A 72,089-nucleotide genomic window follows, 5' to 3' on the forward strand; every position below is an offset into this window, starting at 1 on the left:
TTTCCTCTTTTGCTCCGAACATCAATTCACAAGGTGTATATCCAGTTGAGGAGTGGGGCATGTTATTGTATATCTGCTCAAACTCTTCCACATAATTTGCCCACGCAGTTTGCTTATTATGGCAATACGTCCTCATAAATCGATTGAATTCTCTAAAAATCCTCTCAACCAAATTGCCTTGTGGGTGGTAAAATGATGTTAGTATATGTTTCACACCGACTTGAGACAAAGTCTGCTTCCATCGGAGTCCCGTGAATATTTTAGCATTGTCTGTTATGATCGCCTTAGGTGTACCAACATGTGGAAGATAATCCCTTATCAATCTTAATACAATTACTTTGGCTGTACCCGCCTTTATCGGGTATAGCTTTACGTATTTCGTACACACATCGAGAAATGCCAACACATATTTAACACCACCTCTTGAAGTAGGTAACGGTCCACACAGATCGCATGAAATTAATTCTTTTGGTTCTTGTACTAATATTGAGCATAATGGGTGCTTAGTCCCTTTTGAATCCGGCTTTGTTTTTTGACATATTATGCATCTCTTTAAGACGTCATGCACTCTGCGCTTTATGTTGGGAAAATAACAGTACCCACTTATTTTGTCTGCACATTTTGTCGCACCGAAATGTCCCCAGGTTAAATGAGTGAACCATACAAGTTTCTCTATTTGTGCCTCAGGTATACAAACACACCAACGGACTTTGTTTGGCCTTCCACAGCTGAAAAATAATACGCCATTTACCAGCTTGTAATAGTTTGCCATCTGATCCGAAGGTTGCTGTTGTAACCTTTGAATGACACTTCCCCATTGAGCATCCTTTTTCTGTAACTGGGCCATATGCACACACAAATTGACGTAGTACGTCTTAAATGGATTTTCCTGCAGCAGCAATACAGGGAATTCTGAGGAATTGTTTACTTCAATCTCTCTTGTTAAACCCTGCGGTGACCTTGATAGAGCGTCAGCAATAATGTTTTGCTGCCCTGAGACATGTACGATCTTAAACTGGTATTGTTGCAGAGCGAGCGTCCATCTAGCCAGCCTGGGGTGTAACAGTTTACACGTTTGTAAAAACGTTAATGATTGGTGATCGCAATATACGATAGTTTTCGACCCATATAAATAATAATGAAATTTTTTAAATCCCCAGACGACCGCAAGAGCCTCTAATTCTGTCGTCGTGTACGTTCGTTCACAGTTGGACAAAACACGACTAGCAAACGCAATAGGACAAAAGGTAAGCTGTCCATTTATCTTGCGTACTTGGAAAAGGCACACTCCAAGACCCACATTTGACGAATCTGTTGACAAGTAGAATTCCTCTTGCATGTCCGGATGGTAAAAAAGCGGTGCATTTACTAATTGCTTCTTTATCTCTTCAAATGCTTCTTGACACTCTAATGTCCAGAGCCAGGGCACATCCTTCTTCAGCAAACTATTTAGAGCTGCTGCATTCATGGCCTGATTCGTTATAAATCTTCTAAAAAATGAGGCAAGACCCATAAACCCTTTTAATTGCCTCCTATTTCTCGGTGTTGGAAACTTACTAATCGCAATTAGCTTCTCCTTGGTCGGTAAAATTCCCTTTGCGTCAACTATATGCCCCAGGAACGTGATTCTGTTTAGTGCAAAATGGGATTTCTGTAGGTTAGCAGTTATTCCCATGGTTTTGAACACGTCCAACACCCGACTCAGTAAGGTAATATGCTCCTCCCAGGTCTTCGATGCAATAAGCATATCATCAACAAATACTGTTATCCTGCTTCTTAGTTCTGGGCCTAGAGCATAATCTAGAGCTGCTATAAAGATTCCAGCACAATAAATTGGTAACTTCTTCCGGCATAAATGAAAGCTGTATATTTCCTTGATAACTCATCCAGCTTGACCTGCCAATACGAACTCCGCAAATCGATGCTCGTCAAATATTGGACATCCTGGAACCATTGTATCAGTTCGTCTATGTTTTCCGGATGTGTTCTCACTGGAATTATGATTTTATTTATTTCCCTGGCGTCGAGTACCAGTCTCACAGTTCCATTTGCTTTTGGCACGACCAACAATGGGGAGCAGTATGGGCTTGTAGAGGGTTCGATCAAACCCCATTTCAACATGCGATCTATTTCTTTTTGAACTTGAGCCTTTAACCTCCAGGGAACAGGATAGAAAGTTCTACAATACGTTTCGTGTGGCTTAACGTAGAGATGGCATATGTATCCCTTAATAACTCCTGGCCTTTCGTCAAACACGTTTTCATACACTAATAATAATTCTTTGAGCTGCTTCTTCTGCTCTTCAATAATGCAGTCGGATTCATTTAACTTCTCATACACTAATTGACCGAAGTCTCCTTTGACTTGGAACTCATTATTTACGTGCTGTTTAGAATTTTGTGCAGTCCTGATTACCTGCACACTGATCCCACTATTATATTTTCTGGTAAGGCTTTCCTTTTTCAACAAGTCCAACTCAATTTCTTGTTTATTTACATTTAACCAAATTTTTCCTGTTTTCAAATCTATTCTGCATCCGTATTGACGTAGGCTGTCGACTCCTATAATGCAGTCTACCACCAAATTTATTACAACAAGGAATGTGCTTAATATTGCTACATTTCCGACTTCTACACTAAGTAGTGACTGCACTTTTACATTAGCCGATCTAGCCCCAACGGCGCCTATTATTCTGCAATTTTGAACTGGAAAAATTGGTACTCGTCTTATATTTCTGATCTTGTTGAATAGAGCCTCCGAAATAACATTCGTGGTTGCAGCTGTGTCCAAAACCGCCACTATAGGTACAGTCTCCAAAATGACTTGCACTTCGGCTACTTCCACCTGTTCCTTATCCTCATCTTGGAGTTCTAAGTCCTCGGTCAATTCATCTGCCAGTAGTCGTCCATCATTATACGTTAGCATGGGTACACATATCCTGTTGCCCCTCAACCAATTGTTGACCGCTCCTCCGGGGCACGAGTGGGTCCTTACAAGTTTTTTTGGATTTTGATTCGCCTGGTGGTTGACATCGTCCGTCACTTCGGTAATTACCGGTTGATTCGTAGATGTCCGTCCCCACTGATGTTGGTTATTTGAATCTATTCCCCCCGATTGATTCCACTTTCTATTACTGTTATTGTTCCAGGCTTGCGGTCTGAAATTCCTTTCGTTCCCCCATACGGGATTGTATCGTTTCCCATTCCTGTTGTTCCTTGGATAGCCCCTCGCAAGACTATTGCCGGTATTATTATTGAGATTTTGAGGGGTTTCTCCACCATTTATCGATCTCTGTGCGTTCCCTTGTCTACCATATGACGGAGGTTCTATCTCCCTATATTGGAATCTGTTGTTACGGGCTTTCTGGTTGCTCTCTTCTATAATGTCTATATGATCTAACGTCGTGAGGAACGACTCCAAGTCTTTATCGTTCCCGTAAATTAATTGATTCCGGATGTTAGTTGGTAATCTTGCCTTAAGTATGTTTATTATGTCTGGCAAAGGCATAGGTCTCTCCCAATATCTAGTTTTGTTTATATATTTTTCAAAATACTTCCTAAGGCTTCCTTTTGAAAAAGAGAAAGGCTCTGGGTAGAGCACCTCCTGCCTTAGGCGTTCCTGTACCCCTTCTGTCCAGAATTTTGCTAAAAACGCTTTCTCAAAATCGTCATATGTCGAGCAAACAGAAGTCATGTCCGAGGCCCAGATCGCCCCCGAACCTTGTATATACCCAGTCACGAAACTGATTTTCTGCCACTCCGACCAATTTCTGGGTAGCACTCCTCTAAAACTTCGGATAAAAACAATCGGATGGACCCCCCTTTTGTCAGTGTTAAAAATCTGGAATTGCCGATGCTTTATCATTTTTTCTTCGGCATAGCAAAGGCTTTCGTAATCTCCGTCAGATAAAACTTCACGCGAACAACTAGCTCGTGGCAATTTAATATTCGAGTTACTCACACAAGTCGGTATCGTGTGCGAATGTGCAGTAACTGGCTCTATCGTCGCTTCCGACTTCTGCTGCTGGCCTGTATTCATTTGTTCTGAGCCTTGTTGTGAAACGCGTATCGACTCTTCTATCGTTTGTTTCCAATGCTCGAAATCAGCACCTAACTGCTGTCGCACTTCCTCAAGTCCTTTCGCAAACAAATTCTCTTCCTGTTTGCCGCATAGACTCTGGAATGCTGCTTTAACATTTTGCTCAACGTTTTCACACATTAGCCTTTTGTTTTCTAATGTGATTTCGGATAATTTACCCGTTAATACATTAATTTGGTGGTCTATAACGTCTTGACGTTCGGTCAGATGTTCAACACTTTCCTTTAGGTTCGTCTGCGTACGTGCCAATTCAGGAAGTTGCGCAATTGCACATGACATGGCACCTTGCTTTTGTACTAATTGCGGAACCATTTCCACCTGTTCCCGTACGGTATCTATCTTAATAGCCACATACTCCTTCATTTCTACACGTACGCGTTGAGTAGATTCCTCACATTGAGCTTTAACCAATTCTATTTGTGCAGTTAATTTTCGTTCCGTCTCTTCGGCCTGATCTTTAAGTTCCTTTGTCTTCGCCTCTATCCGCTGCTCTAATTCGGAAAAACTGTCATGTAACTGCTGCTTAATCTCAGCTTTCAGATTTTCCTGCCCCTCAATAACTGAGGCTAATTTCGCATTCAAATCATTTTGCCCCTCGGTAACTGAGGCTAACTTCGCATTAATGTCGGTTTTCATATTATTCATGCTCTCGGTTATCATCTGCATCTGTCTCATGATAATTACTAATGGATCTAATCCATGTTGCATACTTGCTGTTACATCTCCAGCCGTGTCTACCGGGCGTTCTATTGCACTATCTGTAGCGATCGGTTCTACAACACTTCTTACTACATCACTATTATCCGTGCTCACAGCTGAAGGCTGTTGCGTGTTGCTCTGCTCTGCTTGACTCATCTTAAACATTGCCCTAGTTAAAACCATATAAATGTTCTACAGTTAATATGTATATATCTCCCTTCACACAAGAATACTTCTGTGGCTACTTTCTTATATTACTTATACAGGTAAATGCAAATATGTATATATCTCCCTTCACACAAGAATACTTCTGTGGCTACTTTCTTATATTACTTATACAGGTAAATGCAACTAGGGCAGGTCAATCAAACTACGTCTGGCATCTGGCCATTTTTCTGCGCCCAGCGTGTTGCTTTTATTTGTAGATCCACTTAATTTGCCTGCGAATATTTCTTCTCTTTTCCAAGTTAAGTTGTCTCGTCGTAGTTCACATGAAACAGAGAACAAAATTATTTTAACAACGACCAAAAACGTGACCTGTCACGGATTGGCCATTATAATGAATTCTACTCTGCTTTTGTAAATGATGAAAGTCTATGTGAATGCAGCTTGCCGCTAACTTGGTGTAATGTTTTGTCTGTACAGAAGTGTATCTGTCGCCTTTATCGCTCTTTCCCTCTCACACATAAACCGGTACAATAAAGTCAGGGCTTCGTGTTTTCTAGTTAGGCTGATCCGTGAAAAGACAGAGAAACAATTATGCTAATGGAGGATTCTCTCTCTCTCTCTCTCTCTCTCTCTCTCTGTCCTCAGTTTAAATATATTATTTACGTGAAATCAGCCTAGTAGAATCTCTGGTGGAGCCCTTCGTCTTAATATTCAGCAGCTGGCTTACTAGAAAAGATCTTTACATTTGTTATTATTATTAAGCGCTGCATTCAGTTGGGAAAATCGATCGTTTGAACAATTCGTTCAGTTTACGACAGATCTAAAATTTCAGATGTGGACGAAGCCTTTTTGGACGATTTCAAAAAAACTCAGAGATTGCAGGCTCTCTTCGTCACAGCTGAAACTTCCCAATTAATTACAGGGCCCAGACAATCATCAATGGTTCAGACAGAGAACTCATTCGTCATTCACTCTAGAATAAAATGGTCACAAACCTTATTTCTGAGGAAAATTGTATATTGAATCCATTTTCGTACATGTTCCGTTTTCTGTTGGTTCCAAGTCTCATGTAATTTTCTTTTACAGGTTTTTCTTTCTCTTTATCTATCACGCTAGCGGCACAAACTTTCCTAGCTCGCTTTAGCGCGAAGAAGAGTAAATAAATCTCCTTTAGCAATCCGACAATCTTCCAACCGATACTTCCGAAGCTGTTCCTCCCTCTCTCTATAATAACCATGGAGCATACATTTCTGTACCTCTGTTGTTCCAAAGAATAAACGTACTAGAAAAATACCTTGGCGTCGACGAGCTGTCGGCGCATATATTACTAGAAAATCTGATTCGATACTTTTCAAACGTAAATACATGTGGATGATTTGGTTGACCATTATTAATTATTGCGTGGTAGAGGGTAATTTTCCGTGGGGAGATTACAAGGAGACACTCGACCCAAAAAGAAAACCACGCCGTTGCCGTAGAAACGTTCGTAAATTGGGAAAGAAAAGGCATGGAAGCCATAGTATTTCATTGCGACGCGATTTCTGTGTTAAGTCGTCAATGTGAAGATGCGATGGATACAGTACAGAAGAAATAGTGCATCGGAAAGGAGATAATCGATCCAAAAAGGAAATTGCATCGTTGCTGTAGAAAAGTTCGTAGATTGGGAAAGAGAAGGCATCGAAATCATAGTATTTCATTGCGACGCAATTTCTGTGTTAATTCGTCAATGTGAGGGTGCGAGGGATAGAGTAAAGAAGAAATAGTGCATCGGAAACGAGATACCCGACCCCAAAAGAAAATGCTATTGTTGCCGTAGAAACGTTCTACATTGGGAAACAGAAGGCATGGAACCCATAGTATTTCACTGCCGCGCAATTTATGTGTTTATTCCTCAATGTGAGGGTGCGAGAGATACAGTAAAGAAGAAATAGTGCATCGGACAGGAGATAATCGACCCGAAAGAAAATCGCGCCGTTGCCGTAGAAACGTTCCTACATTGGGAAAAAGAGGGCATGGAACACATTGTTTTTCATTGCAACGCAATTTCTGTGGTAATTCGTCAATGTGAGGGTGCGAGGGATACAGTAAAGAAGAAATAGTGCATGGGAAAGGAGATCATCGACCCAAAAAGAGATTCCTGTCGTTGCCGTAGAAACGTTCTCGATTGGGAAAGAGAAAGCATTAAACCCATAGTATTTCATTGCAATGCAATTTCTGTGTTAATTGGTCAATGTGAGTGTGCGAGGGATACAGTAAAGAAAAATTGTGCATCGGAAAGGAGATATTCGACCCCAAAAGAAAATCCTGTCTATGGCGTAGAAACGTTCTAGATTGGGAAAGAGAGGGAATGGATCCCATAGTATTTCATTGCGAAGCAATTTGTGTGTCAGTTCGTCAATGTGAGGGTGCGAGGGATACAGTAAAGAAGAAATAGTCCATCGGAAAGGAGATACTCGACCCAAAAAGAAAATCGCGCCATTGCCATAGAAACGTTCGTAAATTGTGAAAGAGAAGGCATGGAAGAAATAGTATTTCATTGCGACGCGATTTCTGTGTTGATTCGTCAATATGAGGGTGCGAGGGATACATTAAAGAAGAAATAGTGCATCGGAAAAGTGATAATCGACCCAAAAAGAAAATCGCGCCGTTGCCATAGAAACGTTCGTAGATTGGGAAAGAGAAGGCATGGAACCCATAGTATTTCATTGCGACGCAATTTCTGTTTAATACGTCAATGTGGGGGTGTGAGGGATACAGCAAATAAGAAATAGTGCTTCGGAAAGGAGATAAAAGGCCCAAACAAAAAATCGCGCCGTTGCCGTAGAAACGTTCTAGATTGAAAAAGAGAAGGTATGGAACGCATAGAATTTCACTGCGACGCAATTTCTGTGTTAATTCGTCAGTGTCAGGGGTTTGAGGGGTATAGCAAAGAAGAAATAATGCATCGGAAAATAGATACTCGACATCAAAAGAAAATCCTTTCGTCGACGTAGAAATGATCCTAGATTGCGAAAGAGAAATAATGGAACGCAGAGTACTTCATTGCGACGCAATTTCTGTGTTATTTCGTCAATGTGAGGATGCGAGAGTTACAGTAAAGAAATAGTGCATTGGAAAATAGATACTCGACCCCAAAGTAAAATCCTGTCGTTGCCGTAGAAACGGTCCTAGATTGGGAAAGAGAAGGCACGGAACCAACAGTATTTCACTGCCACACAATTTATGTGTTACTTCGTCAATGTTAGGGTGCGAGGGATACAGTAAAAAAGAAATAGTACATCGGACAGGAGATAATCGACCCAAAAAGAAAATCCTGTTGTTGCCATAGAATAGATCTAAATTAGGAAAGAGAGGGCATGGAACACATAGTATTTCACTGCGACGCAATTTCTGTGTTAATTCGTCAATGTGAGGGCGCGAGGGATACAGTAAAGAAGAAATAGTGCATCGGAAAGGAGATAATCGACCCAAAAAGATAATCGCACTGTTGCCGTAGAAACGTTCTCTACTGGGAAAATGAAGGCTTGGAACCCATAGTATTTCAGTGCTACGCTATTCCTGTGTTAAGTCGTCAATGTGAGGGTGCGAGAGATACAGTAAAGAAGAAATTGTGCATCCTAAAGGAGATTCTCGACCCCAATAGAAAATTCTGTCGTTGCCGTACAAACGTTCTAGTTTGGGAAAGAGAAGGCATGAAACCCATAGTATTTCACTGCGACGCAATTTCTGTGTTAATTCGTCAATGTGAGGGTGCGAGGGATACAGTAAAGAAAAAATAGTGCATGGGAAAGCAGATCACCGACCCAAAAAGAAAATCCGATCGGTGCCGTAGAAACGTTCTAGATTGGGAAGGAGAAGGCATTGAACGCATAGTATTTCATTGCAACGCAATTTCGGCGTTAATTCGTCAATATGAGGGTGCGAGAGATACAGTAAAGAAGAAATTATGCATCGGAAAGAAGATACCCGACCGCACAAGAAAATCCTGTCATTGCTGTAGAAACGTTCTAGATTGGGAGAGAGAAGGCATGGGACCCATAGTGTCTCACTGTGACGCAATTTCTGTGTGAATTCGACAATGTGAGGGTGCGAGGGATACAGTAAAGAAGAAATTGTGCATCGGAAAGGAGATACTCGACCCCAAAAGAAAATCCTGTCGTTGCTGTAGAAACGTTCTAGATTGGGAAAGAGAAGGAATGGAACCCCAAAGTATTCGATCGCGACACAATTTCTGTGTTAATTCGTCAATGTGAGGGTGCGTGGGACACAGTAAAAAAGAAATTGTGCATCAGAAGGGAGATACTCGACCCCAAAAGAAAATTCTGTCGTTTTCGTAGAAACGTTCTAAAAGAGGAAAGAGAAGGCATGGAGCACATGGTATTTCACTGCTTCGCAATTTCTGTGTTACTTCGTCAATGTGAGGGTCCGAGGGATACAGAAAAGAAAAAATAGTGCATCGGAAAGGAGATCATCGACCCAAAAAGAAAATCCTGTCGTTGATGTAGATGCGTTCTAGATTAGGAAAGAGAGGGAATGGAACCAATAGTATTTCATTGCGACGCAATTTCTGTGTTAGTTCGCCAATGTGAGGATGCGAGGGATACAGTAAAGAAGAATTAGTGCATCGGAAAGGAGAGAATCGACCGAAAAGAAAATCGCGCCGTTGCCGTAGAAACGTTCTAGATTGAGTACGAGAAGGAATGGAACACCATAGTATTTCATGGCGACGCAATTTCTGTGTTAATTCGTGCATGTGAGGGTGCATGGGATACAGAAAAGAAGAAATTGTGTATCGGAAAGGAGATACTCGACCCTAAAAGAAAATCCTGTCGTTGTAGGAGAGTAGATCCAAGTTAGGAAAGAGAAGGCATGGAACACGTAGGATTTCACTGCGGCGCATTTTCAGTGTTAATTCATCAATGTCAGGGTGCGTGGGATACAGTAAAGAAGAAATAGTCCATCGGAAAGGAGATACTAGACGCAAAAAGAAAATCGCGCCATTGCCATAGAAACGTTCGTAAATTGGGAAAGAGGAGGCATGGAAGTCACAGTATTTCCTTGCGACGCAATTTCTGTGTTATTTCGTCAATGTGAGGGTGCGAGGGTTACAGTAAAGAAGAAATAGTGCATCGGAAAATAGATACTTGACCCCAAAAGGAAATCCGGTCGTTCCCGTAGAAAAGGTATTAGATTGGGAAAGTGAAGGCATGGAACCCATAGTCTTTCAATGCCACGCTATTTCTGTGTGAATTCGTCAATGTGAGGGTGCGTGGGATACAGTACAGAAGAAATAGTGCATTGGAAAGGAGATAATCGACTCGTAAAGAAAATCGCGCCATTGGCGTAGAAACCTTCGTAGATTTGAAAAGAGAAGGAATGGAACCCATAGTTTTTCACTGCGACGCAACATCTGTGTTACTTCGTCAATGTCAGGATTACGAGCGATAAAGTGAAGAAGAAATAGGGAATCGGAAACGAGATAATTGACCCATTAAAAAAATCGCGCTGTTGCTGTAGAAACGTTCGTAGATTTGGAAAGAGAAGGCATGGAACCCATACCATTTCATTGCGACGCAATTTCTGTGTTAATTCGGCAATGTGAGGGGGCGAGGGATACAGTATATAAGAAAATGTGAATCGGAATAGAGATAATCGACCCAAAAAGAAAATCGAGCCGTTGCCATAGAAACGTTCGTAGATTGGGGAAGAGAAGACATGGAACCCAAAGTATATCATTGCGACGCAATTTCTGTGTTAATTCGGCAATGTGAGGGTGCGAGGGATACAGTAAAGAAGAAATAGTGCATCGGAAAGGAGATAATCGACCCAAAAAGAAAATCCTGTGTTGCTGTAGAAACGTTCTAGATAGGGAAGGAGTAGGAATGGTACCCATAGTATTTCATTGCGAAGCAATTTCTGTGTTAGTTCGTCAATGTGAGGGTGCGAGGGATACAGTAAAGATGAAACTGTGCATCGGAAAATAGATACTCGACCCCAAAAGAAAATCCTGTCGTTGCCGTAGAAACGTTCTAGATTGGGAAAGAAAAGGCATGGATCACATAGTATTTCATTGCGACGCAATTTCTGTGTTAATTTGTCAATGTGAGGGTGCGAGGGATACAGTAAAGAAGAAATAGTGTATCGGGAAGGAGATACTCGACCCCAAAGGTCAAACCTGTTGTGGCCGTAGAAACGTTCTAGATAGGGGAAAGAGAAGGCATATAACGCATAGTATTTCATTGCGACGCAATTTCTGTGTTAATTCGTCAATTTGAGGGTGCGAAGGATACAGTAACGAAGAAATTGTGCATCGGAAAGAAGATAATCGAACCAAAAAGAAAATCTTGTCGTTGCCGTAGAAACGTTTTAGATTGGGAAACAGAAGGAATGAACCCCATAGTATATCATTGCGAAGCAATTTCTGAGTTAGTTCGTCAATGTGAGGGTGCGATTGATACAGTAAAGATGAAATTGTGCATCGGAAAATAGATACTCAACCCCAAAAGAAAATCCTGTCGTTGCCGTAGAAACGTTCTAGATTGGGAAAGAGAAGACATGGAATCCATAGTATTTCATTGCGACGCAATTTCTGTGTTAATTCGTCAATGTGAGGGTGCAAGGGATACAGTAAAAAAGAAATAGTACATCGGACAGGAGATAATCGACCCAAAAAGAAAATCCTGTCGTTGCCGTAGAATAGATCTAAATTAGGAAAGAGAGGGCATGGAACACATAGTATTTCACTGCGACGCAATTTCTGTGTTAATTCGTCAATGTGAGGGCGCGAGGGATACAGTAAAAAAGAAATAGTGCATCGGAAAGGAGATAATCGACCCAAAAAGATAATCGCACTGTTGCCGTAGAAACGTTCTCTACTGGGAAAATGAAGGCTTGGAACCCATAGTATTTCAGTGCTACGCTATTCCTGTGTTAAGTCGTCAATGTGAGGGTGCGAGAGATACAGTAAAGAAGAAATTGTGCATCCTAAAGGAGATTCTCGACCCCAATAGAAAATTCTGTCGTTGCCGTACAAACGTTCTAGTTTGGGAAAGAGAAGGCATGAAACCCATAGTATTTCACTGCGACGCAATTTCTGTGTTAATTCGTCAATGTGAGGGTGCGAGGGATACAGTAAAGAAAAAATAGTGCATGGGAAAGCAGATCATCGACCCAAAAAGAAAATCCGATCGGTGCCGTAGAAACGTTCTAGATTGGGAAGGAGAAGGCATTGAACGCATAGTATTTCATTGCAACGCAATTTCGGCGTTAATTCGTCAATATGAGGGTGCGAGGGATACAGTAAAGAAGAAATTATGCATCGGAAAGAAGATACCCGACCGCACAAGAAAATCCTGTCATTGCTGTAGAAACGTTCTAGATTGGGAGAGAGAAGGCATGGGACCCATAGTGTCTCACTGTGACGCAATTTCTGTGTGAATTCGACAATGTGAGGGTGCGAGGGATACAGTAAAGAAGAAATTGTGCATCGGAAAGGAGATACTCGACCCCAAAAGAAAATCCTGGCGTTGCTGTAGAAACGTTCTAGATTGGGAAAGAGAAGGAATGGAACCCCAAAGTATTCGATCGCGACACAATTTCTGTGTTAATTCGTCAATGTGAGGGTGCGTGGGACACAGTAAAAAAGAAATTGTGCATCAGAAGGGAGATACTCGACCCCAAAAGAAAATTCTGTCGTTTTCGTAGAAACGTTCTAAAAGAGGAAAGAGAAGGCATGGAGCACGTGGTATTTCACTGCTACGCAATTTCTGTGTTACTTCGTCAATGTGAGGGTCCGAGGGATACAGAAAAGAAAAAATAGTGCATCGGAAAGGAGATCATCGACCCAAAAAGAAAATCCTGTCGTTGATGTAGATGCGTTCTAGATTAGGAAAGAGAGGGAATGGAACCAATAGTATTTCATTGCGACGCAATTTCTGTGTTAGTTCGCCAATGTGAGGATGCGAGGGATACAGTAAAGAAGAATTAGTGCATCGGAAAGGAGAGAATCGACCGAAAAGAAAATCGCGCCGTTGCCGTAGAAACGTTCTAGATTGAGTACGAGAAGGAATGGAACACCATAGTATTTCATCGCGACGCAATTTCTGTGTTAATTCGTGCATGTGAGGGTGCGTGGGATACAGAAAAGAAGAAATTGTGTATCGGAAAGGAGATACTCGACCCTAAAAGAAAATCCTGTCGTTGTAGGAGAGTAGATCTAAGTTAGGAAAGAGAAGGCATGGAACACGTAGGATTTCACTGCGGCGCATTTTCAGTGTTAATTCATCAATGTCAGGGTGCGTGGGATACAGTAAAAAAGAAATAGTCCATCGGAAAGGAGATACTAGACGCAAAAAGAAAATCGCGCCGTTGCCATAGAAACGTTCGTAAATTGGGAAAGAGGAGGCATGGAAGTCACAGTATTTCCTTGCGACGCAATTTCTGTGTTATTTCGTCAATGTGAGGGTGCGAGGGATACAGTACAGAAGAAATAGTGCATTGGAAAGGAGATAATCGACTCGTAAAGAAAATCGCGCCATTGGCGTAGAAACCTTCGTAGATTTGAAAAGAGAAGGAATGGAACCCATAGTTTTTCACTGCGACGCAACATCTGTGTTACTTCGTCAATGTCAGGATTACGAGCGATAAAGTGAAGAAGAAATAGGGAATCGGAAAGGAGATAATTGACCCATTAAAAAAATCGCGCTGTTGCTGTAGAAACGTTCGTAGATTTGGAAAGAGAAGGCATGGAACCCATACCATTTCATTGCGACGCAATTTCTGTGTTAATTTGGCAATGTGAGGGGGCGAGGGATACAGTATATAAGAAAATGTGAATCGGAATAGAGATAATCGACCCAAAAAGAAAATCGAGCCGTTGCCATAGAAACGTTCGTAGATCGGGGAAGAGAAGACATGGAACCCAAAGTATATCATTGCGACGCAATTTCTGTGTTAATTCGGCAATGTGAGGGTGCGAGGGATACAGTAAAGAAGAAATAGTGCATCGGAAAGGAGATAATCGACCCAAAAAGAAAATCCTGTGTTGCTGTAGAAACGTTCTAGATAGGGAAGGAGTAGGAATGGAACCCATAGTATTTCATTGCGAAGCAATTTCTGTGTTAGTTCGTCAATGTGAGGGTGCGAGGGATACAGTAAAGATGAAACTGTGCATCGGAAAATAGATACTCGACCCCAAAAGAAAATCCTGTCGTTGCCGTAGAAACGTTCTAGATTGGGAAAGAAAAGGCATGGATCACATAGTATTTCATTGCGACGCAATTTCTGTGTTAATTTGTCAATGTGAGGGTGCGAGGGATACAGTAAAGAAGAAATAGTGTATCGGGAAGGAGATACTCGACCCCAAAGGTCAAACCTGTTGTGGCCGTAGAAACGTTCTAGATAGGGGAAAGAGAAGGCATATAACGCATAGTATTTCATTGCGACGCAATTTCTGTGTTAATTCGTCAATTTGAGGGTGCGAAGGATACAGTAACGAAGAAATTGTGCATCGGAAAGAAGATAATCGAACCAAAAAGAAAATCTTGTCGTTGCCGTAGAAACGTTTTAGATTGGGAAACAGAAGGAATGAACCCCATAGTATATAATTGCGAAGCAATTTCTGAGTTAGTTCGTCAATGTGAGGGTGCGATTGATACAGTAAAGATGAAATTGTGCATCGGAAAATAGATACTCGACCCCAAAAGAAAATCCTGTCGTTGCCGTAGAAACGTTCTAGATTGGGAAAGAGAAGACATGGAATCCATAGTATTTCATTGCGACGCAATTTCTGTGTTAATTCGTCAATGTGAGGGTGCAAGGGATACAGTAAAGAAGAAATAGTGCATCAGAAAGGAGATAATTTACCCAAAAAGAAAATCGCGCCGTTGCCTTAGAAACGTTCGTAGATTGGGAAAGAGAAGGCATGTAACCCATAGTACTTCATTGCGACGCAATTTCTGTGTTAATTCGTCAATGTGAGGGTGCGAGGGATACAGTAAAGAAGAAATAGTGCATCGGAAAGGAGATAATTGACCCATAAAAAAAATCGCGCTGTTGCTGTAGAAATGTTCGTAGATTTGGAAAGGGATGGCATGGAACCCATACCATTTCATTGCGACGCAATTACTGTGTTAATTCGTCAATGTGAGGGTGCGAGGGATGCAATATAGAAGAATTTGTGAATCGGAATGAGGATAATCGACATAAACAGAAGGCGCGCCGTTGCGATAGAAACGTTCGTAGATTGGGAAAGAGAAGACATGGAACCCATAGTATTTCAATCCGACGCAATTTTTGTGTTAATTAGTAAATGTGAGGGTGCAAGGGATATAGTAAAGAAGAAATTGTGCATCGGAAAGGAGATAATCGACCAGAAAAGAAATCCTGTCCTTGCCGTAGAAACGTTCTAGATTGGGAAAGAGAAGGAATGGAACCCATAGTATTTCATTGCGACGCAATTTCTGTGTTAATTCGTCAATGTGAGGGTGCTTGATATACAGTAAAGAGGAAATAGTGCATCGGAAAGGAGATACCCGACCCCAAAAGAAAATCCAGACGTTGCCGTAGAAACGTTCTAGATTTGGAAAGAGTAGACATGGAACCCATAGTACTTCACTGCGACGCAATCTCTGTTTTAAATCGTCAATGTGAGGGTGTGAGGGATACAGTAAGAAAGAAATAGTGTCTCGGAAAGGAGATACTCGACCCCAAAAGAGAATCCAGTCGTTGACGTAGAAACGCTCCAGATTTTGAAAGAGAAGGCAAGGAACCCATAGTATTTCATTACGACGCAACTTCTATGTTAATTCGTCAGTGTGAGGGTGCAAGGGATACAGTAAAGAAGAAATTGTGCATCGGAGAGAAGATAATCGACCCAAAGGAAAATCTCGCCGTTGCCATAGAAGCGTTTGTAGATTGGCAAAGAGAAGGCATGGATCACATAATTTTATATTTCGACGCAATTTCTGTGTTAATTCCCTAATGTGAGGGTGCAAGGGCATACAGTATAGAAGAAATAATGCATCGGAAAAGAGATAATCGACACAAAAAGAAAATCGCGCCGTTGTCATAGAAACGTTCGCAGATTCGGAAAGAGAAGGCATGGAACACATAGTATTTCATTGCGACGCAATTTCTGTGTTAATTCGTCAATGTGAGGGTGCGAGGGATACAGTAAAGAAGAAATAGTGCATCAGAAAGGAGATAATCGACCCGAAAAGAAAATCGCGCCGTTGCCATATAAACGTTCGTAAATTGATAAAGAGAAGGCATGGAACCCATAGTATTTCATTGTGACGCAATTTCTGTGTTAATTTGTCAATGTGAGGGCGCGAGGGAAACAGTAAAGAAGAAATAGTGCATCGGAATGGAGATAATCGACCCAAAAAGAAAATAACGCCGTTGACGTAGAAACGTTCGTAGATTGGGAAAGAGAATGCATGGAACACATAAAATTTCACTGCGAAGGAACTTCTGTGTTAATTCGTCAATGTGAAGGTGCGAGGGATACAGTACAGATGAAATAGTCCATCGGGAAGAAGATATTCGAAACAAAAACAAAATCGCGCCGTTGCCGTAGAAACGTTATTAAATTGGAAAAGAGAAGGCATGGAAGTCATAGTGTTTCTTTGAGACGCAATTTCTGAGTTAATTCGTCAATGTAGGGGTACGAGGTAAACAGTAAAGATCAAAAAGTGCATCGGAAAGGAGATAATCGATCCAAAACGAAAACAGCGCCGTTGCCGTACAAACGTTCGTAGATTGGGAAAGAGAAGGCATGGAACCCATAGTATTTAATTGAGACGCAATTTCTGTGTTAATTCGTCGATGTGAAGGTGCAAGGGATACAGTAAAGAAGAAATAGTGCATCGGAATGGAGATAATCGACACAAAAAGAAAATCGCGCCGTTGCAATAGAAACGTTCGTAGATTGGGAAAGAGAGGGCATGGAACCCATAGTAATTCATTGCGATGCAATTTCGTTGTTAATTCGTCAATGTGAGGTGCATGATAGACAGTAAAGAAGAAATAGTGCATCAGAAAGGAAAAAATCGAATCACAAATAAAATCGCGCCGTTGCCATAGAAACGTTCTAGATTGGGAAAGAGAAAGCATGGAACCCATAATTTTTCATTGCGACGCTATTTCTTCGTAATTTCGTCAATCTGAGGGTGCGAGGGATACAGTAAAGGAGAAATAGTGCATCGGAAAGGAGATAATCGACCCAAAAAGAAAATCGCGCCGTTGCCGTAGAAACGTTCGTAGGTTGGGAAAGAGAAGGCATGGAACCCATTGTATTTCATGGCAACGCAATTTCTGTGTTAATTCGTCAATGTGGGGTTGTGAGGGATATATTGAAGAACAAATTGTGTATCGGAAAGGAGAAACTTGACCCGAAAAGAAAATCTTGCCGTAGACGTAGAAACGTTCTAGATTGGGAAAGACAAGGCATGGAAGCCATAGTATTTCATTGCGACGCAATTTCTGTGTGAGTTCGTCAATGTGAGTGTGCGAGGGATACTGTAAAGTAGAAATAGTACATCGGAAAGGAGATGGTGGGCCCAAAGAGAAAATCGCGCCGTTTCCATAGAGACGTTCGTAAATTGGGAAAGAGAAGGCATGGAACCCATAGTATTTCATTTCGACGCAATTTCTGTGTTAATTCATCAATGTGAGGGTGCGAGGGATACAGTAAAGAAGAGATAGTGCGTCGGAAACGAGATACTCGACCCCAAAAGAAAATCCAGTCATTGCCGTAGAAACGTTTTAGATTGGGAGAGAGAGTGCATGGAACCCATAGTACTTCATTGCGACGCAATCTCTATGATAATTCGTCAATGTGAGGGTGTGAGGGATACAGTAAAGAAGAAATTGTGTATCAGACAGAAAATACTCGACCCCAAAAGAAAATCCCTTCGTTGACGTAGTAACGTACTAGATTGGGAAAGAGAAGGCATGGGACCCATTGATTTAATGGCAACGCAATTTCTGTTTTAGTTCGTCAATGTGAGGGTGCGAGGGATACAGTAAAGAAAGAATAGTGTATCAGAATGGAGATAATCGAACCAAAAGGAGAATCGCGCCTTTGCCGTAGAAACGTTCTAGATTGGGAGAGAGAAGGCATGGAGAACATAGTACTTCATTGCGACGCAATCTCTATGATAATTCGTCAATGTGAGGGTGTGAGGGATACAGTAAAGAAGAAATTGTGTATCGGACAGGAGATACTCGATCCCAAAAAAAAATCCTGTCGTTGACGTAGTAACGTTCTAGATTGGGAAAGAGAAGGCATGGTAGCCATAGTATTTCGCTGCGACGCAATTTCTGTGTTATTTCGTCAATGTGAGGGTGTAAGGGATACAGTAAAGAAGAAATAGTCCATCGGAAAAGAGATACTCGACCCAAAAAAAAAATCGCTCCGTTGCCGTAGATACAAAGGTGAATTGGGAAAGGGAAGGCACCTAAAGCATAGTATTTCATTGCGACGCAATTTCTGTGTTAATTAGTCAATGTCAGGGTGCGAGGGATACAGTAACGAAGAAATAGAGCATCGGAAAGGAGGTAATCGACCCAAAAAGAAAATCGCGCCGTTGGCGTAGATACGATCGTAGATTGGGAAGGAGAATTCATGGAACCTGTAGTATTTCCTTGCGACGCTATTTCTGTGTTAATTCAACAATGTGAAGGTGCGAGATATACAGTAAACAAGAAATAGTGCATTGGAAAGGTGATCATCGACCCAAAAAGAAATTCTTGTCGTTGCCGTAGAAACGATCTACATTTGGCAAGAGAAGGCATGGAACACATAGTATTTCACTGCGACGCAATTTCTGTGTTAATTCGTCAATGTGAGGGTGCAGGGGATACAGTAAAGAAGAAATAGTGCATCGGAAAGGAGATAATCGAGCCAAAATGAAAATCGTGTCATTGCCGTAGAAACGTTCTAGCTTGGGAAAGGGAAGGCATGGAACGCATAGTATTTCATTGCGACGCAATTTCTGTGTTAATTCGTCAATGTAAGGGTGCAAGGGATACGGTAAAGAAGAAATAGTGCATCGGAATGGAGATAATCGACGTAAAACGGAAATGCGCCTTTGCCGTAGAAACGTTGTAGATTGGTAAAGAGAAGGCATGGAACACGTAGTATCTCATTGCGACGCAATTTCTGTGTTCATTCGTCAATGTGAGGGTGCGTGGGATACAGTATAGAAGAAATAGTGCATCGGAAAGGAGATACTCGACCCCACAAGAAAATCCTGTCGTTGCCATAGAATCATTCTAGAATGGGAAAGAGAACTCATGGAACCCATAGTATCTCATTGCGACGCAATTTCTGTGTTAATTCGTCAATGTGAGGGTGCGAGGAATACAGTATAGAAGAGATAGTGCATACGAAAAGGGATAATCAACCCACAAAGAAAATCGCGCTGTTGCCTTAGAAACGTTCCAGATTGGTAAAGAGAAGTCATTGAACCCATAGTTTCTCATTGCGGCGCCATTTCTGTGTTAATTGCCAATGTGAGGGTGCGAGGGATACAGTATAGAAGTAATAGTGCATCACAAAGGAGATAATCGACCCTAAAAGAAAATCGCGCAGTTGCCGTAGAAACGTTCGTATATCGGGAAAGAGTAGCCATGGAACACATAGTATTTCATTGCGACGCAATTTCTGTATTAATTCGCAAATGTGAGGGAGCGAGATATACAGTAAAGAAGAAATAGTGCATCGTAAAGGAGATAATCGACCCAAAAAGAAAACCCTGTCCTTGCCGTAGAAACGTTCTAGATTGCGAAAGAGAAGGCATGGAACCCATAGTATTTCATTGCGACGTAATTTCTGTGTTAATTCGCCAATGTGAGGGTGTGAGGGATGCAGTAAAGAACAAATGGTGCATCAGAGGGGAGATAATCGACCCAAAAAGAAAATCGCGCCGTTGCCGTAGAAACGTTCGGAGGTTGCGAAAGAGAAGGCATGGAAGCCAAAGTATTTCACTGAGACTCAACTTCTGTGTTAATTCGTCAATGTGAGGGTGCAGGGGAAACAGTAATGTAGATATAGTGAATCGGAAAGGCGATAATCGACCCAAATTAAAATCCTGTCGCTGCCGTAGAAACGTTCTAGATTGGGAAGAGAAGGCATGGATCACATAATAATTCATTGCAAAGCAATTTTTGTGTTAATTCGTCAATTTGAGTGTGCGAGGGATACAGTAAAGAAGAAATTGTGCATCGGAAAGGAGATACTCGACCCCAAAAAGAAATCCTGTCGTTGCCGCATAAAAGTTCTAGATTGGGAAAGAGAAAGCACGGAACCCATAGTATCTCATTGCGACGCAATTTGTGCGTTAATTCGTCAATGTGAGGGTGCGACCGATACAGTAAAGAAGAAATAGTGGATTGGAAAGGAGATAATCGACCCAAATTAAAATCGCACCGTTGCCGTAGAAACTGTCATAGAATGGGAAAGAGAAGGCATGGAACACATAGTATTTCTTTTCGACGCAATTTCTGTGTTAATTTGTCAATGTGAGGGTGCGAGATATACAGTAATGAAGATATAGTGCATCGGAAACGAGATAATCGACCCAAAAAGATAATCCTGTCGTTGCCGTAGAAACGATCTACATTGGGAAAGTGAATTCATGGAACCCATAGTATTTCATTGCGACGCAATTTCTGTGTTAATTCGTCAATGTGAGGGTGCAGGGGATACAGTAAAGAAGAAATAGTGCATCGGAAAGGAGATAATCGAGCCAAAATGAAAATCGTGTCATTGCCGTAGAAACGTTCTAGCTTGGGAAAGGGAAGGCATGGAACGCATAGTATTTCATTGCGACGCAATTTCTGTGTTAATTCGTCAATGTAAGGGTGCGAGGGATACGGTAAAGAAGAAATAGTGCATCGGAATGGAGATAATCGACGTAAAACGGAAATGCGCCTTTGCCGTAGAAACGTTGTAGATTGGTAAAGAGAAGGCATGGAACACGTAGTATCTCATTGCGACGCAATTTCTGTGTTCATTCGTCAATGTGAGGGTGCGTGGGATACAGTATAGAAGAAATAGTGCATCGGAAAGGAGATACTCGACCCCACAAGAAAATCCTGTCGTTTCCATAGAATCATTCTAGAATGGGAAAGAGAACTCATGGAACCCATAGTATCTCATTGCGACGCAATTTCTGTGTTAATTCGTCAATGTGAGGGTGCGAGGAATACAGTATAGAAGAGATAGTGCATACGAAAAGAGATAATCAACCCACAAAGAAAATCGCGCTGTTGCCTTAGAAACGTTCCAGATTGGTAAAGAGAAGTCATTGAACCCATAGTTTCTCATTGCGGCGCCATTTCTGTGTTAATTGCCAATGTGAGGGTGCGAGGGATACAGTATAGAAGTAATAGTGCATCACAAAGGAGATAATCGACCCTAAAAGAAAATCGCGCAGTTGCCGTAGAAACGTTCGTATATCGGGAAAGAGTAGCCATGGAACACATAGTATTTCATTGCGATGCAATTTCTGTATTAATTCGCAAATGTGAGGGAGCGAGATATACAGTAAAGAAGAAATAGTGCATCGTAAAGGAGATAATCGACCCAAAAAGAAAACCCTGTCCTTGCCGTAGAAACGTTCTAGATTGCGAAAGAGAAGGCATGGAACCCATAGTATTTCATTGCGACGCAATTTCTGTGTTAATTGGCCAATGTGAGGGTGTGAGGGATGCAGTAAAGAAGAAATGGTGCATCAGAGGGGAGATAATCGACCCAAAAAGAAAATCGCGCCGTTGCCGTAGAAACGTTCGGAGGTTGCGAAAGAGAAGGCATGGAAGCCAAAGTATTTCACTGAGACTCAACTTCTGTGTTAATTCGTCAATGTGAGGGTGCAGGGGAAACAGTAATGTAGATATAGTGAATCGGAAAGGCGATAATCGACCCAAATTAAAATCCTGTCGCTGCCGTAGAAACGTTCTAGATTGAGAAGAGAAGGCATGGATCACATAATAATTCATTGCAAAGCAATTTTTGTGTTAATTCGTCAATTTGAGTGTGCGAGGGATACAGTAAAGAAGAAATTGTGCATCGGAAAGGAGATACTCGACCCCAAAAGGAAATCCTGTCGTTGCCGCATAAAAGTTCTAGATTGGGAAAGAGAAAGCACGGAACCCATAGTATCTCATTGCGACGCAATTTGTGCGTTAATTCGTCAATGTGAGGGTGCGACCGATACAGTAAAGAAGAAATAGTGGATTGGAAAGGAGATAATCGACCCAAATTAAAATCGCACCGTTGCCGTAGAAACTGTCATAGAATGGGAAAGAGAAGGCATGGAACACATAGTATTTCTTTTCGACGCAATTTCTGTGTTAATTTGTCAATGTGAGGGTGCGAGATATACAGTAATGAAGATATAGTGCATCGGAAACGAGATAATCGACCCAAAAAGATAATCCTGTCGTTGCCGTAGAAACGATCTACATTGGGAAAGTGAATTCATGGAACCCATAGTATTTCATTGCGACGCAATTTCTGTGTTAATTCGTCAATGTGAGGGTGCAGGGGATACAGTAAAGAAGAAATAGTGCATCGGAAAGGAGATAATCGAGCCAAAATGAAAATCGTGTCATTGCCGTAGAAACGTTCTAGCTTGGGAAAGGGAAGGCATGGAACGCATAGTATTTCATTGCGACGCAATTTCTGTGTTAATTCGTCAATGTAAGGGTGCGAGGGATACGGTAAAGAAGAAATAGTGCATCGGAATGGAGATAATCGACGTGAAACGGAAATGCGCCTTTGCCGTAGAAACGTTGTAGATTGGTAAAGAGAAGGCATGGAACACGTAGTATCTCATTGCGACGCAATTTCTGTGTTCATTCGTCAATGTGAGGGTGCGTGGGATACAGAATAGAAGAAATAGTGCATCGGAAAGGAGATAATCGACCCCACAAGAAAATCCTGTCGTTGCCATAGAATCATTCTAGAATGGGAAAGAGAACTCATGGAACCCATAGTATCTCATTGCGACGCAATTTCTGTGTTAATTCCTCAATGTGAGGGTGCGAGGAATACAGTATAGAAGAGATAGTGCATACGAAAAGAGATAATCAACCCACAAAGAAAATCGCGCTGTTGCCTTAGAAACGTTCCAGATTGGTAAAGAGAAGTCATTGAACCCATAGTTTCTCATTGCGGCGCCATTTCTGTGTTAATTGCCAATGTGAGGGTGCGAGGGATACAGTATAGAAGTAATAGTGCATCACAAAGGAGATAATCGACACTAAAAGAAAATCGCGCAGTTGCCGTAGAAACGTTCGTATATCGGGAAAGAGTAGCCATGGAACACATAGTATTTCATTGCGACGCAATTTCTGTATTAATTCGCAAATGTGAGGGAGCGAGATATACAGTAAAGAAGAAATAGTGCATCGTAAAGGAGATAATCGACCCAAAAAGAAAACCCTGTCCTTGCCGTAGAAACGTTCTAGATTGCGAAAGAGAAGGCATGGAACCCATAGTATTTCATTGCGACGCAATTTCTGTGTTAATTGGCCAATGTGAGGGTGTGAGGGATGCAGTAAAGAAGAAATGGTGCATCAGAGGCGAGATAATCGACCCAAAAAGAAAATCGCGCCGTTGCCATAGAAACGTTCGGAGGTTGCGAAAGAGAAGGCATGGAAGCCAAAGTATTTCACTGAGACTCAACTTCTGTGTTAATTCGTCAATGTGAGGGTGCAGGGGAAACAGTAATGTAGATATAGTGAATCGGAAAGGCGATAATCGACCCAAATTAAAATCCTGTCGCTGCCGTAGAAACGTTCTAGATTGGGAAGAGAAGGCATGGATCACATAATAATTCATTGCAAAGCAATTTTTGTGTTAATTCGTCAATTTGAGTGTGCGAGGGATACAGTAAAGAAGAAATTGTGCATCGGAAAGGAGATACTCGACCCCAAAAAGAAATCCTGTCGTTGCCGCATAAAAGTTCTAGATTGGGAAAGAGAAAGCACGGAACCCATAGTATCTCATTGCGACGCAATTTGTGCGTTAATTCGTCAATGTGAGGGTGCGACCGATACAGTAAAGAAGAAATAGTGGATTGGAAAGGAGATAATCGACCCAAATTAAAATCGCACCGTTGCCGTAGAAACTGTCATAGAATGGGAAAGAGAAGGCATGGAACACATAGTATTTCTTTTCGACGCAATTTCTGTGTTAATTTGTCAATGTGAGGGTGCGAGATATACAGTAATGAAGATATAGTGCATCGGAAACGAGATAATCGACCCAAAAAGAAAATTGCGCCGTTCCCGTAGAAACAATCGTAGATTTGGAGAGAGAAGGCATTGAACCCATGGTATTTCATTGCGACGCAATTTATGTGTCAGTTCGTCAATGTAAGGATGCGAGGGATACAGCAAAGAAGAAATAGTGCATCGGAAATGAGATAATTGACCCAAAAAGAAGATCCTGTCGTTGCCATAGAAACGTTCTGGAATAAGGAAAGTCAAGGCATGGAACCCATTGTATTTCATTGCGACGCAATTTCCTTGTTAATTCGTCAATGTGAGCGTGCGAAGGATACAGTTAAGAAGAAATAGTGTATCGGAAAGGAGATAATCGACCCAAAAAGAAAATCGCAAGGTTGCCATAGAAACGTTCTACATTGGGAAAGAGAAGGCATGGAACCCATAGTATATCATTGCGACGCAATTTCTCTGTTAATTCGTCAATGTGAGGGTGCGAGATATACAGTAATGAAGAAATAGCTCATCGGAATCGAGATAATCGACCCAAAAAGAAAATTGCGCCGTTGCCATAGAAACATTCGTAGATTTGGATAGAGAAGTCATGGAACCCATAGTATTTCTTTGCGACGCAATTTCTGTGTCAGTTCGTCAATGTGAGGATGCGAGGGATACAGCAAAGAAGAAATAGTGCATCAAAAATGAGATAATTGACCCAAAAGGAAGATCCTGTCGTTGCCGTAGAAACGTTCTGGAATAAGGAAAGAGAGGGCATGGAACCCATTGTATTTCATTGCGACGCAATTTCCTTGTGAATTCGTCAATGTGAGCGTGCGAGGGATATAGTAAAGAAGAAATAGTGCATCGGATAGGAGATAATCGACCCAAAAAGAAAATCGCACCGTTGCCGTAGTAACGTTCTAGATTGGGATAGAGTAGGCATGGAACACTTAGTATTTCATTGCGATACAATTTCTGTGTTAATTCGTCAATGTGAGGGTGCCAGGGATACAATAAAGAAGAAATTGTGCATCGGAAAGGAGATTCCCGGCCCCACAAGAAACACCTGTCGTTGCCATAGAAACGTTCTACATTGGGAAAGAGAAGGCATGGAACCCATGGTATCTCTCTGCGACGCAATTTCTGTGTTAATTCGTCAATGTGAGGGTGCGAGGGAAACAGTAAAGCTGAAATAGTGCATCGGAAAGGAGATAATCGACCAAAAAAGAGAATCGCGCCATTGCCATAGAAATGTTCGTAGATTAGGAAAGAGAAATCATGGAACCCATAGTATTTCATTGCGACCCAATTTCTGTGTTAATTCCTCAATGTGAGGGTGCTAGACATACAGTGAAGAAGAGATAGCGCATGGGAAAGGAGATAATCGACGCAAAAAGAAATTCGCGCCGTTGCCGTAGAAACGTTCTAACCTGGTTTAGAGAAGGCATGGAACCCATAGTATTTCATTGCGACGCAATTTCTGTGTTAATTCGTCAATGTGTGGGTTCGAGGAATACAGTAAAGAAGAAATAGTGAATCAGAAATGAGATAATCGACCCAAAAAGAAAATCCCGGCATTGCCGTAGGAACGTTCGTAGATTGGGAAAGAGATGGCATGGAACCCATAGTATTTCACTGCGACGCATTTTCTGTGTTAATTCGTCAATGTGAGGGCGCGAGGGATACTGCAAACAAGTAATAGTGCATTGCAAAGGAGATAATCGATCCAAAAGGAAAATCGCGCCGTTGCCATAGAAATGTTCGTAGAATTAGAAAGAGAAGGCATGGAACGCATAGTATTTCACTGCGACGCAATTTCTGTGTGAATTAGTCAATGTGAGGGTGCGAGGGATACAGTGAATAAGAGATAGTGCATGGAAAAGGAGATAATCAACGCTAAAAGAAAATCGCTCCGTTGCCGTAGAAACGTTCTACACTGGTTTAGAGAAGGCATGGAACCCATAGTATTTCATTGCGACGCAATTTCTGTGTTAATTCGTCAATATCAGGGTGCGAGGGATACAGTAAAGAAGAAATAGCGCATCGGAAAGGAGATAATCGACCCGAGAAGAAAATCCCATCGTAGCCGAACTAAACGTTCTAGATTGGGAAAGAGAAAACTTGGAACCCATAGTACATCATTGCGACGCAATTTCTGCGTTAATTCGTCAATGTGAGGGTGCGAGGGATAGAGTAAAGAAGAAATTGTGCATCGGAAAGGAGATATTCGACCCCAAAATAAAATCCAGTCGCTGTCGTAGAAACGTTATAGATTGGGAAAGAGAAGGCATGGAACACATAGTATCTCATTGCGACGAAATTTCTGTGTCATTTCGTCAATGTGAGGGTGCGCGGGACACAGTAAAACAGAAATAGTGCATCGGAAAGGAGATAATAGACGCAAAAAGAAAATCGCGCCGTTGCCGTAGAAACGTTCGTAAATTGGGAAGGAGAAGGCATGGAACCCATAGTATTTCATTGCGACGCAATTTCTGTATTAATTCGTCAATGTGAGGGTGCGAGGGATACAGTAAAGAAGAAATAGTGCATCGGAGAGGAGATAATCGACCCAAAAAGAAAATCGCGCCGTTGCCGTATAAACGTTCGTAAATTGGGGAAGAGAAGGCATGGAACTCATAGTATTTCATTGCGACGCAATTTGTGTGTTAATTCGTAAATGTGAGGGTGCGAGGCATACAGTAAAGAAGAAATAGTGCATCTGAATGGAGATAATCGACCCAAAAAGAAAATCGAGCCATTGCTGTAGAAACGTTCGTAGATTGGAAAAGAGAAAGCATGGATCCCTTAGTTTTTCATTGCGACGCAATTTCTGTGTTAGTCCGTCAATGTGAGGGTGCGAGGGAAACAGTTTAGAAGAAATAGTGCATCGGAAAGAAGGTAATCGACCCAAAAAAAAAAAAAAATCGCACCGTTGAAGTAGAAATGTTCAAGATTGGTAACCAGAAGGCATGGAATCCGTAGTATTTCATTGTAACGCAAGTTATGTGTTAATTCGTCAATGTGAGGGTGTGAGGGATACAATAAAATAGAAATTGTGTTTTGGAAAGGAGATACCCGACCCCCTAAGAAAATCCCATCGTAGCCGAACTAAACGTTCTAGATTGGGAAAGAGAAGGCGTGGAACCCATAGTAATTCATTGTGAAGCATTTTCTGTATTAATTCGCCAATGTGAGGGTGCGAGGGATACAGTGTAGAAGAGATAGTGCATCAGAAAGGATAGAATCGACCTAAACAAAATCCCGCCGTGTTCTTAGAAACGTTCTAGATTGGGAAAGAGAAGGCATGGAACGCATAGTATTTCTTTGCGACCCAATTTCTTTGTTAATTCGGAAGTGTGAGGGTGTGATGGATACAGTAAAGAAGAAATGGTGCATCGGAAAGGAGATAATCGACCCAAAACGAAAATCGCACCGTTGCCGTGGAAACGTTCGTAAATTCAGAAGGAGAAGGCATGGAACCCATTGTATTATATTTCGACGCAATTTCAGTGTTAATTCGTCAATGAGGGGTGCGAGAGATACAGTAAGGAAGAAATAGTGCATCGGAAAGGAGATAATCGACCCAAAAAGATAATCGCACCGTTGCCGTAGAAACGTTCTCTACTGGGAAAGAGAAGGCATGGAACGCATAGTGTTTCATTGCGGCGTAATTTCTGTGTTAATTCGTCAATGTGAGGGTGTGAGGGATACAGTAAAGAAGAAATAGTGCATCGGAAAGGAAATAATCGACCCAACAAGAAAACCGCGCCATTGCCATAGAAACGTCCATAGATTGGGAAAGAGAAGGCATGGAACCTATGGTATCTCACTGCTACGCAATTTCTGTGTTAATTCGTCAATGTGAGGGTGCGAGAGATACAGTAAAGAAGAAATAGTGCATCGAAAAGGAGATAATCGACCCAAAAAGATAATCGCACCATTGCCGTAGAAGCGTTCTCTATTGGGAAAGAGAAGGCATGGAACCCATAGTATTTCATTGCGGCGTAATTCTCGTGTTAATTCGTCAATGTGAAGGTGCGAAGGAAACAGTAAAGAAGAAATAGTGCAACGGAAAGGAAATAATCAACCCAAAAAGAAAATCGCGACGTTGCCGTAGAAACGTTCGTAAATTGGGAAAGAGAAGGTATGGAACCCATAGTATTATATTTCGAAGCAATTTCTGTCTTAATTCGTCATTGTGACGGTGCAAGGGATACAGTAAAGTAGAAGCTGTGCATCGGAAATTAGATAATCGACACAAAAAAAACCGTGCCTTTGCCATAGAAACGATCGCAAATTGGGAATGAGAAGGCATGGAACCCATAGTATTTCATTGCGACGCAATTTATGTGTTAATTCGTCGATGTGAGGGTGCGAGGGACACAGTAAAGAAGAAATAGTGCATCGGAAAGGAGATAATCGACCCAAAAAGAAAATCGCGCCGTTGCCGTAGAAACGTTCGTAAATTGGGAAAGAGAAGGCATGGAACCCACTGTATTATATTTCGACGCAATTTCTGTGTTAATTCGTCAATGTGAGGGTGCGAGGGATACAATAAAGGAGAAATAGTGCATCGGAAAGGAGATAATCGTCCCAAAAAGAAAATCGCGCCGTTGCCGTAGAAACTTTGGTAAATTGGGAAAGAGAAGGCATTTAACACATGGTATTTCATTGCGATGCAATTTCTGTGATAATTCGTCAATGTGAGGGTGTGAGGGATACAGTAAAGGTGAAATAGTACATTGGAAAGGAGATAATCGACCTAAAAAGAAAATCGCGCTGTTGCCATAGAAACGCTCGTAGATTGGGAAAGGGAAGGCATGGAACCCATAGTAATTCATTTCGACGCAATTTCTGTGTTAATTCGTCAATGTGAGGGTGCAAGGGACACAGTAAAGAAGAAATAGTGGATCGGAAAGGAGGTAATCGACCCAAAATAAATATCGTGCCATTGCCATAGAAACATTCATAGATTGCGAAAGAGAAGGCATGGAACCCATAGTATTTTACTGCGACATAATTTCAGTATTAAATAGCCAATGTGAGCGTGCGAAGGATACAGTAAAGAAGTAATAGGGCATCGGAAAGGTGATAATCGACACAAAAAGAAAATCGCGCCGTAGCCGTAGAAACGTTCGTAAATTTTGAAAGAGAAGGCATGGAACTCATAGTATTTCATTGCGACGCATTTTCTGTGTTAATTCGTCAATGTCAGGGTGCAAAGAATACAGTAAAGAGGAAATAGTGCATCAGATAGGAGTTAATCGACCCAAAAAGAAAATCGCTCCATTGCCGTAGAAACGTTCATAGATTGGAAAAGAGAAGGCATGGAAGCCATAGTATATCATTGCGACGCAATTTGTGTGTTAATTCGTCAATGTGAGTGCGAGGGATACAGTTTAGAAGAAATAGCACATCGGAATTGAGGTAAACAACCCAAAAAGAAAATCGCGCCGTTGCTGTAGAAACGTTCAAGATTGTTAACGACAAGGCATGGAACCCATAGTATTTCATTGCGACGCAATTTCTGTGTTATTTCGTCAATGTGAGGGTGCGAGGGATACAATAAAGAAGAAATAGTGCATCGGAAAGGAGATACCCGGCCCCACAAGAAACACCTGTCGTTGCTGTAGAAACGTTCTAGGTTATGAAAGAGAAGGCATGGAACCCATGGTATTTCATCGCGACGCTATTTCTGTGTTAATTCTTCAATGTGAGGGTGCGAGGGATACAGTGAAGAAGAGATAGTGCATGGGAAAGGAGATAACCGGCGCAAAAAGAAAATCGCGCCGTAGCCGTAGTAACGTTCTAGACTGGTTTAGAGAAGGCATGGAACCCATGGTATTTCATCGCGACGCTATTTCTGTGTTAATTCTTCAATGTGAGGGTGCGAGGGATACAGTGAAGAAGAGATAGTACATTGGAAAGGAGATAATCGACCCAAAAAGAAAATCGCGCTGTTGCCATAGAAACGTTCTTAGATTGGGAAAGACAAGGCATGAACCCATAGTATTTCATTTCGACGCATTTCTGTGTTAATTCGTCAATGTGTGGGTGCAAGGGATACAGTACAGAAGAAATAGTGCATCGGAAAGGAGATAATCGACCAAAAAAAATATCGTGCTGTTGCCATAGAAACGTTCTCAGATTGGGAAAGAGATGGCTTGGAACCCGTAGTATTTTACTGCTACACAATTTCAGTATTCATTCGCCAATGAGAGGTTGCAAGGGATACAGTTTAGAGGAAATAGTGCATCGGAAAGAAGGTAATCGACCCAAAAAGAAAATCGCGCCGTTGAAGTAGAAATGTTCAAGATTGGGAACAAGAACGCATGGAATCCGTAGCATTTTATTGCAACGCAATTTTTGTGTTAATTCGTCAATGTGAGGGTGTAGGGGATACAATATAGAAGAAATTGTGTTTCGGAAAGGAAATACCCAACCCCAAAAGAAAGCCCTGTCGCCGTAGAAACGTTCTAGATTGGGAAAGAGAAGGCATGGATCCCTTAGTATTTCATTGCGACGCAATTTCTGTGTTATTTCGTCAATGTGAGGGTGCGAGATATACAGTAATGAAGAAGTAGTGCATGGGAAACGAGATAATGGACCCAAAAGAAAATCGCGCCGTTGCCATAGAGACGTTCGTAAATTTCGATAGAGATGGCAAGGAACCTATGGTATTTCATTGCGACGCAATTTCTGTGTCAGTTCATCAATGTGAGGATGCGAGGGATACAGCAAAGAAGAAATAGTGCATCGGAAATGAGATAACTGACCCAAAATAAGAATCTTGTCGTTGCCGTAGAAACGTTCTAGATTGGGGAAAGAGAAGGCATGGAACACATTGTATTTCATTGTGGCGTAATTTCTGTGTTAATTCGTCAATGTTAGGGTGCGAGGGATACAGTAAAGAAGAAATAGTGCATCGGAAAGGAAATAATCGACCCAACAAGGAAATCGCGCCGTTGCCATAGAAACGTTCGTAGATTGGGAAAGAGAAGGCATGGAACCCATGGTATCTCACTGATACGCAATTTCTGTGTTAATTGGTCAATGTGAGGGTGCGAGGGATACAGTAAAGAAGAAATAGTGCATCGGGAAGGATATAATCTACCCAAAAAGATAATCGCACCATTGGCGTATAAACGTTCTCTATTGGGCAAGAGAAGGCGTGCAAGCCATAGCATTTCATTGCTGCGTAATTTTCGTGATAATTCGTCAATGTGAGGGTGCGAGGGATACAGTAAAGAAGAAATAGTGCATCGGAAAGGAAATAATCGACCCAAAATGAAAATCGCGCTGTTGCCGTAGAAACGTTCGTAAATTGGGAAAGGGAAGGCACAGAACCCATAGTATTTCATTGCGTCGCAATTTCTGTGTTAAATCGTCAATGTGAGGGTGCGAGGGATACAGTAAAGAAAAAATAGTACATTTCAAAGGTGATAATCGACCCAAAAAGAAAATCGCGCCGTTGCCATAGATACGTTCGTAGATTGGGAAAGAGAAGGCATGGAACCCATAGTATTTCATTTCGACGCAATCTCTGTCTTAATTCGTCAATGTGAGGGTGCAAGGGATACAGTAAAGAAGAAATTGTGCATCGGAAAGGAGATAATCGGCCCAAAATAAAATCGTGCCGATGCTGTAGAAACATTCGTAATTTGGGAAAGAGAAAGCATTGAACCCATAGTATTTCATTGCGATGCAATTTCTGTGTTAATTCGTCAATTTGAGGGTGCGAGGGATACAGTAAAGAGAAATAGTACATCGAAAAGGAGATAATCGACCCAAAAAGAAAATCGCGCTGTTGCCATCGAAACGTTCGTAGATTGGGAAAGAGAAGGCATGGAACCCATAGTATTTCATTTCGACGCAATTTCTGTGTTAATTCGTCAATGTGAGGGTGCAAGGGACACAGTAAAGAAGAAATAGTGGATCGGAAAGGAGATAATCGACCCAAAGAAAAATCGTGCCGTTGCCATAGAAACGTCCGTAGATTGGGAAAGAGAAGGCATGGAACCCATAGTATTTTACTGCGACACAATTTCAGTATTAATTCGCCAATGTGAGGGTGCGAGGGATACAGTAGAGAAGAAATAGTGCATCGGAAAGGAGATAATCGACCAAAAAAGGAAATCGCGCCGTTGCCATAGAAACGTTCAAGATTGGGAACGAGCAGGCATGGAATCCGTAGTGTTTCATTGTAACGCAATTTTTGTGTTAATTCGTCAATGTGAGGGTGTGAGGGATACAATAAAGAGGAAATTGTGTATCGGAAAGGAGATACCCAAAGCCAAAAGAAAATCCTGTCGCCGTAGAAACGTTCTAGATTGGGAAAGAGAAGGCATGGAACCTATAGTATTTCATTGCGACACAATTTCCTTGTTAATTGGTCAATTTGAGGGTGCGAGAGATCCAGTAAAGAAGAAATAGAGCATCGGAAAGGAGATAGCCGACCAAAAAAGGAAAATGGCGCGGTTTCTGTAGAAACGTTCGTAGATTGGGGAAGAGAAGACATGGAACACATAGTATTTCATTGCGAATCAATTTCTGTTTTTATTCGGCAATGTGAGGGTGCGAGGGATACAGTAAAGAAGAAATAGTGCATCGGGAAGGAGATAATCGACCCAAAAAGAAAATCACGCCGTTGCCATAGAAAGATTCGTTAATTGGGAAAGGGAAGGCATGAAACGCACAGTATTTCATTGCTTCGCTATTTCTGTGTTATTTCGTCAATGTGAGGGTGCCAGGGATACAATAAAGAAGAAATTGTGCATTGGAAAGGAGATACCCGGACCCACAAAAAACACCTGTCGTTGCCGTAGAAATGTTCTAGATTGGGAAAGAGAAGGAATGGAAACCATAGTATCTCACTGCTAAGCAATTTCCATGTTAATTAGTCAATGTGAGGGTGCGAGAAATTCAGTAAAGGAGAAATAGAGCATCGGAAAGGAGATAGTCGACCAAAAAGGATAATGGAACGGTTTCCGTAGAAACGTTCGTAAATTGGGAAAGAGAAGGCATGGAAACCATAGAATTTCATTGCGACGCTATTTCTGTGTTAATTCGTCAATGTGAGGGTGCGAGGGATACAGTATAGAGGAGATACTGCATCGGAAAGGAGATAATCCACCCAAAAAGAAAATCGCGCTGTTGCCTTAGAAACGTTCTAGATTGGGAAGGAGAAGGCATGGAACCCATAGTAATTCATTGCGACGCAATTTCTGTGTTAATTCGCCAATGTGATGGAGTGAGGGATACAGTAAAGAAGAAATAGTGCATCGGAAAGGAGATAATCGACCCAAAAAGAAAATCGCGCCGTTGCCGTAGAAACGTTCGTAGATTGGGAAAGGGAAGGCATAAAACCCATAGTATTTCATTGCTTCGCTATTTCTGTGTTACTTCGTCAATGTGAGGGTGCCAGGGATACAGTAAGGTGAAATAGTACATTGGACAGGAGATAATCGACCCAAAAAGAATATCGCGCATTTGCCATAGAAACGTTCGTAAATGGGAAAGAGAACGCATGGAACCCATACTATTACATCGCGACCCAATTTCTGTTATAATTCGTAAATGTGAGGGTGCGAGGGATACAGTAAAGAAAAAATTGTGCATCGGAAAGGAGATAATCGACCAAAAAAGTAAATCGCGCCGTTGCGGTAGAAACGTTCGTAATTGGGAAAGGGAAGGCATGGAACCAATAGTATTTCATTGCAACGCTATTTGTGTGTTATTTCGTCAATGAGAGTGTGCAAGGGATACAATAAAGAAGATATTGTGCATCGGAAAGGAGATACCCGACCCCACAAGAAACACCTGTCGAAGCCGTAGAAACGTTCTAGATTGGAAAAGAGACGCCATGGAGCACATGGTATCTCACTGCGACGCAATTTCTGTGTTAATTCGTCGACATGAGGGTGCGAGGGATACAGTAAGGAAGAAATAGTGCATCGGAAAGGAGATAATCCACCCAAAAAGGATATGGCGCCGTTGCCATAGAAATGTTCTAGATTGGGAAAGAGAACGCAGGGAACCCATAGTATTTCACTGCGACGATATTTCTGTCTTAATTCGTCAATCTGAGGGTGTGAGGTATACATTAAAGAAGAAATTATGCATCCGAAAGGAGATACTCGACCCCAAAAGATAATCCTGTCGGTGTCATAGAAAATTTCTAGATTGGAAAAGAGAAGTCATGGAACCCATAGTATCTCATTGCGACGCAATTTCTGTGTTAATTCGCCAATGTGAATGTGCGAGGGATACAGGAATGAAGAAATAGTGCATCGGAAAGGAGATAATTGACCCTAAATGAAAATCGGGCCATTGCCGTACAAACTTTCGTAAATTGGGAAAGAGAAAGCATGGAACCCATAGTATTTCATTTCGACGCAATTTCTGTGTTAATTCGTCAATGTGTGGGTTCAAGGGATACAGTAAAGAAGAAATAGTGCATCGGAAAGGAGATAATCGACCCAAAAAAAAAAAAATTGCGCCTTTGCAATAGAGACGTTCGCAGATTGGGAAAGAGACGGCATGGAACCCATAATATTTTACTGCGACACAATTTCTGGTTTAATTCGCCAATGTGAGGGTGCGACGGATACAGTAAGGAAGAATTAGTACATCGGAAAGGAGATAATCGACCCAAAAAGAAAATCGAACCGTTGCCATAGAAACGTTCGTAAATTGGGAAAGAGAAGGCATGGATCCAATAGTATTTCATTTCGACACAATTTCTGAGTTAATTCGTCAATGTTAGGGTGCGAGGGATACAGTAAAGAAGAAATAGTGCATCGGAAAGGAGAAAATCGACCCAAAAAGGAAATCGCGCCGTTGTCGAAGAAACGTTCTCGATTGGGAAAGAGAACGCAAGGAACCCATAGTATTTCTCTGCGACGATACTTTTTTGTTAATTCGTCAATGTGAGTGTGTGAGGGATACAGTAAAGAAGATATTGGGCATCGGAAAGGAGATACTCGACCCCAAAAGAAAATCCTGACGTTGCCGTAGAAAAGTTCTAGATTTGGAAAGAGAAGGCATGGAACCCAAAGTGTCTCATTGCGGCGAAATTTCTGTGATAATTCGTCAATGTGAGGGTGCGAGGGATACAGTAGAGAAGGAATAGTGCATCGGAAAGGAGATAATCGACCCAAAAAGAAAATTGCGCCTTTGCCGTAGAGACTTTCGTAAATTGGGAAAGAGAAAGAATGGAACCCATAGTATTTCATTGCGTCGCAATTTCAGTGTTAATTCGTCAATGTGAGAGTGCGAGGGATACAGTAAAGAAGAAATAGTACATCGGAGAGGAGATAATCGATCCTAAAAGAAAATCGCGCTGTTGCGATAGAAACGTTCGTAGATTGGAAAAGAGAAGGCATGGAACCCATAGTATTTCATTGCGACGCAATTTCTGTGTTAATTCGTCAATGTGAGTGCGAGGGATACAGTTTAGAAGAAATAGTGCATCAAAAAGGAGGTAATTCACCCAATAAGAAGATCGCGCCGTCGCCTTTGCGACGTTCTAGATTGGGAAAGGGAAGTCATGGAATCCATAGTATTTCATTGCGACGCAATTTATGTGTTAATTCGCCAATGTGAGGGTGTGTGGGATACAGTAAAGAAGAAATAGTGCAACGGAAATGAGATAATCTACCCAAAAAGAAATGCGCGCCGTTGCCGTAGAAACGTTCGTAAATTGGGAAAGGGAAGGCATGGAACCCATAGTATTTCATTGCAACGCTATTTCTGTGTTATTTCGTCAATGTGAGTGTGCCAGGTATACAATAAGGAAGAAATTGTGCATCGGAAAAGAGACACCCGGCCCCACAAGAAACACCTGTCGTTGCCGTAGAAACGTTCTAGATTGGGAGAGAAAAGGCATGGAACCCATGGTACCTCACTCCGACGCAATTTCTGTGTTATTTCGTCAATGTCAGGGTGCGAGGGATACAGTAAAGAAGAAATAGTGCATCGGAAAGGAGATATTCGACCCAAAAAGATAATCGCACCGTTGCCGTAGAAACGTTCTATATTGGGAAATAGAAGGCATGGAACCCATAGTATTTCATTGCAACGCTATTTCTGTGTTATTTCGTCAATGTGAGGGTGCCAGGGATACAATAAAGAAGAAATTGTGCATCGGAAAGGAGATACCCGGCCCCACAAGAAACACTTGTCGTTGCCGTAGAAACGTTCTAGATTGGAAAAGAGAAGGCAATGAACCCATGGTATCTTACTGCTACGCTATTTCTGTGTTAATTCGTCAATGTGAGGTTGCGAGGGATACAGTAAAGAAGAAATAGTGCATCGGAATGGAGATAATCGACCAAAAAATAAATCGCGCCGTTGCCGAAGAATCGTTCTTAAATTGGGAAAGGGAGGGCATGGAACCCACAGTATTTCATTGCGTCGTAATTTCTGTGCTATTTCGTCAATGTGAGGGTGCGAGGGATACAGTAAAGAAGAAATTGTACATTGGAAGTAGGTAAACGATCCAAAAAGAAAATCGCGCCGTTGCCATAGAAACGTTCGTACAATGGGAAAGAGAAGGCATCGAACACATAGTACTTCATTTCAATGCAATTTCTGTCTTAATTCGTCAATGTGAATGTGCAAGGGATACAGTAAAGAAGAAATAATGCATCGGAAAGGAGATAATTGTCCCAAAAAGAAAATCGCGCCGTTGCTGTAGAAACATTCGTAAATTGGGAAAGAGAAGGCATGGAACACATAGTATTTGATTGCGACGCAATTTCTGTGTTAATTGGTCAATGTGAGGGTGCGAGGGATACAGTAAAGCAGTAATAGTGCATCGGAAAGGAGATAATCGACCCAAAAAGAAAATCGCGCCATTGTCGTAGAAACGTTCGTAGATTGGAAAAGGGAAGGCATGGGACCCATAGTATTTCATTGCGACGCAATTCGTGTGTTAATTCGTCAATGTGAGTGCGAGGGATACAGTTTAGAAGAAATAGTGCATCGGAAATAAGATAATTGACCCAAAAGAAAATCCTGTCGTTGCCGTAGAAATGTTCGTAAATTGGGAAAGAGAGGGCATGGAACCCATAGTATTATATTTCGGAGCAATTTCTGTGTTAATTCGTCAATGTGAGGGTGCAAGGGATACAGGAAAGAAGAAATAGTGCATCGGAAATTAGATAATCGACCCAACAAGATAATCGCACCGTTGCCGTGGAAACTTTCTCTATTGGAAAAGAGAAGTAATGGAACCCATAGTATTTCATTGCGGCGTAATTTCTGTGTTAATTCGTCAATGTGAGGGTGTGCGGGATACAGTAGAGAAGAAATAGTGCATCGGAAAGGAGGTAATCGACCCAAAAACAAAGTCGCACTGTTGCCATAGAAACGTTCGTAGATTGGGAAAGAGAAGGCATGCAACCCATGGTATCTCACTGCTACGCGATTTCTGTGTTAATTAGTCAATTTGAGGGTGCGAGGGATACAGTAAAGAAGAAATAGTGCATCGGAAAGGAGATAATCGACCCAAGAAGATAATCGCACCGTTGCCGTAGAAACATTCTCTATTGGGAAAGAGAAGGCATGGAACACATAGTATTTCATTGCGGCGTAGTTTCTGTGTTAATTCGTCAATGTGAGGGTGCAAGGGATACAGTACAGAAGAAATAGTGCATCGGAAACTAAATAATCGACCCAAAAAGAACATCGCGCCGATGCCGTAGAAACATTCGTAAATTGGGAAAGAGAGGGCATGGAACATATACTATTACATCGCGACCCAATTTCTGTGTTAATTCGTCAATGTGAGGGTGCCAGATATACAGTAATTAAGAAATAGGGCATCGGAAATGAGATAATTGACCCTAAAGGAAAATCCTGTCGTTGCCGTAGAAACGTTCTAGATTAGGAAAGGGAAGGCATGGAACCCATTGTTTTTAATTGCGACGCAATTTCCTTGTTAATTCGTCAATGTGAGGGTGCGAGGGATATAGTAAAGAAGAAATAGCGCATCGGAAAGGAGATAATCGACCAAAAAAGAAAATGGCGTGGTTGCCGTAGAAACGTTCGTAGATTACGAAGGAGAAGGCATGGAAACCATAGTATTTCATTGCGACGCAATTTCTGTGTGAATTCGTCAATGTGAGGGTGCGAGGGATACAGTATAGAAAAGATAGTGCATGGGAAAGGAGATAATCAATCCAAAAAGAAAATCGCGCCGTTGTCTAAGAAATGTTCTAGATTGGGAAAGAGAAGGCATGGATCCCATAGTATTTCTTTGCGACGCAATATCTGTGTTGATTCGCCAGTGTGAGGATATGAGGGATACAGAAAAGAAGAAATGGTGCATCAGAAAGGAGATAATCGACCCAAAAAGAAAATCGCGCCGTTGCCTAAGAAACGTTCTAGATTGGGAAAGAGAAGGCATGGATCCCGTAGTATTTCTTTGCGACGCAATTTCTGTGTTAATTCGCCAGTGTGAGGATGTGAGGGATACAGAAATGAAGAAATGGTGCATCAGAAAGGAGATAATCGACCCAAAACGAAAATCGCACCGTTGCCGTAGAAACGTTCTATTTTGGGAAAGAGTAAGCATGGAGCACATAGTATTTCATTGCGACGCAATTTCTGTGTTAATTCGTCAATGTGAGGGTGCGAGGGATAAAGAAGAAATAGTGCATCGGAAAGGAGATAACCGACCCAAAAAGAAATACGCGCCGTTGCCGTAGAAACGTTCGTAAAATCGGAAAAAGACGGCATGGAACCTGTAGTATTTCATTGCGACGCAATTTCTGCGTTAATTCGTCAATGTGAGTGCGAGGGATACAGTTTAGAAGAAATAGTGCATTGGAAAGAAAATCGCGCCGTTGCCTTAGGAACGTTCTAGATTGGGAAAGAGAAGGCGTGGAACCCAGAGTATTTCATTGCGCCGCAGTTTATGTGTTAATTCGCCAATGTGAAGGTGCGAGGGATACAGTAAAGAAGAAATAGTGCAATGGAGAGGAGAAAATCAACCCAAAAAGAAAATCGCGCCGTTGCCGTAGAAACGTTCGTAAATTGGGAAAGAGAAGGCATGGAACCCATACTATTACATCGCGACCAAATTTTTGTGTTAATTCGTAAATGCGAGTCTGTATGGGATACAGTAAAGTATAAATAGTGCATCGGAAAGGAGATAATCGACCAAAAATGTAAATGTGAGGGTGCGAGGGATACAGTAAAGAAGAAATAGTGCATCGGAAAGGAGATAATCGATCCAATAAAAAAATCGCGCCGTTGCCGTAGAAACGCTCGTAAATTGGGAAAGAGAAGGCATGGAACCCATAGTATTATATTTCGAAGCAATTTCTATGTTAAATCGTCAATGTGAGGGTGCGAGGGATACAGTAAAGAAGAAATAGTGCATCGGAATGGTGATAATCGACCCAAAAAGAAAATCGCGCAGTTGCCGTAGAAACTTTCGCAAACTGGGAAAGAGAAGGCATGGAACCCATAGTATTATATTTCGAAGCAATTTCTGTGTTAAATCGTCAATGTGAGTGTCAGGGATACAGTTTAGAAGAAATAGTGCATCGTAAAGGAGGTAATCGACCCAAAAAGAAATTCGCGCCGTTGCCATAGAAACATTCAAGATTGGGAACGAGAAGGCATGGAATCCGTAGTATTTCATTGCAACGCAATTTTTGTGTTACTTCGTCAATGTGAGGGTGTGAGGGATACAATAAAGTAGAAACTGTGTATCGGAAAGGAGATACCCGACCCCAAAAGAAAATCCTGTCGCCGTAGAAACGTCCTAGATTGGGAAAGAGATGGCATGGAACCCAGAGTATTTCATTTCGGCGTAATATCTGTGTTAATTCGTCAATGTGAGGGTGCAAGGGATAGAGTAAAGAAGAAATAGTGCTTCGGAAAGGAGGTAATCGACCCAAAAAGATAATCGCACCGTTGCCGTTGAAACGTTCTATATTGGGAAAGCGAAGGCATGGAACCCATAGTATTTCATTGCGGCGTAATTTCTGTGTTAATTCGTCAATGTGAGAGTGCGAGGGATACAGTAATAAAGAAATAGTGCATCGGAAATGAGTTAATCGACCCAAAGTAAAAAATCGCGCCGTTGCCGTAGAAACGTTCTTAAATTGGGAAAGAGAGGGTATGGAACCCATAGTACTACATCGCGTTCCCATTTCTGTGTGAATTCGTAAATGTGAGGCTGCGAGTGATACAGTAAAGAAGAAATAGTGCATCGGAAAAAAGATAATCGACCCAAAAAGGAAATCGCGACGTTGCCGTAAAAACGTTCGTAAATTGGGAAAAAGAAGGCATGGAACCAATAGTATTTCATTGCGACGCAATTTCTGTGTTAATACGTCAATGTGAGGGTGCGAGGGATACAGTAGAGTTGAAATATTGCATCGGAAAGGGAATAATCGAAAAAAGCAGAAAACCGCGCCGTGGCCGTAGAAACGTACTTAAATTGGGAAAGGGAAGGCATGGAACCCATAGTAATTCGTTGCAACGCTATTTCTGAGTTATTTCGTCAATGTGAGTGTGCAAGGGATACTATAAAGAAGAAATTGTGCATCGGAAAGTAGAAAATCGACCCAAAAAGGAAATCATGCCGTTGCCGTAGAAACGTTCTAGATTGGGAAAGAGAACGCAAGGAACTCATAGTATTTCACTGCGACAATATTTCTGTGTTAATTCGTCAATGTGAGGGTGCGAAGGATACAGTAAAGAAGAAATTGTGCATCGGAAAGGAGATACTCGACCCCAAAATAAAATCCTGTCGTTGCCGAAGAAAAGTTCTGGATTAGGAAAGACAAGGCATGGAACCCATAGTATCTCATTGCGTCGCAATTTCTGCGTTAATTCGTCAATGTGAGGGTGTGAGGGATACAGTAAAGAGAAATAGTACATCGGAAAGGAGATAATCGACCCAAAAAGAAAATCGGGCTGTTGCCATAGAAACGTTCGTAGATTGGGAAACAGAAGGCATGGAACCCATAGTATTTCATTTCGACGCAATTTGTGTGTTAATTCGTCAATGTGAGGGTGCAAGGGATACAGTAAACTAGAAATAGTGCATCGAAAAGGAGATAATCGTCCCAAAAAAATATCGTACCGTTGCCATAGAAACGTTCTTAGATTGGGAAAGAGAACTCATGGAACCCATAGTATTTTACTGCGACACAATTTCAGTTTAAATTCGCCAATGTGAGGGTGCGAGGGATACAGTAAAGAAGAAATAGTGCATCGGAAATTAGATAATCGACCCAAAAAGGAAATCGCACCGTTGCCGTAGAAACGGTCTCTATCGGGAAAGAGAAGGCATGGTACCCATAGTATTTCATTTCGGCGTAATTTATGTGTTAATTCGTCAGTGCGAGGGTGCGAGGGATGCAGTATAGAAGAAATAGTGCATCGGAAAGGAGGTAATCGACCCAAAAAGAAAATCGCGCCGTTGTCATAGAAACGGTCGCAATTTAGAAAATGGAAGGCATGGAACCCATACTATTACATCGCGACCCAATTTCTGTGTTAATTCGTAAATGTGAGGGTGCGAGGGATACAGAAAAGACGAAATAGTGCATCGGAAAGGAGATAATCGACCAAAAATGTAAATCGCGCCGTTGCCTTAGAAACGTTCGTAAATTGGGAGAGGGAAGGCATGGAACCCATAGTATCCCATTGCGACGCAATTTCTGTGTTAATTCGTCAATTTTAGGGTGCGAGGGATACAGTAAAGAAAAAATAGGGCATCGGAAACGAGATAATCGACCCAAAAAGAAAATCGCGCCTTTGCCGTAGAAACGTTCGTAATTTGGGAAAGAGAAGGCATGGAACCCATAGTATTTCATTTCGACGCAATTTCAGTGTTAATTCGTCAATGTGAGGGTGCGAGGGAAACAGTAAAGGGAAATAGTATATCGGAAAGGAGACAATCGACCCAAAAGAAAATCGCGCTGATGCCATAGAAACGTTCGTAGTTTGGGAAAGAGAAGGCATGGAACCCATAGTATTTCATTTCGACGCAATTTCTGTGTTAATTCGTCAATGTGAGGGTGCAAGGGATACAGTAAAGAAGAAATAGTGAATCGGAAAGGAGATAATCGACCAAAAAAGGAAATGGCTCGGTTGAAGTAGAAACGTTCGTAAATTACGAGAGAGAAGGCATGGAAACCATAGGATATCGTTGCGACGCAATTTCTGTGTTAATTCGTCAATGTGAGGGTGCGAGGGATACAGTATAGAAGAGATAGTGCATCGGAAACGAGATAATCGTCCTAAAAAGAAAATCGAGCCGTTGTCTTTGAAACGATGTAGATTGGGAAAGAGAAGGCATGGAACCCTTAGTATTTCTTTGCGACGCAATTTCTGTGTTAATTCGTGAAAGTGAGGGTGCAAGGGATACAGTAAAGAAGAAATAGTGCATCGGAAAAAAGATAATCGATCCAAAAAAAAAAATCGAGCCTTTGCCATAGAAACGTTCGTAGATTGGGAAACAGAAGGCATCGAACCCATAGTATTTTACTGCGACACAATTTCTGTACTAATTCGCCAATGTGAGGGTCCGAGGGATACAGTAAAGAAGAAATAGTGCATCGGAAAGGAGATAATCGACCCAAAAATGAAATCGCGCCGTTGCCGTAGAATCGTTCGTAAATTGGGAAAGAGAAGGCATCGAACCCATAGTATAATATTTCGACGCAATTTCTGTGTTAATTCGTCATTGTGAGGGTGCGAGGGATACAGTAAAGAAGAAATAGTGCATCGGAAAGGAGACTATCGGCCCAAAAAGAAAATCGCGCCGTTGCCGTAGAAACTTTCGTAAATTGGGAAAGTGAATGCATGGAAACGATAGTATTTCATTGGGTCGCAATTTCTATGTTAATTCGTCAATGTGAGGATGCGAGGGATACAGCAAAGAGAAATAGTACTTCGGAAAGGAAATAATAGACCCAAAAAGAAAATCGCGCTGTTGCCATAGAAACGTTCGTAGATTGGGAAAGAGAAGGCGTGGAACCCATGGTATTTCATTTCGATGCAATTTCTGTGTTAATTCGTCAATGTGAGGGTGCAAGGGATACAGAAAACAAGAAATAGTGCATCGGAAAGGAGATAATCGACCCAAAGAAAATATCGTGCTGTTGCCATAGAAACGTTCGTAGATTGGGAAAGGGAAGGCATGGAACCCATAGTATTTTACTGCGACACAATTTCAGTATTAATTCGCCAATGTGAGGGTGCGAGGGATACAGTAAAGAAGAAATAGTGCAACGGAAAGGAGATAATCGACTCAAAAAGAAAAATCAAGCCGTTGCCGTAGAAACGTTCAATATTGGGAAAGAGAAGGCATGGAACCCATAGTATATCATTGCGACGCAATTTTTGTGTTAATTCGTCAATGTGAGTGTGCGAGGGATACAGTAATGAAGAAATAGTGCATCGGAAAGGAGATAATCGACCCAAAAAGAAAATCGCGCCGTTGCCGTAGAAATTTTCGTAAATTGGGAAAGTGAAAGCATGGAAACCATAGTATTTTATTGGGTCGCAATTTCTGTGTTAATTCGTCAATGTGAGGATGCGAGGGATACAGTAAAGAGAAATAGTACTTCAGAAAGGAAATAATAGACCAAAAAAGAAAATCGCGCTGTTGCCTTAGAATCGTTCGTAAATTGGGAAAGAGAAGGCATCGAACCCATAGTATAATATTTCGACGCAATTTCTGTGTCAATTCGTCAATGTGAGGGTGCGAGGGATACAGTAAAGAAGAAATAGTGCATGGGAAAGGAAATAATCGACCGAAAAAGAAAATCGCGTCGTTGTCGTAGAAACGTCGTAAATTGTGAAAGTGAAGGCTTGGAACCCGTAGTATTACATCGCGACGCAATTTCTGTGTTAATTCGTCAATGTGAGGGTGCGAGGGATATAGTAAAGAAGAAATACTGCATCATAAAGGAGATAATCGACCAAAAGGGGAAATGGCGCGGTTGTCGTAGAAACGTTCGTAAATTACGAAAGAGATGGCATGGAAACCATAGGATTTCATTGCGACGCAATTTCTGTGTTAATTCGTCAATGTGAGGGTGCGAGGGATTCAGTAAAAAAAAAAGTACATTGGAAAGGAGATAATCGAACCAAAAAGGAAATAGCACCGTTGCCGTAGAAACGTTCTAGATTGGGAAAGAGAACGCAAGGAACCCATAGTATTACATTGCGACGCAATTTCTGTGTTAATTCGTCAATGTGAAAGTGCGAGGGATACAGTAAAGAAGAAATAGTGCATCGGAAAGGAGATAATCGACCCAAAAAAAATATCGTCCCGTTGCCATAGAAACTTTCGTAAATTGGGAAAGAGAAAGCATGGAACCCATAGTATTTCAATGCGTCGCAATTTTTGTGTTAATTCGTCAATGTGAGGGTGCGAGGAATACAGTAAAGAAGAAATAGTGCATCGAAAAGGAGATAATCGGCCAAAAAGGGAAATGGCGCGGTTGCCGTAGAAACGTTCGTAAATTACGAAAGAGAAGGCGTGGAAACCATAGGATTTCATTGCGGCGCAATTTCTGTGTTAATTCGTCAATGTGAGGGTGCGAGGGATACAGTAAAGAAAAAATAGTGCATCGGAAAGCAGATAATCGGCCCAAAAAGAAATAGCGGCTTTGCCATAGAAACTTTCGTATATTGGGAAAGAGAAAGCATGGAACACATAGTATTTCATTGCGTCGCAATTTCTGTGTTAATTCATCAATGTGAGTGTGCAAGGGATACAGTAGAGAGAACTAGTAAATCGGAATGGAGATAATCGACCCAAAAAGAAAATCGCGTTGTTGCCATAGAAACGTTCGTAGATTGGGAAAGAGAAGGCATGGAACCTATAGTATTTCATTTCGACGCAATTTCTGTGTTAATTCGTCAATGTTAGGGTGCAAGGGATACAGTAAAGAAGAAATAGTGCATCGGAAAGGAGATAATCGACCCAAAAAATATATCGTGCCGTTGCCATAGAAACGTTCGTAGGATGGGAAAGAGAAGGCATGGAACACATAGTATTTTACTGCGACACAATTTCAGTATTAATTCGCCATTGTGAGGGTGCAAGGGATACAGTAAAGAAGAAATAGTGCATCGGAAGTTAGATAATCGACCCAAAAAGATAATCGCACCGTTGCCGTAGAACCGTTCTCTATTGGGAAAGAGAAGGCATGGACACCATGGTATCTCACTGCTACGCAATTTCTGTGTTAATTCGTCAATGTGAGGGTGCGAGGCATACAGTAAAGAAGAAATAGTGCATCGGAAATGGGATAATCAACCCAAAAAGATAATCGCACCGTTGCCGTTGAAACATTCTCTGCTGGGAAAGAGAAGGCATGGAACCCATAGTATTTCATTGCGGTGTAATTTCTATGTTAATTCGTCAATGTGAGGGTGCGAGGGATACAGTAATGAAGAAATAGTGCATTTGAAAGGAAATAATCGACCCAAAAAGTAAATCGCGCCATGGCCGTAAGAACGTTCGTAAATTGGGAAAGAGAAGGCATGGAACACATAGTAAGTCATTTCGACGCAATTTCTGTGTTAATTCGTCAATGTGAGGGTGTGAGGGATACAGTAAAGAAGAAATGGTGCATCGGAAAGGAGATAATCGACCAAAAAAGTAAATCGCGCCGTTGCCTTAGAAACGTTCGTAAATTGGGAAAGGGAAGGCATGGAACCCATAGTATCCCATTATGTCGCAATTTCTGTGTTAATTCGTCAATTTTAGGGTGCGAGGGCTACAGTAAAGAAGAATTAGTGCATCGGAAAGGAGATAATCGACCCAAAAAGTAAATCGCGCCATTGCCGTAAGAACGTTCATAAATTTGGAAAGAGAAGGCATGGAAACACATAGTAAGTCATATCGACGCAATTCCTGTGTTAATTCGTCAATGTGAGGTTGCAAGGGAACCAGTAAATAAGAAATAGTGCATCGGAAATGAGATAAATGACCCAAAAAAAAAATCGTGCCTTTGGCATAGAAACTTTCGTAGATTGGGAAAAAGAAGGCATGGAACCCATAGTATTTTACTGCGACACAATTTCTGTATTAATTCGCCAATGTGAGGGTGCGAGGGATACAGTAAAGAAGATATAGTGCATCGGAAAGGAGATAATCGACCCAAAAAGAAAATCGCGCCGTTGCCGTAGAAACGTTCGTAAATTGGGAAAGAGAAGGCATGGAACCCATAGTATTTCATTGCGACGCAATTTCTGTGTTAATTCGTCCATTTTAGGGGTGCGAGGAATACAGTAATGAAGAAACAGTGCATCGGAAAGGAGATAATCGACCCAAAAAGAAAATCGCGCCGTTGCCGTAGAAACGTTCGTAAATTGGGAATGGGAAGGCATGGAACCCATACCATTACATCGCGACCCAATTTCTGTGTTAATTCGTAAAGGTGAGGGTGTGAGGGATACAGTAAAGAAGAAATAGTACATCGGAAAGGAGATAATCGACCAAAAAAGTAAATCGCGCCGTTTGCCTTAGATACGTTCGTAAATTGGGAAAGGGAAGGCATGGAACCCATAGTATCGCATTGCGTCGCAATTTCTGTGTTAATTCGTCAATTTTAGGGTGCGAGGGATACAGTAAAGAAGAAATAGTGCATCGGACAGGAGATAATCGACCCAAAAAGTAAATCGCGCCATTGCCGTAAGAACGTTCGAAAATTGGGAAAGAGAAAGCATGGAAGACGTAGTATTATATTTCGACGCAATTTCTGTGTTAATTCGTCAATGTGAGGGTGCGAGGGATACAGTAAAGAAGAAATAGTGCATCGGAATGGAGATAATCGACCCAAAAAGGAAATCGCGCCGTTGACGTAGAAACTTTCGCAAATTGGGAAAGAGAAACAATGGAAACCCATAGTATTTCATCGCGTCGCAATTTATGTGTTAATTCGCAATGTGAGGGTGCGAGGGATACAGTAAGGTGAAATAGTACATTGGAAAGGAGACAATCGACCCAAAATGAGAATCGCGCTGTTGCCATAGAAACGTTCGTTAGATTGGGAAAGAGAAGGCATGGAACCCATAGTACTTCATTTCGACGCAATTTCTGTGTGAATTCGTCAATTTGAGGGTGCGAGGGATACAGTAAAGAAGAAATAGTGCATGGAAAAGGAAATAATCGACCCCAAAAAGAAAATCGTGTCGTTGTCGTAGAAACGTCGTAAATTGGGAAAGAGAAGGAATGGAACCCATAGTATTACATCGCGACGCAATTTCTGTTTTAATTCGTCAATGTGAGGGTGTGAGGGATACAGTAAAGAAGAAATAGTGCATCGAAAAGGAGATAATCGACAAAATAAGAAAATCGCGCCTTGCCGTCGAAACGTTCAAGATTGGGAAAGAGAACGCAAGGAACCCATAGTATAACATTGCGACGCAATTTCTGTGTTTATTCGTCAATGTGAAAGTGCGAGGGATACAGTAAAGAAGAAATAGTGCATCGAAAGGAGATAATCGACCCAAAAAAATATCGTGCCATTGCCATAGAAACGTTCGTAGATTGGGAAAGAGAAGGCATGGAACCCATAGTATTTTACTGCGACGCAATTTCTGTGTTAATTCGTCAATGTGACTGCGGGGGATACAGTTTAGAAGAAATTGTGCATCGGAAAGGAGGTAATCGACCCAAAAAGATAATCGCGCCATTGCAGTAGAAACGTTCAAGATTGGGAACGAGGAGGCATGGAATACGCAGTATTTCATTGCGACACAATTTCCTTGTTAATTCGTCAATGTGAGGGTGCGAGGGATACAGTAAAGAAGAAATAGTGCAACGGAAAGGAGATAAACGACCAAAAATGGAAATGGCGCGGTTGCCGTAGAAACGTTCGTAAATTACGAAAGAGAAGGCGTGGAAACCATAGGATTTCATTGCGACGCAATTTCTGTGTTAATTCGTCAATGTGAGGGTGCACGGGGTACAGTTAAAGAAGCAATAGTGCATCGGAAAGGAGATAATCGGCCCAAAAGAAATAGCGCCGTTGCCATAGAAACTTTCGTTAATTGGGAAAGAGGAAGCATGGAACCCATAGTATTTCATTGCGTCGCAATTTCTGTGTTAATTCGTCAATGTGAGGGTGCGAGGGATACAGTAAAGAAGAAATAGTGCATCGGAAAGGAGATAATCGACCAAAAAGTGAAATGGCGCGGTTGCCGTAGAAACGTTCGTAAATTACGAAAGTGAAGGCGTGGAAACAATAGGATTTCATTAAGACACAATTTCTGTGGTAATTCGTCAATGTGAGGGTGCGAGGGATACAGTAAGGAAGAATAGTGCATCGGAAAGGAGATAATCGGCCCAAAAGGAAATAGCGCCGTTGCCATAGAAACTCTCGTAAATTGGAAAGAGAAAGCATGGAACACATAGTATTTCATTGCGTCGCTATTTCTGTGTTAATTCGTCAATGTGAGTGTGCGAGGGATACAGTAAAGAGAACTAGTACATCGGAATGGAGATAATCGACCCAAAAAGAAAATCGCGCTGTTGCCATAGAAACGTTCGTAGTTTGGAAAAGAGAAGGCATGGAACCCATAGTATTTCATTTCGACGCAATTTCTGTGTTAATTCGTCAATGTGAGGGTGCGAGGGATACAGTAAAGAAGAAATAGTGCATCGGAAAGGAAATAATCGACCCAAAAGAAAATGGCGCCTTTGCCGTAGAAACGTTTGTAAATTGGGATTGGGACGGCATGGAACCCATACTATTACATCGCGACCCAATTTCTGTGTTAATTCGTAAATGTCAGGGGTGTGACGGATACAGCATAGAAGAAATAGTGCATCGGAAAGGAGATAATCGACCAAAAAAGTAAATCGCGCCGTTGCCTTAGAAACGTTCGTAAATTGGGAAAGGGAAGGCATGGAACCCATAGTATCCTATTGCGTCGCAATTTCTATGTTAATGCGTCAATCTTAGAGTGCGAGGGATACAATAAAGAAGAAATAGTGCATCGGAAAGGAGATAATCGACCCAAAAACTAAATCGCGCAATTGCCGTAAGAACGTTCGTAAATTGGGAAAGAGAAGGCATGGAACCCATAGTATTTTACTGCGACGCAATTTCTGTGTTAATTCGTCAATGTGACTGCGAGGAATACAGTTTAGAAGAAATTGTGCATCGGAAAGGAGGTAATCGACCCAAAAAGATAATCGCGCCATTGCAGTAGAACCGTTCAAGTTTGGGATCGAGAAGGCATGGAATACGCAGTATTTCATTGCGACACAATTTCCTTGTTAATTCGTCAATGTGAGGGTGCGAGGGATACAGTAAAGAGGAAATAGTGCATCGGAAAGGAGATAATCGACCAAAAATGGAAATGGCGCGGTTGCCGTAGAAACGTTCGTAAATTACGAAAGAGAAGGCGTGGAAACCATAGGATTTCATTGCGACGCAATTTCTGTGTTAATTCGTCAATGTGAGGGTGCGCGGGGTACAGTAAAGAAGAAATAGTGCATCAGAAAGGAGATAATCGACCAAAAAGTGAAATGGCGCGGTTGCCGTTGAAACGTTCGTAAATTACGATAGAGAAGGTGTGGAAACCATAGGATTTCATTAAGACACAATTTCTGTGTTAATTCGTCAATGTGAGGGTGCGACGGATACAGTAAAGAAGAAATTAGTGCATCAGAAATGAGGTAATGGACCCAAAGAGAAAATCGCGCTGTTGCCATAGAAACGATCGTCGATTGGGAAAGAGAAGGCATGGACCCCACGGTATCTCACTGCTACGCAATTTCTGTGTTAATTCGTCAATGTGAGGGTGCGAGGCATACAGTAAAGAAGAAATAGTGCATCGCAAGGGAGATAATCGACCCAAAATGATAATCGCACCGTTGCCGTTGTAACATTCTCTGTTGGGATAGAGAAGGCATGGAACCCATAGTATTTCATTGCGGCGTATTTTCTGTGTTAATTCGTCAATGTGAGGGTGCGAGGGATACAGTAAAGAAGAAATAGTGCATCGGAAAGGAAATAATCGACCCAAAAGATAATGGCGCCGTTGCCGTAGAAACGTTCGTAAATTGGGATTGGGAAGGCATGGAACCCATACTATTACATCGCGACCCAATTTCTGTGTTAATTCGTAAATGTGAGGGTGTGAGGGATACAGCAAAGAAGAAATAGTGCATCAGAAAGGAGATTATCGACCAAAAAAGTAAATCGCGCCGTTGCCTTAGAAACGTTCGTAAATTGGGAAAGGGAAGGCATGGAACCCATAGTATCCCATTGCGTCGCAATTTCTGTGTTAATTCGTCAATTCTAGAGTGCGAGGGATACAGTAAAGAAGAAAAAGTGCATCGGAAAGGAGATAATCGACCCAAAAAGTAAATCACGCCATTGCCGTAAGAACGTTCGTAAATTGGGAAAGAGAAGGCAGGGGACCCACAGTATTTCATTCCAACGCAATTTCTATGTTAATTCGTCAATGTGAGGGTGCGAGAGATACAGTAAAGAAAAAAAGTGCATCGTAAAGGAGATAATCGACCCAATATTGCAAATCGCGCCGTTGCCGTATAATCTTTATAGAATGGGAAAGAGAACGCAAGGAACCCATAGTATTAAATTGCGACCCAATTTCTGTGTTAATTCGTGAATGTGAGGGTGCGAGGGATAGAGTAAAGTAGAAATAGTGCATCTGAGAGGAGGTAACCGACCAAAAAAAAAATCGCGCCATTGCCCTAGAAACGTCCGTAGTTTGGGAAAGAGAAGGCATGGAACCCATAGTATTTCATTGCGACGCAAATTCTGTGTTAATTCGTCAATGTGTGGGTGTGAGATATACAGAAAAGAAGGAATAGTTCATCGGAAAGGAGATAATACACCCAAAAAGAAGATCGCCCCATTGCCATAGAAACGTTCTAGATTGGGAAGGAGAAGGCATGGAACCCATAGTATTTCATTGCGACGCAATTTCTGTTTTAGTTCGTCAATGTGAAGGTGCGAGGGATACAGCAAATATGAAATAGTGCATCGGAAAGGAGATAATCGACCCCTAAAAAACATTTGTTGCCGTAGAAACGTTCTAGATTGGGAAAGAGAAGGCATGGAACCCGAAGTATTTCATTGCGACGAAATTTCTGTGTTAATTCGCCAATGTGAGGGTGCGAGGGATACAATAAAGAAAAAATAGTGCATCGGAAAGGAGATAATCGACCGAAAAAGAAAATCGCACCGTTGCCGTAGAAACGTTCTATATTGGGAAAAAGAAGGCATGGAACCTATAGTATTTCATTGCAACGCAATTTCTGTGTTAATTCGTCAATGTGAGGGTGCGAGGGATACAATAAAGAAGAAATTGTGAATCGGAAAGGAGATACCCAACCCCAAAGGAAACACCTGTCTTTGCCGTAGAAACGTTCTAGATTGGGAAAGAGAAGGAGTGGGGACCCATAGTATCTCACTGCGACTCAATTTCTGTGTTAATTCGTCAATGTGAGGGTGTGAGGGATACAGTAAAGAAGATATAGTGCATCCGAAAGGAGATAATCGACTCAAAATGAAAATCGCGCCGTTTCCAAAGAAACTTTCGTAAATTGGGAAAGAGAATGTATGGAAATCACAGTATTTCATTTCGACGCAACTTCTGTGTTTATTTGTCAATGTGAGGGTGTGAAGGATACAGTAAAGAAGAAATACTTTATTGGAAAGGATGTAATCGACCAAAAAAGAAATCGCGCCGTTGCTGTAGAAACATTCGTAAAATGGGAAAGAGATGCATGGAACGCATAGTGTTTCATTGCAACGCAATTTCCGTGTTAATTCGTCAATGTGAGTGCGAGGGATACAGTATAGAGGAAGTAGTGCATTGGAAAGGAGGTTATCGACCCAATAAGAAAATCGTGCCACTGCCGTAGAAACGTTCAAGATTGGGATAGAGAAGGCATGGAACCCATAGTATTTCATTGCGATGATATTTCTGTGTTAATTCGCCAATGTGAGGGTGCGAGGGATACAGTAAAGAAGAAATAATGCATCGGAAAGGAGGTAAACGACCCAATATGAAAATTGTGCCTTTGCCGTAGAAACGTTCAAGTTTGGGAAAGGGAAGGCATGGAACCCACAGTATTTCATTGCGACGCAATTTCTGTGTTAATTCGCCAATGTGAGGGTGCGAGGGATACAGTAAAGAAGAAATAGCGCATCTGAAAGGAGATAATCGACCGAAAAAGGAAATCGCGCCGTTGCCGTAGAAACGTTCTAATTGGGAAAGAGAAAGCATGGAACCTATAGTATTTCATTGCAACGCAATTTCTATGTTAATTCGTCAATGTGAGGGTGCGAAAGATACAGTAAAGAAGAAATTGTGCATGGGAAAGGAGATTATCGACCAACAAAGAGAATCGCGACGTTACCATAGAGACGTTCGTAGATTGGGAAAGAGAAGGCATGGAACTTACAGTATTTCATTGCGACGCAATTTCTGTATTAATTCGCCAATGTGAGGATGCGAGGGATACAGTAAAGAAAAAAAAGTGCATCGTAAAGGAGATAATCGACCCAAAATTGGAAATCGCGCCGTTGCCGCAGAATCGTTATTGATTGACAAAAAGATCGCAAGAAAAGAAAATCGCGCCGTTGCCGTAGAATCGTTCTATATTGGGAAAGAGAAGGCATAGAACCTATAGTATTTCATTGCAACGAAATTTCTGTGTTAATTCGTCAATGTGAGGGTGCGAGGGATACAATAAAGAAGAAATTGTTCATCGGAAAGGAGTAACCCAGCCCCACAAGAAACACCTGTCGATGCCGTAGAAACGTTCTAGATTGGGAAAGGGAAGGCATGGAACCCATAGTATTTCATTGCGACGCAATTTCTGTGTTAATTCGTCAATGTGAGGGTGCGAGGGATACAGTAAAGAAGAAATACTATATCGGAAAGGATGCAATCGACCAAAAAAAAAAATCGCGCCGTGGCTGTAGAAACACTCGTAAAATGGGAAAGAGATGCATGGAACGCATAGTGTTTCATTGCAACGCAATTTCTGTGTTTATTCGTCAGTGTGAGTGCGAGGGATACAGTATAGAGGAAATAGTGCATTGGAAAGGAGGTTATCGACCCAATAAGAAAATCGTGCCATTGCCGTAGAAACGTTCAAGATTGGGATAGAGAAGGCATGGAACCCATAGTATTTCATTGTGACGCAAATTCTGTGTTAATTCGTCAATGTGTGTGTGTGAGATATACAGAAAATAAGGAATAGTGCATCGAAAGGAGATAATACCCCCAAAAAGAAAATCGCCCCGTTGCCGTAGAATCGTTATAGATTGGGAAAGAGAACGCAAGGAACCCATAGTATTAAATTGCGACGCAATTTCTGTGTTAATTCGTCAATGTGAGGGTGCGAGGGATACAGTAAAAAAGAAATAGCGCCTCGGAAAGGAGATAATCGACCAAAAAGGATAATCGCGCCGTTGCCGTAGAAACGTTGGTAGATTGGGAAAGAGAAGGTGTGGAAGACATAGTATTACATTACAAAGCAATTTCTGTATTAATTCGCCAATGTGAGGGTGCAGGGGATACAGTAAAGAAGAAATAGTGCATCGGAAAGGCGATAATCGACCCAAAAAGAAAATCGCGCCGTTGCCGTATAAACGTTTGTAGTTTAGGAAAGAGAAGGCATGGAACCCATAGTATTTCATTGTGACGCAAATTCTGTGTTAATTCGTCAATGTGTGGGTGTGAGATATACAGAAAATAAGGAATAGTGCATCGGAAAGGAGATAATACACCCAAAAAGAAAATCGCCCTTTTGCCGTAGAATCGTTATAGATTGGGAAAGAGAACGCAAGGAACCCATAGTATTAAATTGCGACGCAATTTCTGTGTTAATTCGTCAATGTGAGGGTTCGAGGGATACAGTAAAGAAGAAATAGTGCATCGGAAAGGAGATAATCGGCCGAAAAACAAAATCGCGCCGTTTCCGTAGAAACGTTCTATATTGGGAAAGAGAAGGCATGGAAGCTATAGTATTTCATTGCAACGCAACTTCTGTGTTAATTCGTCAATGTGAGGGTGCTAGGGATACAGTGATGAAGATTAGAGCATAGGAAAGGAGATAGTCGAAACAAAAAGAAAATCGTGCCTATGCCGTAGAAACGTTCGTAGACTCGGAAAGAGAAGGCAATGAACACATATTATTTCATGCGACGCAATTTCTGTATTAATTCATCAATGTAAGGGTGCAAGATATACAGTACAGAAGAAATAGTGCATCGGAAAGGAGATAATCTGCCAAAAAAGAAAACCCTGTCGTTGCCGTAGAAAAGGTCTAGATTGGGAAAGAGAAGTCATGGAACCCATAGTATTTCATTGCGACGCAATCTCTGTATTAATTCGCCAATGTGAGGGTGTGAGGGATACAGTAAAGAAGAAATAGTGCATCGGAAAGGAGATAATCGACCCAAAAAGAAAATCGCGCCGTTGCCGTAGAAACGTTCAAGATTGGGAAAGAGAAGGCAAGGGACCCACAGTATCTCATTGCGACGCAATTTCTGTGTTAATTCGTCAATGTGAGGGTGCGAGGGATACAGTAAAGAAGAAATAGTGCATTGGAATGGAGGTAATCGACCCAAAATGAAAATCGGCCCGTTTCCGTAGAAACGTTCGTTAATTGGGAAAGCGAAGCTATGGAATCCATAGTATTACATCGCGACGCATTTTCTGTGTTAATTCGTCAATGTGACGGTGCGAGGGATACAGTAAAGAAGAAATAGTGCATCGGAAAGGAGATAATCTACCAAAAAAGGATATCCCGCAGTTGCCGTAGAAATGTATGTAAATTGGGAAAGAAAAGGCATGGAACCCATAGTATTTCATTGCAAACCATCTTATGGGTTAATTCGTCAATGTGAGGATACGAGGGATACAGTAAAGAGGAAATAGTGCATCGGAAAAGAGATAATCGACCCAAAATGAAAATCGCGCCGTTGCCCTAGAAACGTTCGCAGATTGGGGAGGAGAAGGCATGGAACCCATAGTATTTCGTTGCGACGCGATTTCCGTGTTAATTCGTCAATGTGAGGGTGCGGGGGATACAGTAAACAAGAAGTTGTGCAAGGAAACAAGATACTCGGCCGCAAAAGAAAATCCTTTCGATGCCATAGAAACGTTACAGATTGGGAAAGAGAAGGCATGGAACCCATAGTATTTCATTGCAATGCAATTTCTGTGTTAATTTGTCAATGTGAGGGTGCCAGGGATACAGTAAAGAAAAAATTGTGCTTCGGAAGGGAGCTACTCGAATCTAAAAGATAACATAGTCGCAGATATAGAAATGTTCTACTTTGGGAAAGAGAAGGCATGGAACCCATAGTATTTCACTGCGACGCAATTTCTGTGTTAATTCGCCAATGCGAGGGTGTGAGGGATACAGTAAAGAAGAAATAGTGCATCGGAAAGGAGATAATCGACCCCAAAAGTAAATCGCGCCGTTGCCGTAGAAATGTTCTAGATTGGGAAAGAGAAGGCCTGGAACCCATAGTATTTCATTGCGACGCAATTTCAGAGTTAATTCTTCAATGTGAGGGTGCGAGGGATACAGTAAGGAAGAAATAGTGCATCGGTAAGAAGATACTCCACCCAAAAAGAAAATCGCGCCGTTGCGGTAGAAACGTTCGTTAATTGGGAAAGAGATGGCATGGAACACATAGTATCTCATTGCGACGCAATTTCTGTGTTAATTCATTAATGTGAGGGTGTGAGGGATACAGTAAAGAAGAAATACTGCATCGGTAAGGAGATAATCGACCAAAAAAGGAAATCTCGCCATTGTCGTAGAGACGTTCGAAAATTGGGAAAGAGATGGCATGGAACACATAGTAATTCATTGCAACGCTATTTCTGTGTTGATTCGTCAATATGAGGCTGCGAGGGATACAATAAAAAAGTATTTGTGCATCGGAAAGGAGAGACCCGACCCCAAAAGAAACACCTCTCGTTGCCGTAAAAACGGTCTAGATTGGGATAGAGAAGGCATGGAAGCCATAGTATTTCATTGTGGCGCAATTTCCCTGTTAATTCGTCAATGTGAGGGTGCGAGGGATACAGTAAAGAGGAAATAGTAAATCGGAAAGAAGATACTCGACCCAAAAAGAAAATCGCGCCATTGCCATAGAAACGTTCTAGATTGGGAAAGAGAAAGCATGGTACCCATAGTATTTCGATTCGACGCAATTTCTGTGTTAATTCGTCAATGTGAGGGTGCCGGGGATACAGAAAAGAAGAAATAGTGCATCGGTAAGGATATACTCGACCAAAAAAGAAAATCGCGCCGTTGCCGTAGAAACTTTCGAAGATTGGGAAAGAGAAGGCATGGAACCCATAGTATTTCAATTCGTGCAGTTTCTGTGTTAGTTCGTCAATGTGAGGGAGCGAGGGATACAGTAAAGAAGAAGTAGTGCATCGGAAAGGAGATACTCGACCCAAAATAAAATCCTACCGTTTCCATAGCAATGTTCCTAGATTGGGAAAGAGAAGTAATGGAACCCAGAGTATTTCATTGCGACACAATTTCTCTGTTAATCCGTCAATGTGAGGGAGCGAGGGGTACAGTAAAGAAGCAATAGTGCATCGTAAAGCAAATACTTGACCCAAAAAGAATAATGCGCCGTTGCCGTAGAAACGTTCCTAGATTGGGAAAGAGATTTCATGGAACCCATTGTATTTCATTGTGACGCAATTTCTGTGTTAATTCGTCAATATGACGGTCCGAGGGATAGAGTTAAGATGAAATAGTGCATCGGATAGGACATACTCGACCCCAAAGAAAATTCTGTTGTTGCCGTACAAAAAGTTACTAGATTGGGATAGAGTAATTATGGAAATCATAGTATTTCACTGTGACACAATTTCTGTGTCAATTCGTCAATGTGAGGGTGCGAGGGATACAGTAAAGAAGAAATAGTGCATCGGAAATGTGAAATTCGACAAAAAAAAAAATTCTGCCGTTGCCGTAGATGCGTTCCTAGATAGGGAAAGAGAAAGTATGGAACACAGAGTATTTCATTGCGACGCAATTTCTTTGTTAATACCTCAATGTGAGGGTGCGAGGGATACAGTAAAGAATAAACAGTGCATCGGTTAGATGATACTCGACCCAGAAAAAAAATCCTCTTGTGTTGCAGTTCAAACGTTCGAGATTGGGAAAGAGGAGACATGGATCCCAGAGTACTTCATTGCGACGCAATTTATGTGTTAATTCGCCACTGTGAGGGTGCGAGGGATACAGTAAAGAAGAAATAATGCATTGGAATCGATATACTCGACCCCATAAGAAACTCCTATCGTTGCCGAAGAAACGTTCCCAGAATGGGAAAGAGAAGGCGTGGAACACATTGTATTGCATTGCGACGCAATTTATGTATTAATTCTTCAATGTGAGGATGCGAGGGCTACAGTAAAGAAGAAATAGTGTATCAGAAAGATGATAATCGACCCCAAAAGAAAATCCTGTCGTTGACGTAGAAACGTTTCTAGATTGGGAAAGAGATGGCATGGAACGCAGATTATTTCATTGCGACGAAATTTCTGTGTTTATTCGTCAATTTAAGGGTGCGAGGGATACAGTAAAGAAGAAATAGTGCATCGGAAAGGAGATACTCGATCCAAATGAAAATCGTGCAGTTGCCGTAGAAATGTTCCCACGATTAGGAAAGAGAAGGCGTGGAACTCAGAGTATTTCGTTCCAACACAATCTCAGTGTTAATTCCTCAATGTGAGGGTGCGAGTGATACAGTAAAGAATAAATAGTGCATAGGTTAGGAGATACTAGATCCCAAAGGAAAATCCCTTTTTGTTGCAGTTGAAATGTTCCTAGATTGGGAAACGAAGGCATGGAACTCAGAGTTTTTCATTTCGACACAATTTATGTGTTAAGTCGTCAATTTGGGGGTGCACGGGATACAGTAAAGAAGAAATAGTGCATCGAAAATGAGATACTCGACCCAGATAGAAAATCCTGTCGTTGCCGTAGAAACATTCACAGATTGCGAAAGAGAACGCATGAACCCAGAGTATTTCATTGCGACGCAATTTCTGTGTTACTACGACACTGTGGGGGTGCGATGGATACAATAAAGAGGAAATAATGCAGCGGAAAGGAGATACTCGACCCCATAAGAAAATCCTGTCCTTGCCGTAGAAACGTTCCCAGATTGAGAAACAGAAGTCATGGAACCAATAGTATTTCATTGCGACGCCATTTCTGTGTTAATTGGTCAATGTGTGGGTTTGGGGAATACAGGATTGAAGAAATAATGCGTAGGAAAGGAGATACCCGACCATAAAAAAAAATCTTGTCATTGCTGTAGAAACGTTCCAAGACTGGGAATGAGAATGCATGGAACCCAGAGTATTTCATTGCTACACAATCTCTCTGTTAATTCGTCAATGTGAAGGTGCGAGTCATACAGTAAAGAAGAAATAGTGCATCGGAAAGGAGATACTCGACCCCAAATGAAAATCCTGTCGTTAGCGTAGAAACGTTCCTAGATTGGTAAAGAGAAGGCATGGAACACATAGTATCTCATTACGACACAATCGCCGTGTTAATCCGTCAATGTGAGATTGCTTGGAATACAGTAAAGAAGAAAGAGTGTGATGGAAAGGTGATACTCGACCCCAAATGAAAATCCGGTCGTTGCCGTAGAAACGTTCCTCGATTGGGAATGACAAAACATGGAACACATAGTATTTCACTGCGATGCAATTTGTGTTTTATTCGTCAATGTGAGGGTGCTAGTGATACAGTAAAGAAAAATACTGCATCGGGCAGGAGATACAGTACCCCAAAACAAAATCCTGTCGTTGCCGTATAATCGTTCGTAGTTTGGGAAAGAGAAGGAATGGAACCCAGACTACTTCATTGCGACGCAATTTCTATATTAATTCCTCAATGTGAGGGTGCGAGGGATACATTATAGATGAAATAGTGCATCAGAAAGGAGATACAGCACCCCAAACAGAAAATCCTGTCGTTTCCGTAGAAACATTCCTAGATTCGGAAAGAGAAGGCATGGAACCCAGAGTCCTTCATTGCGACGCATTTTCTGTGTTAATTCGTCAATTTGAGGGTGCGAGGGATACAGTAAAGAAGAAATAGTGCATCGGAAAGGAGTTACTCATCCCCAAAAGAAAATCCCGTCGATGCTGGAGAAAAGTTCCTAGATTGTGAAAGAGACGTCATGGAACCATGAGTATTTCATTGCGACGCAATTTATGTTTTAATTCGTCAATGTGATTGTACGAGGGATACAGTAAAGAAGAAATAGTGCATCGGAAAGGAGATAATCGACCCCATAAGAAAATCTTGTCGTTGCTGTAGAAACGTTCATAGATTGGGAACGAGAAGGCATGACACCCAGAGTATTTCATTGCGACGCAATTTCTGTGTTAGTTCGTCAATCTGAGGGTGCGAGGGATACAGTAAAGAAGGAATAGTGCATCGGAAAGGAGACATTCGACCCCAAATAAAATCCTACCGTTACCATAGAAACGTTCCTAGACTGGGAAAGAATATGCATGGAACCCATAGTATTTCAATTCGTGCAATTTCTGTGTTAATTCGTCAATGTGAGGGAGCGAGGGATACAGTAAAGAAGAAGTAGTGCATCGGAAAGGAGATACTCGACCCAAAATAAAATCCTACCGTTTCCATAGCAATGTTCCTAGATTGGGAAAGAGAAGTAATGGAACCCAGAGTATTTCATTGCGACACAATTTCTCTGTTAATCCGTCAATGTGAGGGAGCGAGGGGTACAGTAAAGAAGCAATAGTGCATCGTAAAGCAAATACTTGACCCAAAAAGAATAATGCGCCGTTGCCGTAGAAACGTTCCTAGATTGGGGAAGACTAGACTTGGAACAAATAGTATTTCACTGCGACGCAATTTCTGTGTTTAATCGTCAGTGTGAGGGTGCGACAGATACAGCAAAGAAGAAATAGTGCATTGGGAAGGAGATAGTCGACCCCATAAGAAAATCTTGTCATTGCCGTAGAAACGTTCCCAGATTGGGAAAGAGATATCATGGAACCCATTGTATTTCATTGTGACGCAATTTCTGTGTTAATTCGTCAATATGACGGTCCGAGGGATAGAGTTAAGATGAAATAGTGCATCGGATAGGACATACTCGACCCCAAAGAAAATTCTGTTGTTGCCGTACAAAAAGTTACTAGATTGGGATAGAGAAATTATGGAAATCATAGTATTTCACTGTGACACAATTTCTGTGTTAATTCGTCAATGTGAGGGTGCGAGGGATACAGTAAAGAAGAAATAGTGCGTCAGAAATGTGAAATTCGACAAAAAAAAAAAATTCTGCCGTTGCCGTAGATGCGTTCCTAGATAGGGAAAGAGAAAGTATGGAACACAGAGTATTTCATTGCGACGCAATTTCTTTGTTAATACCTCAATGTGAGGGTGCGAGGGATACAGTAATGAATAAACAGTGCATCGGTTAGATGATACTCGACCCAGAAAAAAAATCCTCTTGTGTTGCAGTTCAAACGTTCGAGATTGGGAAAGAGGAGACATGGATCCCAGAGTACTTCATTGCGACGCAATTTATGTGTTAATTCGCCACTGTGAGGGTGCGAGGGATACAGTAAGGAAGAAATAATGCATCGGAATCGATATACTCGACCCCATAAGAAACTCCTATCGTTGCCGAAGAAACGTTCCCAGAATGGGAAAGAGAAGGCGTGGAACACATTGTATTTCATTGCGACGCAATTTATGTATTAATTCTTCAATGTGAGGATGCGAGGGATACAGTAAAGACGAAATAGTGCATCGGAAAGGAGATACTCGATCCAAAAAGAAAATCGTGCCGTTGCCATAGAAATGTTCCCACGATTAGGAAAGAGAAGGCGTGGAACTCAGAGTATTTCATTGCGACACAATCTCAGTGTTAATTCCTCAATTTGAGGGTGCGAGTGATACAGTAAAGAATAAATAGTGCATCGGTTAGGAGATACTAGATCCCAAAGGAAAATCCCTTTTTGTTGCAATTGAAATGTTCCTAGATTGGGAAACGAAGGCATGGAACTCAGAGTATTTCATTTCGACACAATTTATGTGTTAAGTCGTCAATTTGGGGGTGCACGGGATACAGTAAAGAAGAAATAGTGCATCGAAAATGAGATACTCGACCCAGATAGAAAATCCTGTCGTTGCCGTAGAAACATTCACAGATTGCGAAAGAGAACGCATGAACCCAGAGTATTTCATTGCGACGCAATTTCTGTGTTACTACGACACTGTGGGGGTGCGATGGATACAATAAAGAAGAAATAATGCAGCGGAAAGGAGATACTCGACCCCATAAGAAAATCCTGTCCTTGCCGTAGAAAGGTTCCCAGATTGAGAAACAGAAGTCATGGAACCAATAGTATTTCATTGCGACGCCATTTCTGTGTTAATTGGTCAATGTGTGGGTTTGGGGAATACAGGATTGAAGAAATAATGCGTAGGAAAGGAGATACCCGGCGAGAAAAAAAAATCTTGTCATTGATGTAGAAACGTTCCAAGATTGGGAATGAGAATGCATGGAACCCAGAGTATTTCATTGCTACACAATCTCTCTGTTAATTCGTCAATGTGAAGGTGCGAGTGATACAGTAAAGAAGAAGTAGTGCATCGGAAAGGAGATACTCGACCCAAAAAGAAAATCCTGTCGTTAGCGTAGAAACGTTCCTAGATTGGTAAAGAGAAGGCATGGAACACATAGTATCTCATTACGACACAATCGCCGTGTTAATCCGTCAATGTGAGATTGCTTGGAATACAGTAAAGAAGAAAGAGTGTGATGGAAAGGTGATACTCGACCCCAAATGAAAATCCTGTCGTTGCCGTAGAAACGTTCCTGGATTGGGAATGACAAAACATGGAACACATAGTATTTCACTGCGATGCAATTTGTGTTTTATTCGTCAATGTGAGGGTGCTAGTGATACAGTAAAGAAAAATACTGCATCGGGCAGGAGATACAGTACCCCAAAAGAAAATCCTGTCGTTGCCGTATAATCGTTCGTAGTTTGGGAAAGAGAAGGAATGGAACCCAGAGTACTTCATTGCGACGCAATTTCTATATTAATTCCTCAATGTGAGGGTGCGAGGGATACATTATAGATGAAATAGTGCATCAGAAAGGAGATACAGCACCCCAAACAGAAAATCCTGTCGTTTCCTTAGAAACGTCCCTAGATTCGGAAAGAGAAGGCATGGAACCTAGAGTCCCTCATTGCGACGCATTTTCTGTGTTAATTCGTCAATTTGAGGGTGCGAGTGATACAGTAAAGAAGAAATAGTGCATGGGATAAAAGATACTCATCCCTAAAAGAAAATCCTGTCGTTGCCATAGAAACGTTCCTAGATTGTGAAAGACAAGGCATGGAACCCAAAGTATTTCATTGCGACGAAATTTCTGTATTAATTCGTCAATGTGAGGGCGCGAGTGACAAAGTAAACAAAAAACAGTGCATCGGAAAGGTGATACAGGACCCCAATAGATAATCCTGTCGTTGCCATAGAAACGATGCTAGATTGGGAAAGAGAAGGCATGGAACCCAGAGTATTTCATTTCGACGCAATTTCTGTGTTAATTCGTCAACGTGAGGGTGCGAGTGATACAGTAAAGAAGAAATAGTGCACCGGAATGGAGATACAGGACCCCAATAGAAAATTTTGTCGTTGCCATAGAAACCTTCCTAGATTGGGAAGGAGAAGGCATGGAACACAGAGTATTTCGTTGTGACGCAGTTTCTGTGTTAATTCGTCAACGTGAGGGTGCGCGTGATACAGTAAAGAAGAAGTTGTGCATCGGAAAGCAGATACAGGCCCCCAATAGAAAATTTTGTCGTTGCCGTAGAAACGTTCCTAGATTGGGAAGGAGGAGTCATGGAACACAGAGTATTTCATTGTGACGCAATTTCTGACTTAATTCGTCAACGTGAGGGTGCGAGTGATACAGTAAAGAAGAAACTGTACATCGGAAAGGAGATACATTACCCCAATAGAAAATTTTGTCGTTGCCATAGAAACGTTCCTAGATTGGGAAAGAGAAGGCATGGAACCCAGAGTATTTCATTGCGACGCAATTTCTGTGTTAATTCGTCAATGGTAGGGTTCGAGTGATACAGTAAAGAAGAAATAGTGCATGGGAGAGAATATACTCATCCCTAAAAGAAAATCCTGTCATTGCCATAGAAACGTTCCTTGGTTGTGATAGAGAAGGCATGGAACCCAGAGTATTTCAATGTGACGCAATTTCTGTGTTAATTCGCCAACGTGAGTGTGCGAGTGATACAGTAAAGAAGAAATTGTACATCGGAAAGGAGATACAGGACCCCAATAGAAAATTTTGTCGTTGCCATAGAAACGTTCCTAGATTGGGAAGGAGAAGGCATGGAACACAGAGTATTTCATTGTGACGCAATTTCTGTGTTAATTCGTCAACGTGAGGGTGCGAGTGATACAGTAAAGAAGAAATTGTGCATCAGAAAGGAGATACAGGACCCCAATAGAAAATCCTGTCGTTGCCATAGATACGTTCCTAGATTTGGAAAGAGAAGGCATGGAACCCAGAGTATTTCATTGTGACGCAATTTCTGTGTTAATTCGTCAACGTGAGGGTGCGAGTGATACAGCAAAGAGGAAATTGTACATCGGAAAGGAGATACAGGACCCCAAAAAATAATTTTGTCATTGCCATAGAAACGTTCCTAGATTGGGAAAGTGAAGGCATGGAACCCAAAGTATTTAATTGCGACGCAATTTCTGTATTAATTCGTCAATGTGAGGGCGCGAGTGATAAAGTAAAGAAAAAACAGTGTATCGGAAAGGAGATACAGGACCCCAATAGAGCATCCTGTCGTTGCCATAGAAACGATCCTAGATTGGGAAAGAGAAGGCATGGAACTCAGAGTATTTCATTGCGACGCAATTTCTGTGTTCATTCGTCAACGTGAGGGTGCGAGTGATACAGTAAAGAAGAAATAGTGCATCGGAAAGGAGATACAGGACCCCAATAGAAAATCCTGTGGTTGCCACAGAATCGTTCTTAGATTGGGAAAGACAAGGCATGGAACCCAGAGTATTTCATTGCGACGCAATTTCTGTGTTAATTCGTCAACGTGAGTGTGCGAGTGATACAGTAAAGAAGAAATTGTGCATCGGAATGGAGATACGGGACCCCAATAGAAAATTTTGTCGTTGCCATAAAAACGTTCCTAGATTGGGATAGAGAAGGCATGGAACCCAAAGTATTTCATTGTGACGAAAGTTCTGTGTTAATTCGTCAACGTGAGGGTGCGAGTAATACAGTAAAGGAGAAATAGTGCATCGATAAGGAGATACATGACCCCAATAGAAAATCCTGTCGTTGCCATAGAAACGTTCATACATTGGGAAAGAGAAGGCATGGATTCCAGAGTATTTCATTATGACGCACTTTCTGTGTTAATTCGCCAACGTGAGGGTGCGAGTGATACAGTAAAGAAGAAATTGTGCATCGGAAAGGAGATACAGGACCCCATTAGAAAATTTTGTCGTTGCCATATAAACGTTCCTAGATTGAGAGAGAGAGGGCAAGCAACCCAGTGTATTTCGTTGTGACGCAATTTCTGTGTTAAATCGTCAACGTGAGGGTGCGAGTGATACAGTAAAGAAGAAATTATACATCGGAAAGGAGATACAGGACCCTAATAGAAAATCCTGTCGTTGCCGTAGAAACGTTCCTAGATTGGGAAAGAGAAGGTATGGAACCCAGAGTATTTCATTGTGACGAAATTTCTGAGTTATTTCGTCAACGTGAGGGTGCGAGGGATACAGTAAAGAAGAAATTGTGCATCGGAAAGGAGATACAGGAGCTCAATAGAAAATTTTGTCGTTGCCATAGAAACGTTCCTAGATTGGGAAGGTGAAGGCATGGAACCCAGAGTATTTCATTGTGACGCACTTTCTGTGTTAATTCGTCAACGTGAGGGAGCGAGTGATACAGTAAAGAAGAAATAGTGCATCAGAAAGGAGATACGGGACCCCAATAGAAAATCCTGTCGTTGCCATAGAAACGTTCCTAGATTGTGAAAGACAAGGCATGGAACCCAGAGAATTTCATTGTGACGCAATTTCTGTGTTAATTCGTCAACGTGAGGTTGCGAGTGATACAGTAAAGAAGAAATTGGGCATCAGATAGGAGATACAGGACCCCAATAGAAAATTTTGAGTTGCCGTAGAAACGTTCCTAGATTGGGAAGGAGATGGCATGGAACCCAGAGTATTTCATTGTGACGCAAATTCTGTGTTAATTCGTCAACGTGAGGGTGCGAGTGATACAGTAAACAAGAAATTGTGCATCGGAAAGGAGATACAGGACCCGAAAAGAAAATTTTGTCGTTGCCATAGAAACGTTCCTAGATTGGAAAGGTGAAGGCATGGAACCCAGAGTATTTCATTGTGACGCACTTTCTGTGTTAATTCGCCAACGTGAGGGTGCGAGTGATACAGTAAACTAGAAATTGTGCATCGGAAAGGAGATACAGGACCTCAATAGAAAGTTTTGTCGTTGCCGTAGAAACGTTCCTAGATTGGGAAGGAGATGGAATGGAACCCAGAGTATTTCATTGTGACGCAATTTCTGTGTTAATTCGTCAACGTGAGGGTGCGAGTGATACAGTAATGAAGAAATTGTGCATCGGAAAGGAGATACAGGACCCCAATAGAAAATTTTGTCGTTGCCGTAGAAACGTTCCTAGATTGGGAAGGAGATGGCATGGAACCCAGAGTATTTCATTGTGACGCAATTTCTGTGTTAATTCGTCAACGTGAGGGTGCGAGTGATACAGTAATGAAGAAATTGTGCATCGGAAAGGAGATACAGGACCCCAATAGAAAATTTTGTCGTTGCCGTAGAAACGTTCCTAGATTGGGAAGGAGATGGCATGGAACCCAGAATATTTCATGGTGACGCAATTTCTGTGTTAATTCGTCACCGTGAGGGTGCGAGTGATACAGTAAAGAGGAAATTGTGCATCGGAAAGGAGATACAGGACCCCAATAGAAAATTTTGTCGTTGCCGTAGAAAAGTTTCTAGATTGGGAAGGAGAATGTATGGAACCCAGAGTATTTCATTGTGACGCAATTTCTGTGTTAATTCGTCAACGTGAGGTAGCGAGTAATACAGTAAAGAAGAAATTGTGCATCGGAATGGAGATACACGACCCCAATAGAAAATTTTGTCGTTGCCATAGAAACGTTCCTAGATTGGGATAGAGAAGGCATGGAACCCAGGGTATTTCATTGTGACGAAATTCCTGTGTTAATTCGTCAACGTGAGGGCGCGAGTGATACAGTAAAGGAGAAATGTTGTTGCTGTAGTTGTGGTCTTCAGTCCTGAGACTGGTTTGATGCAGCTCTCCATGCTACTCTATCCTGTGCAAGCTTTTTCATCTCCCAGTACCTACTGCAACCTACATCCTTCTGAATCTGCTTAGTGTATTCATCTCTTGGTCTCCCTCTACGATTTTTACCCTCCACGCTGCCCTCGAATACTAAATTGGTGATCCCTTGATGCCTCAGAACATGTTCTACCAACCGATCCCCTCTTCTGGTCACGTTTTGCCACAAACCTCTCTTCTCCCCAATCCTATTCAATACTTCCTCATTAGTTATGTGATCTACCCATCTAATCTTCAGCATTCTTCTGTAGCACCACATTTCGAAAGCTTCTATTCTCTTCTTGTCCAAACTATTTATCGTCCATGTTTCACTTCCATACATGGCTACACTCCATAGAATACTTTCAGAAATGACTTCCTGACACTTAAATCAATACTGGATGTTAACAAATTTCTCTTCTTCAGAAACGCTTTCCTTGCCATTGCCAGCCTACATTTTATATCCTCTCTACTTCGACCATCATCAGTTATTATGCTCCCCAAATTGCAAAACTCCTTTACTACTTGAAGTGCCTCATTTCCTAATCTAATTCCCTCAGCATCACCCGACTTAATTAGACTACATTCCATTTTCCTTGTTTTGCTTTTGTTGATGTTCATCTTATATCCTCCTTTCATGACACTGTCCATTCCATTCAACTGCTCTTCCAAGTCCTTTGCTGTCTCTGACAGTATTACAATGTCATCGGCGAACCTCAAAGTTTTTATTTCTTCTCCATGAATTTTAATACCTACTCCGAATTTTTCTTTTGTTTCCTTTACTGCTTGCGCAATATACAGATTGAACAACATCAGGGAGAGGCTACAACCCTGTCTTACTCCCTTCCCAACCACTGCTTCCCTTTCATGTCCCTCGACTCTTATAACTGCCATCTGGAGAAATAGTGCATCGAAAAGAAGATACAGGACCCCAATAGAAAATCCTGTCGTTGCCATAGAGACGTTCATAAATTGGGAAAGAGAAGGCATGGAACTCAGAGTATTTCATTGTGACGCATTTTCTGTGTTAATTCGTCAACGTGAGCGTGCTAGTGATACAGTAAAGAAGAAATTGTGCATCGGAAAGGAGATACAGGACCCCAACAGAAAATTTTGTCGTTGCCATTGAAACGTTCCTAGATTGGGAAGTTGAAGGCATGGAACCCCGAGTATATCGTTGTGACGCAATTTCTGTGTTAATTCGTCAACGTGAGGGTGCGAGTGATATAGTAAAGAAGGAATTGTGCATCGGAAAGGAGATACAGGTCCCCAATAGATTATCCTGTCATTGCCATAGAAACGTTCATACATTGGGAAAGAGAAAGCATGGAACCCAGAGTATTTCATTGTGACGCACTTTCTGTGATAATTCGACAACGTGAGGGTGCGAGTGATACAGTAATGAAGAAATTGTACATCGGAAAGGAGATACAGGAGCCTAATAGAAAATCCTGTCGTTGCCATAGAAACGTTCCTAGATTGGGAAAGAGAGGGCAAGGAACCCAGATTACTTCATTGTGACGCAATTTCTGTGTTAAATCGTCAACGTGAGGGTGTGAGTGATACAGTAAAGAAGAAATTGTGCATCGGAAAGGAGATACAGGACCCCAACAGAAAATTTTATCGTTGCCATAAAAACGTTCCTCGATTGGGAAAGATAGGGCAAGGAACCCAGAGTATTTCATTGTCACGCAATTTCGGTGTTAAATCGTCAACGTGAGGGTGCGAGTGATACAGTAAAGAAGAAATTGTACATCGGAAAGGAGATACAGGACCCTAATAGAAAATCCTGTCGTTGCCGTAGAAACGTTCCTAGATTGGGAAAGAGAAGGTATGGAACCCAGAGTATTTCATTGTGACGCACTTTCTGTGATAATTCGACAACGTGAATGTGCGAGTGATACAGTAATGAAGAAATTGTGCACCGGAATGGAGATACAGGAACCCAATAGAAAATTTTGTCGTTGCCATAGAAACGTTCTTAGATTGGGAAAGAGAAGGCATGGAACCCAGAGTATTTCATTGTGACGCAATATCTGTGATAATTCGACAACGTGAGGGTGCGGGTGATACAGTAATGAAGAAATTGTGCATCGGAAAGGAGATACAGGACGCTAATAGAAAATTCTGTCTTTGCCATAGAAACGTTCCCAGATTGGGAAAGAGAAGGTATGGAACCCAGAGTATTTCATTGTGACGCAATTTCTGTTTTAATTCGTCAACGTGAGGGTGGGAGTGATACAGTAAAGAAGAAATTGTGCATCGGAAAGGAGATACAGGACCCCAATAGAAAATTTTGTCGTTGCCATAAAAACGTTCCTAGATTGGGAAGGAGAAGGCATGGAACCCAGAGTATTTCATTGTGACGCAATTTCTGTGTTAATTCGTCAACGTGAGCGTGCGAGTGATACAGTAAAGAAGAAATTGTGCATCGGAAAGGAGATACAGGATCCCATTAGAAAATTTTGTCGTTGCCGTAGAAACGTTTCTAGATTGGGAATGAGATATCATGGAATCCAGAGTATTTCATTGTGACGCAATTTCTGTGTTAATTCGTCAACGTGAGGGTGCGAGTGATACAGTAAAGAAGAAATTGTGCATCGGAAAGAAGATACCGGACACCAATAGAAAATTTTGTCGTTGCCATAGAAACGTTCCTAGATTGGGAAGGTGAAGGCATGGAACCCAGAGTATTTCATTGTGACGCAATTTCAGTGTTAATTCGTCAACGTGAGGGTGCGAGTGATACAGTAAAGAAGAAATTGTACATTGGAAAGGAGATACAGGACCCTAATAGAAAATACTGTCGTTGCCGTAGAAACATTCCTAGATTGGGAAAGAGAAAGTATGGAACCCAGAGTATTTCATTGTTACGAAATTTCTGTGTTAATTCGTCAACGTGAGGGTGCAAGTGATACAGTAAAGGAGAAATAGTGCATCGGAAAGGAGATACTGGACCCCAATAGAAAATCCTGTCGTTGCCATAGAAACGTTGCTAGATTGGGAAAGACAAGCATGGAACCCAGAGTATTTCATTGTGACGCACTTTCTGTGATAATTCGAGAACGTGAGGGTGCGAGTGATACAGTAATGAAGAAATTGTGCATCGGAAAGGAGATACAGGACCCCAATAGAAAATTTCGTCGTTGCCATAGAAACGTTCCTACATTGGGAAAGAGAAGGCACGGAACCCAGAGTATTTCATAGTGACGCAATTTCTGTGATAATTTTCAACGTGAGGGTGCGAGTGATACAGTAATGAAGAAATTGTGCATCGGAAAGGAGATACAGGACCCCAATAGAAAATTTTGTCGTTGCCATAGAAACGTTCCTAGATTGGGAAAGAGAGGGCCAGGAAAACAGAGTATTTAATTGTGACACAATTTCTTGTTTAAATCGGCCACGTGAGAGTGCGAGTGATACAGTAAAGAAGAAATTGTACATCGGAAAGGAGATACAGGACCCTAATAGAAAATCCTGTCATTGCCATAGAAACATTCCTAGATTGGGAAGGAGATGGTATGGAACCCAGAGTATTTCATTGTGACGCAATTTCTGTGTTAATTCGTCAACGTGAGGGTGCGAGTGATACAGTAAAGAAGAAATTGTGCATCGGAAAGAAGATACAGGACCCCAATAGAAAATTTGTCCGTGCCATAAAAACGTTCCTAGATTGGGAAGGAGAAGGCATGGAACCCAGAGTTTTTCATTGTGACGAAATTTCTGTAATAATTCGTCAACGTGAGGGTGCGAGTGATACAGAAAAAGAGAAATAGTGCATCGAAAAGGAGATACAGGACCCCAATAGAAAATCCTGTCGTTGCCATAGCGACGTTCATACATTGGGAGAGAGAAGGCATGGAACCCAGAGTATTTCATTGTGACGCAATTTCTGTGTTAATTCGTCAACGAGAGCGTGCGAATGATACAGTAAAGAAGAAATTGTACATCGGAAAGGAGATACAGGACCCCAATACAAAATTTTGTCGTTGCCATAGAAACGTTCCTAGATTGGGAAAGAGAAGGCATGGAACCCAGAGTATTTCATTGTGACGCAATTTCTGTGTTAATTCGTCAACGTGAGGGTGCGAGTGATACAGTAATGAAGAAATTGTGCATTGGAAAGGAGATACAGCACCCCAATAGAAAATATTGTCGTTGCCATAGAAACGTTCCTAGATTGGGAAGAAGAAGGCATGGAACCCAGAGTATTTCATTGTGACGCAATTTCTGTGTTAATTCGTCAACGTGAGGATGCGAGTGATACAGTAAAGAAGAAATGGTGCATCGGAAAGGAGATACAGGGCCCCAATAGAAAATTTTGTCGTTGGCGTAGAGACGTTCCTAGATTGGGAAAGAGAAGGCATGGAACACAGAGTACTTCATTGTGACGCAATTTCTGTGTCAATTCGTCAAAGTGAGGGTGCGAGTGATACAGTAAAAAAGAAAAAGTGCATCGGAAAGGAGATACAGGACCCCAATAGAAAATCCTGTCGATGCCATAGAAATGTTCCTAGTTTGGGAAAGAGAAGGCATGGAACCCAGAGTATTTCATTGTGACGCAATTTCTGTGTTAATTAGACAACGTGAGGGTGCGAGTGATACAGTAATGAAAATATTGTGTATCGGAAAGGACATGCAGAAACCCAATACAAAATTTTGACGTTGCCATAGAAACGTTCCTAGATTGGGAAGGAGATGGCATGGAACCCAGAGTATTTCATTGTGACGCAATTTCTGTGTTAATTCGACAACGTGAGGGTGCGAGTGATATAGTAATGAAAATATTGTGCATCAGAAAGAACATACTGGACCCCAATAGAAAATTTTGTCGTTGCCATAGAAACGTTCCTAGATTGGGAAAGAGAAAGCATGGAACCCAGAGTATTTCATTGTGACACACTTTCTGCGTTAATTCGTCAACGTAAGGGTGCGAGTTATACAGTAACGAAGAAATTGTGCATCGGAAAGGAGATACAGGACCCCGATAGAAAATTATGTCGTTGCCGTAGAAGCGTTCCTAGATTGGGAAGGAGATGGCATGGAACCCAGAGTATTTCATTGTGACGCAATTTCTGTGTTAAATCGTCAACGTGAGGGGGCGAGTGATACAGTAAAGAAGAAATTGTGCATCGGAAAGGAGATACAGGTCCCCAATAGAAAATTTTGTCGTTGCCATAGAAACGTTCCTAGATTGGGAAGGAGAAGGCATGTTACGCAGTGTATTTCATTGTGACGCAATTTCTGTTTTGAATCGTCAACGTAAGGGTGTGAGTGATACAGTAAAGAAGAAATAGTACATCGGAAAGGAGATACAGGACCCTAATAGAAAATCCTGTCGTTGAAATAGAAACGTTCCTAGATTGGGAAAGAGAAGGCATGGAACACAGAGTATTTCATTGTGACGCAATTTCTGT

This window comes from Schistocerca piceifrons, chromosome 10, assembly GCF_021461385.2.
Source record: "Schistocerca piceifrons isolate TAMUIC-IGC-003096 chromosome 10, iqSchPice1.1, whole genome shotgun sequence".
NCBI lineage: Eukaryota > Metazoa > Arthropoda > Insecta > Orthoptera > Acrididae > Schistocerca > Schistocerca piceifrons.